Source organism: Oenanthe melanoleuca, chromosome 28 (assembly GCF_029582105.1).
Source record: "Oenanthe melanoleuca isolate GR-GAL-2019-014 chromosome 28, OMel1.0, whole genome shotgun sequence".
NCBI classification, from domain to species: Eukaryota; Metazoa; Chordata; class Aves; order Passeriformes; family Muscicapidae; genus Oenanthe; species Oenanthe melanoleuca.
In genome coordinates, this window is record NC_079361.1 from 5,791,565 (window position 1) to 5,862,996 (window position 71,432).

Consider the following 71,432-nt stretch of genomic DNA (forward strand, 5'->3'; position numbering starts at 1 on the left):
CAGAAGTCCTAAGTCAATGGGGTTCAGGGAGGGGCAAAGCCAGTATTCAAATACAAATCTTGAGGCAAACATGATATCAAAGGTAAAGAGTTTTCTGAAAGTTGGGTAACTGTTTGCCTTTTTCTGGAAAAAGAGACTGGCTAAGCCTGAGAACCACAGAGCCTGACCTGGAATCAGTCTCGTGGGGAGGAGAGCTGGGGGAGCTGTGTGGTCAGCAGTCTTTGCTTTTCTGTCTCCCTGTCACTGATTTCCTGTGTGACCCTCAGGATTTTCACGAGTGGCCGTGCCTGTGGCTGCTCTGATGTGCTCCACTGGAGGTGCACTGATCACCCTTTGCTGCCCCCCTGGCAACAGAGCACAGCTGGGTCTCAGCCACAGCATCGCTCCCTCTCTGGGCCCTCACGTCCCATCAGGAAACTGATAAAACAAATAATTGCCTGATTTTATAAAGCTGTTAAAGGCTCTCTAATGAAACAGAGGCTTTTGAAAGAGCTGTGGTTACTATGGCTGGCTTTTGCTCTGGCTTATTCCTAAACCAGATTGGATGGGCCCTGAGCAACCTGGTCTGGGGAGTGCCCATGGCAGGTGCTTGGAACTGAATGATCTTTAGGGTGCACCATGTGCGGTCATACAATTCCAGAATCAGAATGTCCTGAGCTGGGAGGGACCCACAGGACCATCCAGCCCAGCCCCAGCTCCTGCACAGACCCCCAAAACCCACCCTGAGCATCCCCAGAGCTCCTGGAGCCCGGCAGGGGTGGGAATGTGCCATTCCCTGGGGAGCCCGGGCAGTGCTGGGGGCAGAACCTTTCCCTGGCTCCATCCCAGCCCTGCCCCGGCTCCAGCCCTTGCTGGGCTCCTGTCCCAGGGCACAGCTCAGCCTCCCCTCAGCTCCTGTGCTCCAGAGGGTTCCCCAGTCCCAGGGAACCAGCTAAAGTCAAATTTCCAACCTCCTGCAGAGCCCCAGCTGCGTCACTGGTCTTTACTCACTGCCTGTAAAGGATCCAAGTGCACAGGACAATAAAGCTGATATTGAGCTGGGTGCAATGGGGCCACCAAATACAGCCAAGAGAGAATCTCAATTGCAGAGACGTTTTCTGTTCCAGCAATACAAGAAGATGGGGGGCAGTTTTTTGTGTTTATAGGAGTAAAACTCTTTAGGCAAGGACCTTAAAAGTGGGAATAATTATCATTTACTGTTCACAGCATGCAGTGGGGAACCAGGCCCAAGCTTGTAGCTACAAGCTTTAGTTGTAAATGCTGTGCACTGGTTGTGCTGTACAGAGATTTACTGAGTCACATCCATGTCAGAACTGCTTTCCCCAGGGAAGGCACTGTTTTTTTATTCCAGTATGGTTGTGAGACCCTACACTTGATTCTGATCTTATATTCTGAAAAACTGAGTGCTTTCTGGTGGGTATATGCCTGACTTACTTGCATTTGCACGTAAGGTGCCTTCAAGAGCTGATACAACTTTGATAAAATTCTTATTTAAGTTATTCTTCTAATTAAACCCTATTATGTTGGGAAGAATTCTGTCCCTTTCCTCAAAGAGTCTCTGTGAACACTGAGCTGGGTCTTATGGCAGGAATCAGGTTTGCCCACACTGGCAATAGAACAGGTTAGCCTGTAAACCCAGAGTAAATTTGCAAACTCCACTTGATAAAAAGAAATGCATTAATGGATTCTGTGACTGATCTCCTGAAATGTCATTTGAATAGTTTTGACTTTGCATTTGTTTTATTCCTAGGAGATTTCACAGTGCAAAAAGACTTTTATTTTCCCTTCTTGACTTGCCAAGAATCTCTTTGAAAGTTGTTTGTAATACAGACTGAGGTTTGGGCCAGATCTTTAGTTCACATAAGCAGATGCATCTATATTGACTTCTGTAAAAGAGTCTGATATACCTGAACTGAGGATCAAGGACAAGAAAATGAAAGAAAGAAACTGCTAAGTATTAAGCTTTTTGACTGGGGGAGTAGTTACTGCAGGAAACATGTTATTTCCTAAAAAAAAAAAAAAAAAAAAAAAAATTTCTAAAATTGCAAGCTATTCTTTGGGATATGAATGCCTAGAACAAGTCTTCCTGACCCAGTGCCATTTTTCCATCAATCCCTTTTTATGCTGTTAATGTGAGGCCTTTCCCACTGCTTTCCTGCTCTGCCTCCCAGGGTGTATACAGGAAACACTGGGTGGTTTGAATTAAAATATTCCACTGTGAAAAAAGCAAAACAAAAAAATTTAAAGCCTTTGCTGATAGCAAATTGGAGAATGTGGTTCTGTGGAAGAGCCTGGATTACTAGATTATTTTAATGCTTCTAAAAGCAAATGCTCAGAAGCCAAATGCTGAGAATGCAACAGCTAATGTTTTTGGACTGATGAGTACAGATGTGCTGGATCAAGGAGAGACAGGGACACAAGGCAGGTGTGGGAGTAAGGAGAACAACCCACAGACTAATGGGACACTAACAGGAGGAATAAAAGCAGAAGAGAAGGAAAGATGAGTGGAGTGCGCCTGGGTCTGGCCCTGACTCGTTAGCAGGACCCAGGCTGGGTGACAAGGGGAGCAGCAGCAGCACAGCTTGGGGGCTGGGAACGCTTGGCTAGACCTGCTCAGCTCTGGCTGCTGTCAGCGTCCTGGAAGCTTTGAGCACAGTGAAAGGATGCTGCAGGGAGGGACTCCTGCCATCCTGGGGAGGAGACACTCTGAGCTTCACTAGGGGCTGCCACATTCCAGTGCCTTTCTCCCACAGCAGGAGCTCATCCCGTGTCTGTGGGAGAGGACAGAGCTGCTTTTTCCCCTAATAGGAGAGAAGAAATACTCCTCCTGACAGGATCCCAGTGAAGGCACCGGGCTGTCCAATGCTGGGAGAATTCCCTAAACACGTTAATGGTGGTAATGCCAAAGCAGCACAGGCTGCCCCAGGAAGGGTCCCGGGGTGAGATGTGGGGCCAGGCCCTGGAACAGCTGCAGGTGGAACACGAGCCCAGGAGGTGCTGGAGCACCTTTCCTCTTCAGCTCCTGCTCCTCCCAGCACTTCTTCCTCTTGCTGTTGACTGAATTATTGTTTCTATTTTCTGTCGCTCTGAATGGAGATGAAGCTGGTCTACAAAGCCATTTCCAATGTGCTTCCCTATCTCCCTACAAACAGTTGTTTTTTCTTAGGGATAAAGGCAGAAGATAATTCCTTTAAGTGGCAGTTAAAGCTGCAGCTTTCTCCAGCTCCTGCAAAGACACAGCTTGAGTCCCAGGTTTCCCGACTTGGCTAAAACAGGAGATTTTTTTCCCCTGGCTTTGTTTTGTGTTTGGTGGTGATTACACTTCTCCAGAGTAGCCCAAAGTGATTGGAGCAGCAGGGAAAATGACAAGCTGAGGATGCTCCATAAACTGGCTGTGCCCTTTTTCCAAAATGCACTAATTCCATAGAGTAGGGAACAGTTTCATCTCAATCCCCATTTGAACTCCTCATGTTTCACCTGCAGAACCTCTGTTTTCCAAGCAGTGAGCCCAGTCCAATTTCCTTTTTCCCCTGCTGTGCTGGCAAGCCTCAGGAAGAGACTTTTGACAGTGCTGGATGGAACGCAGAGGGCTGGTGGAGCAATCCTGGTGCTCCAGGGGTCTCATCTGCAGACTCGGGATGGCTTTGGCTCATTAGCTGATGAGGTTAATGAGGACACCTGAAGGGGCCGAGCCTGCCCCTGGGGCTGCTCAGGAGGGCTCAGCAGGGCAGGCTCAGCAGGGCAGGGTTAAAGCAGGGCGGGGCTCTCAGGGCGGGGCTCAGCAAGGCGGGGCTCAGCAGGGCGGGGCTCAGCAGGGCAGGGTTAAAGCAGGGTGGGGCTCAGCAAGGCGGGGCTCAGCAGGGCAGGGTTAAAGCAGGGCGGGGCTCAGCAGGGCAGGGTTAAAGCAGGGCGGGGCTCGCAGGGCGGGGCTCAGCAAGGCGGGGCTCAGCAGGGCAGGGTTCATCCCTCGCCAGGTCTGAGGCCCCTTTGGGGAAGGGGGGACTCGGGCACAGGCACAAGGAGATGGGGTCTGGAAATGTTCTCTCATCAGTGAGGACTGGGAGCCTTGAGAGCTTCAGAGCCGGCCCACGCCTCCACCTGCACAGAGATGTGAGCCCCTGACTGAGAATCTCCCTTTCTCAGACAGGCTTCCTATCAATGGCATCTAATAGCAGAATGTTACCATTTCTACCTGGTTTTAATGATTTATCACCCCTGAATTATGCACCATGGGTGACAGTGATGTTCTCTGATGTGGACAGGTGGATGGAATTACATCTCTCTCTGTTTGGTGTGCTAACAGAATCAGAATTAATATTTTTGTCTTGCCTGGCTTATCTTGGCTAGCAGTAGCTATTATTTCACCTACTCTGTTTCTCTTCCCCCTCTCTGTCACAACTGAAATAATTTGAATTTGAGCTGTGCTTGAAGCAGGACTCGCCTCAGCTCAGATTTCCAGTTCCTTGCCCGCAGTGTGATGCCAGCACAATCAATCTCCACGGAGCCCAGCCAAGGCAGGCAGGAGCTGGACAAGCCAGCAGGGAGAGCCCGTCCTGCATGAGGCAGGTTTGGCTTTGCTGTGCTGGGCAGCTCGGGGCAGGGTGGGTGAGGAGCTCAGCCAGCCCAGCCCAGCCCTGCTGGGGACCTCAGACATCCCTGGTGCCAGTGCTCACAGGACCCTGAGCAGCAGGGCTGGGACATGTGGGCACACCTGGGGGTGACAGCAAAGAGCATTCCACCACTCACAATGTGCTTTTCCTCTTTGTGCTGAGTTACAGCAGAGCAGCTCCTGCTCCCAGTGAGGGATTTTATCTCATACTCATCGCATTCTTTGCCTTCTTTATTTCCCTTTCTCCTCCCTGCTCATGGTTGTTTGTTTTCTCTTCATGTGAGGCAAAAAAGGCTGTTTGAAGAGAAACTACCCAATCCAAATGAAAGGGAATATTGCTTTTGGAAAATCCAAAAGCCTGAAAAAATCTGAAGCCTGAGCAGAACTGATAGTAAATTATGAATTAGCTGGAGATTTTTATCACTTCTTTTCTTTGTCCGTATTTTTTCTTCTCTTTCCCTCTCCACCCTGTGTATTTTCTTAACCCTAATTAAAATGTGCAGGTCACAAAAGTGTAATGAAGAGCTGGACTCATTACTTTTGTTTATGGCAAAATCCAAGTGGAGCAGAACTCTAAAGGGGCTCTGGTTGAGTCCCATCTCCCTCCATAAAGAGTGTAATAAATATCAGCCACATTGATTTTCCTTCTCCTGAACCCTTCCTCTTTGTTCTGCTCTAAGTGCACTGTGCTTTCCTCTGAGGTTCTTTTGCTCTAACTGCTCTGTTATCTGCTGTTGTTGTTAATCTGTGTTGAGCCTCAGAGGGAGATTAAGAGAAACCCCCTCAGGAACACGTCTGCCCTACATGAAGAAAGAGAAAAAATAAAATAAATAACTGGAGCCATTGAGGCCAACTGCTCCATTGACCTGGTTGAGCCATTTCCTTCAGCAAGGACTTCCCTCCACTCCAGGCCCAGCTCTCTTCTGTAATTAGTTCTGTGTTTTTACCTTCAACTCGATTTTTTGCACTGATTTCTTTGGAAATCAAGAAATCAATGCAAAAATCATTTTTTGGATTTACCTGTTCATTCCTCACATCTGATTTCCTCTCCACCTGCAGTTACCTGCTGGAGTGGCCCTGCCACCTCTCCTGCTCCCAGGGATTTCTGACAAACTGCAGGAAAGGGGGATGAAGGTTTTACTGGGTGTTAAGTGGTGCTGCTGAGCCCACCCTGCCTGTCCCTCCCTCCCTGCTCCCTGGGGATCCCTGGGCTGGCAGCTGCTGCTCTGGGCTGTGAGAAGCCCTTGGCCAGCTCCTGTTCAGGGAAGCAATTCCCTGTTTCTCACCAGGAGCTGGATCAAGCCTTTGAGGAATTAGATTGTGTTTCAGTTCACAGCCCAACCTTTACAAACTCCATCTCACCTGCTCTGTTCAGGAATTGCTTTGAGTGGATCTATTGACTTTCCATGGAAAGTGGACATGGCCAAGTAAAAACCTTGCTGAAGGTTTTACAGGAGTGATATTGACCTTCCCACAGATACTGAGGAGAACAGAAAGTCCTGATTCTCTGTAAAACTAAACTAAAATTGTATTTGATGAGTTCTATAAAATGCTTATAGATTTTTATTTTTTTCCTGCTTTGGCTGAAACATTTTTTTTCCTCACAAAGTCCAGATGCAGAATATTTACAGATAAGGAGGGAAACCTTTTTCTTTGAAAAATATTTGTCCTGGTAAATCACTGCAGATTGGTAAACTCCCAGATGAATCTAAATAAATAATAGCAGAACTTTGGCTGCATTTGCAAAAAGCCCCCAAACATTGGATTATGGGCTTCAGCTATAATTGGGATCTAAGTTAGGCTTAGTGAATATTTACAAATTTTATATAGTTTCCAATGGAAGCAGTACCTGTGCAGCCTTTTGGGGAGTAAATCCAGGTCACAGCCACTCCAAAAGCAAAACCTGCTGTTTTTATTGGCAGGCTCTGGTTGCTGCAGGTCCCTGCTGTGGCCACAGAGCTGTCATGGATTTTCCAGTGGTGACATCAGTTCCTTCCCAGGGTGAAAAGCCGAGTTCTGCACACTGGAGAAAACAAATAGTTCAGGGTTAGATTTGCTTTAGAGGGACACAAGTGCCAGGGGTGACTCACCTGCCAAACATCCCCAAACATCAGCCCAGAGGGATCCCTTGGCCTCTCATGTACTTATAAAAAGGTGCAGGAAAATGAGAATTCTTCCTTGGAGAGCTCAGATTGCTCCTCCTGGCTCCTGTGGCTCCTGTGGTGGCAGGAGTTTATCAGCAGGGCTTGATCAGACCCCTCCCCTCTCCAGCATCCCCAGCGATCACAGAACATCCCAAAACAACAACCAGGGCTTCATTTGCTTGTTGCTCTCATCTTCACATTTTCCAGCTTTTGTGCCACGGGCAGAGTACAGAAATATTCCTCTCATTTTTAAAGGACAGAGTACAGAAATATTCCTCTCATTTTTAAAGAAAGCTGAGATAATCTGTGCACAGGAGAGAGCACTGCTAAAGATTTCCAAGAATTTAAAGAGCTCCCAGCCAAGACACTGTGGCCACAGAACCTCTTGTCTGACACAGCCTAAACCCACTGATTATTACAATGTACTTAAATAACCATTAATTAAAAATGTATAAACTCTTTCTGTGTGTAAGCTTCACAAAGCACATGATCCCTGCTTTCCTCTGAAACCTCCTTCTTTCCACTGAGTCTTTTATTTCCCTATCAGCTCTTTAAGTCTTCTTCCTCTGTCTTTTCTCAGCCTCTGATGGCTTTGCTCAGTTCATCCTCTGTCATTTGTGTCTGGATCTAGAAACATTTCTCAGGACATTTGACTCATCCATCATTTAGATAATCACAAGGAAAAAACCCCAGTTTCCAGCTATGAACATCCATAAAAAGCACGAAGGAAAAAACCCCTCACCTTGAACTTCCCTTCCTGCTTTGCTTTTCATTTAATTTGAGAATCTGACTTGACAGTCTTTGCTCTGGCAAAAGTCCCACTGAAGTTATTAAGGGCAAGAGCTTGTCAGGATTAAGAGGAAGGATTTGAAATATCAGTGAGTGATAGCAATATCCCCAGTTCTATTAGGCCAGATAAGTATTCACAAAGGACATTAACCCTGAGCCTTGAGCCAGCTGTGACTCCCTGTGGCACAGGACGAGGTTTCCCGAGGGGAGAGCTGCTCCTCAGCTGCTGGAACGGTGTTTTACAGCCCTTCCCTGGCAGAGCTGAACCCGGACCACCTCCTCCTGAGTGCCCACTTGACCACCAGACACAAGGGCTGGGGAACTGAGGAGCCTAAATGGGGATTAAGGCTTCAAAGCCTGGGCTGGTGTCCATCAGAGGGGTGGGCAGGGCACAGCCCAGCCAGGGGAGCTTTGGGGCTGGGCTTGGGACGCCCTGAACTGCCCCCAGCCTGGGTGCAGACATGGGGAACAGGAGGGAGCAGGGGCACCACAGGGGGGTCAAGTTTGAGAACTTCCAGCAGCTCAACCCCTCTTTCTACTGGTGGGAACTTCTGCTCTTCTCTGCTCCCACTTCTAGGGAGTGACTGTCACACAGCCCAAATGCTCATCTGGCCTTGGAAAGGCAAACATGACTGCAAAGGCAAAAAATCATAGAGGGTTTGGGTGGGAAGGGACCCTAGAGCTGAGTTCATCCCCCCCTGCCATGGCAGGACACTGTGCCATTGCTCCATCCCAGCCTGGGACACTGCAGGGACACTGCAGGGACACTGCAGGGACACTCCAGGACACTGCAGGGACACTGCATGCACACTGCAGGGACACTGCAGGGACACTCCAGGGACACTCCAGGGACACTCCAGGGACACTGCAGGGCACTGCAGGGACACTGCAGGGACACTGCAGGGACACTCCAGGACACTGCAGGGACACTCCAGGGACACTGCAGGGACACTCCAGGACACTGCAGGGACACCCCAGGGACACTGCAGGGACACTGCAGGGACACTCCAGGGACACTGCATGCACACTGCAGGGACACTGCAGGGACACTGCAGGGACACTCCAGGACACTGCAGGGACACTCCGGGGACACTCCAGGGACACTGCAGGGACACTGCAGGGACACTGCAGGGACACTCCAGGACACTGCAGGGACACTCCGGGGACACTCCAGGGACACTGCAGGGACACTGCAGGGACACTGCAGGGACACTGCATGCACACTGCAGGGACACTCCAGGACACTGCAGGGACACTCCAGGGACACTGCATGCACACTGCAGGGACACTGCAGGGACACTGCAGGGACACTGCAGGGACACTCCGGGGACACTCCAGGGACACTGCAGGGACACTCCAGGACACTCCAGGGACACTCCAGGGATGCAGGGGCAGCCACAGCTGTGCCAGGGCTCCCCACCCTCCCTGCCAAGGACTCTCTCCAGAATCGGAGCTGACCCTGCCCTCGGAGCCACGGGGACCAGGGGCAGAGCTGAGAGGATCAGGAAGGGAGACATCACTTAGAAACGCTCTCCTCACACACTTTGTGCTCTCCTGAGGGTGCAGTGCTGGAGAGCTCAGGGATGACACTCCAGCTGGGCAGTGGAGGACAGTTTGCACCAGCAGCACCCCTGTGCAGTGAACTGAGGAGCTGATCCCACTCTGCCCCTGCTCTGCTGGGATTCCTGCCCTGGCACGAGTGGCATCCACCTGGTTCTCCATCCCCCTGGTCAGGGCAGATCACAGTAATGCCAATGTTAAAACCAAATAAACACTGAAGTAAATTTAAAACAAAAATAACGTTTCCAAGCAGCTCCATCCCCACCACCCACCACCATTATAACTAATTGGGGCTTTGTTATATTCCCTCACCCAGTGACAGATAAATACTAAACTCCACTGGTTAACAATAATCACCCTAATTATGCCAAGATGACATTTACAATACAGGCAATTGCTAATCCATTACCTCACTCTGCTGAATACTAGAACACTCAAATTAAAAGTTATTCACCCACAAAGAACAATGTTTTAGTAGCTGACACAGCTTAGTAAAGGAATTTATTAAGGTAATTTGCAGTTTTCCCATAAATAAAACATTCTAGTGTTCCCCCCTCCTTTCCCCACCCTTCCCCAAAGTAATCTTTTCTGGTAAATCTCTTTTTTTTCCTCTCTCTCGTAGCATCCTTAAAAAATAATAATTGAAACTGTCAGGCAGACTTACATATTTAAATGTGCTCACCTGAAAGACAACAAAGAGATGCTCATCCATGTCTCCAGGTTCTTTCTGGAGATCAGGGTGGTGGTTTGGGGTTTGTGATGTTGTGGAGGTAGGTCACTGTGATAAACCCTTCAGCAGTGTGGGGTTCAGTGAGAGCAGCTGCTCTGGGTGTGTCAGGGGCTCTGCAGGGAGCTGAGCTCTGCTGTGCCCAACCTGGACTCTTGGTCCTCATCAGGGAGCTCTGAGGAGGCAGCAAAAGGGCCCCGAGCCCCCAGCAGTACAGGCAGGGACTGTGCTCAGCCCCATCCCAAAGCTCAGCAGGGACTGTGCTCAGCCCCATCCCAAAGCTCAGCAGGGACTGTGCTCAGCCCCATCCCAAAGCTCAGCAGGGACTGTGCTCATCTCCATCCCAAAGCTCAGGCAGGGACTGTGCTCATCTCCATCCCAAAGCCCAGCAGGGACTGTGCTCAGCCCCATCCCAAAGCTCAGCAGGGACTGTGCTCATCTCCATCCCAAAGCACAGGCAGGGACTGTGCTCAGCTCCATCCCAAAGCACAGGCAGGGATTGTGCTCAGCCCCATCCCAAAGCACAGGCAGGGACTGTGCTCAGCCCCATCCCAAAGCTCAGGCAGGGACTGTGCTCAGCCCCATCCCAAAGCTCAGGCAGGGACTGTGCTCAGCTCCATCCCAAATCTCAGCAGGGACTGTGCTCATCTCCATCCCAAATCTCAGCAGGGACTGTGCTCAGCTCCATCCCAAAGCACAGGCAGGGACTGTGCTCAGCCCCATCCCAAAGCTCAGGCAGGGACTGTGCTCATCTCCATCCCAAATCTCAGCAGGGACTGTGCTCAGCTCCATCCCAAAGCACAGGCAGGGACTGTGCTCAGCCCCATCCCAAAGCCCAGCAGGGACTGTGCTCAGCCCCATCCCAAAGCTCAGCAGGGACTGTGCTCATCTCCATCCCAAAGCTCAGCAGGGACTGTGCTCAGCCCCATCCCAAAGCACAGGCAGGGACTGTGCTCATCTCCATCCCAAAGCACAGGCAGGGACCCTGCTCATCTCCATCCCAAAGCACAGGCAGGGACTGTGCTCATCTCCATCCCAAAGCTCAGCAGGGACTGTGCTCAGCTCCATCCCAAAGCTCAGGCAGGGACTGTGCTCAGCCCCATCCCAAAGCTCAGCAGGGACTGTGCTCAGCCCCATCCCAAAGCACAGGCAGGGACTGTGCTCATCTCCATCCCAAAGCTCAGACAGGGACTGTGCTCAGCCCCATCCCAAAGCACAGGCAGGGACTGTGCTCAGCTCCATCCCAAAGCTCAGACAGGGACTGTGCTCAGCCCCATCCCAAAGCACAGGACAGGGACTGTGCTCAGCTCCATCCCAAAGCTCAGGCAGGGACTGTGCTCAGCTCCATCCCAAAGCTCAGGCAGGCAGGAGCCCAGCCTGCAGCAGCACCCTCGGGGAGAGGGAGGCACCTGCAGCTTCACCCAGCACCTGGAGCACCTTCTCTCCCAGTGTGTCCTCCTGACTGGCCCCATCACTGAAACACAACAGGGGAAATTCTCCCTCAGTTTCACTACCTGGGGAGGGAGGAAGTCCTGCTGACAACCGTGAATAGAGGGAAGAAAGGGTGAAACAGACACCAAAAAATCAAATCTGGGTTTCATTGCACCCTGTGAGCAGCCCCTTGCACCTGGTGCTGGCAGAACCCCAAAGGATGGAGCAGGAAGCATTTTGGGGGTTTGGTTTTTACTGTTACCACAGCAGCGCTGCCCAGAGCTGTTTGCAATAAATCAGTGAGTCACAGCCAGCCAAGAATCGCTGCTAGCACATCCCCACCAGGCTGCCAAGGCAGCACCCTGGGCCTGGAGCTGCCAGGGACCCTGGTGCCAGTCCCACTGGATCAACTAGGACCTGCCAGGGACCCTGGTGCCAGTCCCACTGGAAAATTCGGGACCTGCCCAGTTCTGCCCAGCTCTGCCCAGTTCTGCCCAGTTCCGTTCCCGCTGCCCCAGTGCCATGAAAGGCTTTAATCACTCACTGAACTTCACTGGGGTTCTGCTCCGAGGAGATAAAGTGGTGTTAATTTGAATGAACTTTACTCCTTCCCGAGGAAGGTGAGTGCAGCCTGATTAAAGGCACTTGAATTCTGAATCAGAGCGTCTGCCTGGGGAGTTAATGGCCAATAAAAGAGAAAACAAAGGCGGGTAGTGCTTGTCACAGCTTCCAGCTTCAGCACAGACCTTCTTACAACCTGAGAGCTGTATTTGATTCCATCTCAGCACACTGACAGCCCGTTCTATTGCTCCTGCTCGGGGGCAGGCAGAGCCTGAGCACACCTGGGGCAATCCCAGGGCAGGGGAGACCCTTGGGGGGCTGCAGTGACAGCCCCAGCCCAGCCCTGCCGCTCGCCCAGCTCCAGACCCTTCGTCCTGCAGCTCTGACAGTCACTGGGAGTTTGCTGGGCTCACTCTCACAGCTCGGGACTGCTGTCCCACATCGCTGCAATTCCCCGTCTGTTTTCCTCTTCGTTTCCAACTTGTTGCCATTAATCTGGTTTTTCATTTTCCCCTCTACCAAATTCCTGCCCAGTTGAGCTCAGTAACTCTGGCTCATCAGCTTTTCTTCTGCTCTGGCTGCTGTCACCCTGCCTGTGCAAGACCCCAGTCCAGCCTCTGGGGTGGCTGCAGCGATGGATGCTCAGCACTGGAGCTGGAGGTGGAATTTCACACGAACTGGAGCAGAGGGAGGCAGTGCAGGGCTGCAGAGAGCTCAGGAGCTTGTGCTAGAATCCAGCATCTCTCTACAAGCAAAGGAGAAGACTCCACAAGCTGGGAATATTTACTTATCTTCTCTGACTGCAAATCTGAATTTTGGTGGTGAGATGCATCCATGACTGTGTGCTTGACCCCCACCCACCATCAGCAATGCAGGAAATTCACTCTCCCCCCAGACTGGGGAAAACTGATTTATCTCCTGGCTGGGGCACTGAGAGGTGCAACAGGGGATTTCTTGCTCTCTGTTCTTAAAGCATTGGAAAGATGGAGCTCCTTGTTCCCCATCAATCACAATTATTTCATTTTTTTTTTCCACTTCTGAGCTACATATTTCTTCCATGCCAAGCTCCCACATCCATTGGACAATGCTTGGTCCTTATACTGAGAGTTCACAGAAGTGATGTAAAAGAAAGAAGGAGTGAAAGAAAGAGGGAGGGAGAGAGGGAGGGAAGGAAACTAACACTAAAATCAACAGTTTCTCTTCCTCTCATTTAAGTCAGAAAAAGTCTTCCCAACTGTATAAAGGCATATTGAAAAAAAATCAGTAAATTCATGAACATGCAGTTATTACTTAGGAGACAAATTGCATTTCTTCCAAAATGTTCCAAAATGCATTCATTTTCAGAGTACATTACTTTCATAATACTGTGTGGAACATTAAATGAGAATTTCCCTGACTTGGCTACAGAACACATTTTTATATTTCAGTGTCTGACACAGAGCCCAGGGTAACTAATGAAAATCTTTTCGAAAAGTGACAATCTTGTCTAGCAGCCTTGCCTGTTGAAGAGATTGCAACATAAAACAGATGAGTGCCCTGCTTGACAGCTAATTGTGTCGAGCTTAATTACAACAAGCAGAATTTAATCGGCTGTGCAGTGCAGTTTTTAGGATGGGGGAACCATCTGGAATGTACCTTGCTCCTGGGCTGATGGAGGGTGGGCATGGCTGGATGGCAAAGGCAGGGGAGCAACCGTGGGCAGATTTAAATGCAGAAGTGGCTCCTTCCTTAGTGTATTTCATTTGAGCTGTCTGATGAATTTTAGAGATATTTATGCAAACCTGCACGCTGTTGCTTCATGAGGATGAGGATTTGGAAAAGTTCCCAGTTTCAATTTGCTGAGGCTCGTTCCCCTCCGTGGCCCTGTGCAGTGGCCAGAGCTGTCAGGGCACCTGGTCCCTGCCCCCAGTCCTGCCCCCCCAATCCTGCCCCCCAATCCTGCCCCCCAATCCTGCCCCCAATCCTGCTGCCCCAATCCTGCTGCCCCAATCCTGCGCCCCCCAATCCTGCTGCCCCCCAATCCTGCCCCCCAATCCTGCCCCCCAATCCTGCTGCCCCCCAATCCTGCTGCCCCCAATCCTGCTGCCCCAATCCTGCCCCCAATCCTGCCCCCCAATCCTGCTGCCCCCAATCCTGCTGCCCCCCAATCCTGCCCCCCAATCCTGCTGCCCCAATCCTGCTGCCCCAATCCTGCTGCCCCCCAATCCTCCTGCCCCAATCCTGCTGCCCCAATCCTGCTGCCCCAATCCTGCTGCCCCCCAATCCTCCTGCCCCAATCCTGCTGCCCCAATCCTGCTGCCCCCCAATCCTCCTGCCCCCCAATCCTGCCCCCCAATCCTGCTGCCCCCAATCCTGCTGCCCCCCAATCCTGCCCCCCAATCCTGCTGCCCCCCAATCCTCCTGCCCCCCAATCCTGCCCCCCAATCCTGCTGCCCCCAATCCTGCTGCCCCAATCCTGCTGCCCCCAATCCTGCTGCCCCCCAATCCTGCCCCCCAATCCTGCCCCCCAATCCTGCCCCCAGTCCTGCCCCCCAATCCTGCTGCCCCAATCCTGCCCCCAATCCTGCCCCCCAATCCTGCAGCCCCAATCCTGCAGCCCCAATCCTGCTGCCCCAATCCTGCTGCCCCCCAATCCTGCCCCCCAATCCTGCTGCCCCAATCCTGCTGCCCCAATCCTGCTGCCCCCCAATCCTCCTGCCCCAATCCTGCTGCCCCAATCCTGCTGCCCCAATCCTGCTGTCCCCCAATCCTCCTGCCCCCCAATCCTGCCCCCCAATCCTGCTGCCCCCAATCCTGCTGCCCCCCAATCCTGCCCCCCAATCCTGCTGCCCCCCAATCCTCCTGCCCCCCAATCCTGCCCCCCAATCCTGCTGCCCCCAATCCTGCTGCCCCAATCCTGCTGCCCCCAATCCTGCTGCCCCCCAATCCTGCCCCCCAATCCTGCCCCCCAATCCTGCCCCCAGTCCTGCCCCCCAATCCTGCTGCCCCAATCCTGCCCCCAATCCTGCCCCCCAATCCTGCAGCCCCAATCCTGCAGCCCCAATCCTGCTGCCCCAATCCTGCTGCCCCCCAATCCTGCCCCCCAATCCTGCTGCCCCAATCCTGCTGCCCCAATCCTGCCCCCCAATCCTGCTGCCCCCCAACCCTGCTGCCCCCAATCCTGCCCCCCAATCCTGCCCCCCAATCCTGCCCCCCAATCCTGCCCCCCAATCCTGCCCCCCAATCCTGCAGCCCCAACCCTGCTGCCCCCCAATCCTGCTGCCCCAATCCTGCTGGCCCCCAACTCCTGCCCCCCAATCCTGCTGGCCCCCAACCCTGCTGCCCCAATCCAGTGCTGTCCTTTGTCCCCTTGCAGTGCTGCCCTGGCTCTGCTCCCTGCTCTGCCCCGGTGGGAGGGTTTGTGTGTGATGCCAGCACAGCCCAGGCCAGCACCTGCAGCACTCGGGTTCATTCCAGATTTCTCACACGACCTTGAGCAAATCTTGACCTCACATTTTTTGCCCCTCAGTTCAAGTGAGAGGAACAAGACCATATGCAGGAAACAGCTCTGGGATCTCCAGAGAAGCAGTTCCTGCATCCCACACTCATTGCAAAATCTTCCCTCTGCTTCTTTTCCACTCTTCTCTGTAATTTTCAAGCCAATAATCACTAGCCATCCCCTAACGAGTTCCCCACTTGGCAATTAGTATCTTTGATGCCCATTTTACAACTGCAAAAGCCGAGAGGCAAGGTCAGCCACTGGCAGGCTGGAAGTTGGAGGCAGGAGTGTGAGAACAGCCCATTTTCCACGCCAGCATCCCTGCTTTGACCACCAGACCTTGGCATGCCCAGAAACCGTATCAGGAGAAGGCAGGCACGAGCATTGTCCGCAGCGCTAATCTCCAGAGGAGCACATTAGTGCAATTTGGTGTCAAGACGCCTTATCTATCACCAGGCAAGGAGTAAGATTAAAGGACTGGAGTTACAAGTGCCTTTTTGTTTGCACTAACTGCCTGAGTGTCTGTCTGCAAAACACAGGCTTTCAATCTGAATTGCTGTCACGTTTGCTGTACAGGAGTAGATTGGTCTCAGCACCCTTATTAAAAATCCTCCTGGCATCCTGCAGCAGCTGCTCCAAACCTGCAGCTTTCAGGAACGAGCTGTGAAGTGGATGTTGAACGCCACGTACTGATCGCTGCTTTCCTGGTGGAACTCTGAAGCAGCTTTCCCAAAGTCAGTGGAATAATTCCTGGATTTACACCCCCTGTGCTGGGTTCCCCAGCCTGTTTGCACCAACTCAGCTGCAGTGGGCTTGGACACAGCTGCACGATTTGCAGTGGGTGACACTAAATGGGCCACATTAAAACCAATATCCCCACTGGTGTGAGAACAGCCAGAATCAGCCCTTTCCCCTGCATTGCATCTTGGTGAGGTGTTACTCCAGATCATCCCTTAAATGACTGGGAAGAAAAATGAAGGAAGGTAGAAAAAAAATAGATTAATTAAAAAAAAAAAAAAAAGAGAAAGAGAGAAAAGGAGGATGGGGCAGGAGAAATGCAAAAGGGAAAGAGGAGGAGGAGCACAGGGCACAGTGCTATCAAAGGCTTTGGCTGTGTGCTAATGATGCTTTAATCCCATAATGACATGGAGGCGCAGGAACATGAATATGGAAGGCAGGTACATCCAGGATCAAACAGGCTCGGGGCTTTTTGTGTTTTCACCTGAAGTGTATTCAAACCACACTGTCAAACAGCATTTTCTGCACTTGTCTCTTGCTGCTGCTGTGACTCTGTCTGGCAGCTGCACTGACACTGCTCCAGCAACAGGGAGGGAAAAGCAGCTGCAAACTTCCTTGAGGAAGAGGAGAATAACCCAGCACAGCTCATTTCCTCCCCAGCACTCCTGTGCTGCTGGCACAGCAGCCCCCAGATGGCAGTGGCAGGTTAAATAAAACCCAGCTCAGCCAGAGCTGCAGCCTGGGCTGCACACGCAGCACAGCCACAGCTTCTCCCCGGCCCACCCTGGTCACTGCCCTCCTTCAAGGGAAGCCAGGGAAGGGTTTTCTCTCTGTTTTCTCTGCTCCCTGCACTGCAGGGGAGCCGAGGCCACTCTCAGAGCAGTGCTGGGAGCAGCAGGAGGTGATGGAGGCAGTGACACAGGACAAGTCAGAACTGGAGACAAAGGCAGAGCTGCAGAGCAGGGAGGAGCAGTGTGAGGTACAGAGGGGGCAGCTGGAGAACAAAACTGCCTAGCAGGGAAAGGGGAACATTCTGGCACGAGTTCCTCAGAGCAGCTGTGGCTGCTCCACATCTGGCAGTGTCCAGGTGAACAGGACTGGGTTAGGGGAAGGTGTCCCTGCCATGGCAGGGCTGGGACTACTCTGAACCCTCCAACCCAAACTGTTCTGTGACTCTGCACCTTTCCCATGGCACTCCTGTTTCCCTGGCCCCAGGAGCAGTGAGGATGAGAGGCCCCTGCTCATGGCCATGTATTTATTTGCATGGTGCCATGAAAGCACAGGGGACTTCATAAGGGCAAGAAAATGGAGTCCTTGCCTTTAAGCACTTTGCAACTCAGCAAGGAGAGAGAAGATTAATATGAGCTGGTGCTTTGGAGGGCAGAAGGGAGGCAAAGTGCAGGAAGGGGACTTATATCACCAAGGCATGGAACCAGGAGGTGAGCACAGGGAACTTAGTGGGGCAGGAGCTGCATATCCTGGTGCTAAGCAGCTGGATGTTGCATTGCAGTGTCCTTTCTACCTGCTCTTCACTCAAATTTCCATCAGGCAAAAAGAGTATTCCTGAGTCTAACTCCTGCAAGTTCAGTGGGAGGGGCAGAAATCTACTTTCCTTAATTTGAATAATTTAATTATAAGCTCACCAAGACACTGAAGAGTGGTTTATCTTCTCCAGAGCTGTCAGTTCACAGCAAAAGAAGAGGGACTCTGTGGCACTGTGGATTTCCTTGCCCTGTACCCTCCAAGTGATGGCACTGAGTAACTCAAGAGCTGGGTCAGATCCCTGCCGAGTCCAGACTCTGCAGGGTGGATGTGCATGGATGTGCAACCAAGGCACAGAGCTCATGGCAAGCTCCAGAACCCACAACAGAAAACCTCACCAAGGACACACCACCCAAAACTTCACCTGGAGCCAAGGGCACCTTTCAGTGCTGGCTGTCTGCAGGAGCAGCACAGAGACACAGAGAGACAGAGAGACACAGAGAGACAGAGAGACAGAGACACAGAGACACGGAGAAATAGAGAAACAGGGAACCAGGGAACCAGAGCCCCAGAGCCCCATCCCTTCCCCATCCTTGTGTGCCTTGTGCCCACGGGCACTTTCCCCACACTGGCTGGGGGAGTTTCTCCCGTGGCTGCTGGGATGAGAACACCCCCTGCCTTCCCCAGGAGCAGGAAAAAGGAGAGGTAACCCTGACCTGAGCCAGGTGCATTGCCTCAGGGTCCCCATGGGAGGGGAAGAGGCTCCCAGGTGGGCATGGCTGGACTCCTCCTGCTCTCCCTGCAGGACCAGGACACGAGCTGCTGGCCTGCAGCTCCTTTCCTCACAGAGCAGCTCTTTGACCTTTGGGTGTGCTCTGCATGCACAACACCCTGGGTTTAAATGAGGTGAAAGACAGAGGATGTAAAGTGTGAGCTGATTCCAGGCTGCCCGAGCTGGGAAGGGAGCAAGCAGATATTACCATTAATCCATCACCCATTGCTTGATTGTCAAAGTTGAGCACAATTACTCCAGTGAGTCAGCTGCTGCGGGAGAGCCAAGCGATGCTGGGAAGGGCTGAGCCCTGGTGGTGCCCTCAGCACTCCCTCTGCTGCCAGCCTGGAGCAGAAGGTCAAATGGCACCTCTGAAAGGTCTTTACTCCCTCGGTCCTGCCTCTCACACTTTTGTCAGGCACTTCTCTCATCCTCTCCCTCCTGCCAGTGGATCTGTCCTCTTCATGTTTCCAGGGTAACGAAGTTTCCCTCCAGCCCAGAGGCAGAACAAACCCATTCTGCTGGAAAATTCCAAGTCAGGATTAAAATCTGTAAAGCAGCACACAGCCTCGTGCAGCATCTCCCACTCCTGCCAAGTGGCCCAAACCACTGTGGATAAATGGCAGTGCTTGTGCCCCCTGCATGGGATTATCAGAGGATCCCCTGGGGAGGGGATCCCACCTGCATGGACAGAGGGTTTTGTTTGTGGAGTCTGAAAGGCACCAGTGGCCCCCTCAAAATCAGCCTCACTGCTTTGACTGGATGCAGACACAGCCTGGAGAGTGGCTTCATTCTCCACGAGATTCTGGGTCTCCCAGCCGAGCTGCTCGATCCCGCCCTGTCTCATCTGGCAGCACCAAGGACAGCAAGGCAGAATTAGGAGAACAGCTTCTGCCCAAGCAGGGGTTCAGGTGGTCTTCAAGCAGGAGCTGGTCTGGGTTGTTTGATTCCCTGAGAATCCCAAGGTACCAGCTGGAAACGAAGGTCTGGAGCAAACGACTTCACAAGACTTTTAGGGAAACAATTTATTATTTGTTATTTCAGGCCATCAAACGTATTTCCTCCCAAATGAAACCTCTGGGTATTAAGTACCTGAGCCCCTCTCTGGAACTGATTCCAAGGCACCCTGGTCTTTAAGCACTTCCATTTCTCTGGAGCTTTTGTTCTGCCTCTCACCAAACCTGCCTGTGAAGGGTTTACATCCCAGGGATAAGACAAGAGCCAATAGTTTGATGCCAACAGATGGAAGCAATAAGCAAGAACAGGGACTGTAACAGAAATAATAAACAACCACACGTAGAACATTTTCTCCTACGCCAGCCAAGGAAAGTCCATTAATTCTCATCTGGAAATCCCTGTAACATTTGCAGCGAGGAGCTGCCATGGCTGCTCATGCTGCTGCCCTGCAGCACACGTTTGCCTTGGTAATTTCAGCCATCACCCAGTAAATTCTGCACTTTCCTGCTAGCAGCTCCTTTCCCTTACCCAGGGAAGAAGAACATGCTACGAGCCAGCCAGTGGAGCAGAAGGGTTCCCAGTGTCAAACCCGCAGCCAGGCCTGCTCTGTCCCAAGAGGAGGGACAGGGGCAGCAGGTGAAATACTGCAGGGCAGCAGCTGCAGACAGTGAGGGCTGGATGACCAAGAGCTCCTGGCACTGCAGCCCAGCCCTGCGTGTCCAGCCCCTGGGCACTGCACCCAGCCCTGCTGGCTCTGAGGGACAGGGACAGCCAGCCTGGCTGGTGAGGCAGTGCCAGCCCCACCTGCAGGTTCACCTGGGCAGCTCTGAACACCTGAGAGCTGCTGCTCAGACTGCTGTGCCTGCCCTGAGGACTGGCCTTTCCTGCCCCCGTCCCCAGCAGCAGCTCCATGGGGTGACTGATGGTTTCCTGCCCGTGTTCCTGCCCACGGTTTCCTGCCTGTGCCCTGTGCCCACACCCTGCAGCTCTGGGCCTCTCACCTGCTCTCACTGTCCATGAGAAGGGGTTGACTCAGCAGCCATCCGTGAACAGCAGCTTCTTTCTCCTTGACATTTGGGAGGTTGAAAATCCTTGTAGGGTCAAGCAAGTGGCTTTTAAATAATGGATCACGTTTGTTGGTGTGCTGGCATCTAAGTGCTGGCTGACAGGGAATAGCAGCTGGGGTTCCAGAGCTCTGTGCCCTGTATGATGGGGCCACTGGGAGCCCTTGTGCAGACACAACAGCCCCACAGCCCCCTGGCCCCCACTCACCCTCCTCTCCACCTCCCACTCGTGCTCTTGCTCCTCACGCAGGGTCAGGACCTGAATCCACCCTCACTTCACATCCCATCCTCTCCTCAGCCCCACAGCCTCACTCAGAGCTCTGGGCTGGCAGGATGCACAGATAAATAACCCCAAACATTCACCTGGCCCTGGATGTGCCTGCTCCCCCCGGCACACTCAGTGCAGAGCCTGTGGCTCCCTGTGCCTCTGCTCCGGGGGTGGGAGGCAGGGATGGGTTTGTGCACCTCATCTCGGCTGTGGCACAGGTTCTTTCAGCCCCAAGCTGCCTGCAGACCTGCAGTGACAGGCAGACCTTCCTCCCAACCCCACAGCCCCCGTTCCCTGAGGCTGCTGTGGTCTGACCTGCTCCACCGTTGTGCTCTGGGTGAGGAGAGAGGGGCAGCAGCGAGAATTCACCTTTCTAACAATCAGCTGAACATTCTGGAGGACCTGGGTTGAATTTTCAGGCTTGTGATGTGTTGCCAACATGTCACTTGTACTTGGATCAGTCACCTTGAGCAGTGTGTCAGCAGTGGTGTCACTGCCTGGCTCAGCCAGCAGCCATGGGGAGAGGAGCTGGAGCACAGGGCACCTCGTGCCAGCGCCTCTCCTGCTGCTGCTGGTCCCTGCACAGCGTTTCTGAGGTCACCCCCTGTTTGACAGCTGCTGGGATGGAGTGACCCCTGCTCTGGGGCAGCCTGGGGACACTGTGCCAGCGCTGGCACCTCCTCTGCTCCCCCTGTGCCTCCTGAGCCCCTGGTTCACGGCTTTGGTAGTGCCCAAAATGTGTCTGTGGGGTCTGTGCTCTCTGAGAGCAGCTGGGTGTGTGGTGACCTGTGACAGCAGAGGCAGAGCTGGGCACCCTGACTGCTGCTCCACTCTGCCCAGCAGCCTTTAACCCTCACCAGCCTTTAACCCTCACCAACCTTTAACCCTCACCAGCCCTTTAACCCCCATCAGCCTTTAACCCTCACCACCCTTTAACCCTCACCAGCCTTTAACCCTCACCAGCCTTTAACCCTCATCAGCCTTTAACCCTCACCAACCTTTAACCCTCACCAGCCTTTAACCCCCATCAGCCTTTAACCCTCACCACCCTTTAACCCTCACCAGCCTTTAACCCTCACCAGCCTTTAACCCTCACCAGCCTTTAACCCCCATCAGCCTTTAACCCTCACCAGCCTTTAACCCTCACCAGCCCTTTAACCCTCACCAGCCTTTAACCCTCACCAGCCTTTAACCCTCACCAGCCCTTTAACCCCCATCAGCCTTTAACCCTCACCAGCCTTTAACCCTCACCAGCCTTTAACCCTCACCACCCTTTAACCCTCACCAGCCTTTAACCCTCACCAGCCTTTAACCCTCACCAGCCTTTAACCCTCACCACCCTTTAACCCTCACCAGCCTTTAACCCTCACCAGCCTTTAACCCTCACCAGCCTTTAACCCTCACCACCCTTTAACCCTCACCAGCCCTTTAACCCTCACCAGCCCTTTAACCCCCACCAGCCTTTAACCCTCACCAGCCCTTTAACCCTCATCAGCCTTTAACCCTCACCACCCTTTAACCCTCACCAACCTTTAACCCTCACCAGCCTTTAACCCTCACCAGCCTTTAACCCTCACCAGCCTTTAACCCCCATCAGCCTTTAACCCTCACCAGCCTTTAACCCTCACCAGCCTTTAACCCTCACCACCCTTTAACCCTCACCAGCCTTTAACCCTCACCAGCCTTTAACCCTCACCAGCCTTTAACCCTCACCAGCCCTTTAACCCTCACCAGCCTTTAACCCTCACCAGCCTTTAACCCTCACCAGCCTTTAACCCCCACCAGCCTTTAACCCTCACCAGCCCTTTAACCCTCACCAGCCTTTAACCCTCACCAGCCCTTAACCCCCACCAGCCTTTAACCCTCACCAGCCCTTTAACCCTCACCAGCCTTTAACCCCCATCAGCCTTTAACCCTCACCAGCCCTTTAACCCTCACCACCCTTTAACCCTCACCAGCCTTTAACCCTCACCAGCCCTTATCCATCACCAGCCCAGGAGCAGCCCCTGCTCCCCAGAATGAACCCCTTGGCACCCTTGGGACACTCTCAGCTCTCTCAGCCCTGTTTGCACTGACCCCACCCTGCACTTGAGGGCAATGACATCGAAGGACAGAACAGCACAACCCGGAGGAGGAGGGAGCAAAGCAAAATGCCAAGAAACAAGAGGAGAAAACGTGGAGGGATTTCCCATCATCCTGGCACGGGTGACTGAATTCCCTGTGACTCCTGCAGGCAGCCCAGCTCCCCTCCAGTGCACAGAAACCCCCGAGGCTGGGATGTGCCTCTGGAGCACCACAATCCACAGGGGCTGTACAATGGGTGAATTGAGGAAACTGCTGGTGTGCCACACACACCTCTGCCTCAGTGCCTTCCTTAGCCTGAAAGGGCTTTGTCATACCAGCAGATAACCAAGCAAACATCAGGGGATCTGCTCCACATTTACACATGGCAGGAAGAGAACTGTTGCCCAAATATTTGTGTGGGGTTTTTCTTTTTTTTTTTCCTTCCTCCCACCCCCTCCACCCCTTAAATTAATTAACCTTGGTGGTTTACAGCAGAGATCAGGCCTCACTGTAATACAGCCTTAATTGCCATGCCAGAAATCTCCCAGCCCCGCTCATTGCCCAGCACCATCAGCTATTGTTATAAATTAATAAAGCCTGGACACCTCCAGTATTTAAGAATGAAAGCACAGAGAGAGTGTAGGGAGCATTAAAGAGACAGGACATCTGAAGGCTCCTGACAGGACACCAAGGCTCTGATCTCCTGCCCTGCTTTCCAAAAACAACAACAGAATATGGGGCTGGAGGTATTTCTAAATGCAGCTCCCTAAAACTCTTCCTTCTGGCTAAAAATGCATCCGTTCAGAATTACAGTGTATTTTTAGACTGTAAAAGAGAGCAGATATAAATATGTCTTCATTGCTGCTGCAATCCTATTGGCTTAATCAATTACATCACTGATAGGTTTGATCCATGACATCCAAAGAGAGATTCTATTACAGAGTGAGGATGCAGAGCACACATGTGTGTGTGCCTGGGGGATATATCTGGTTTTGTATATTTGTACATTATATATAAATATATATATATTTATACAGGCATGGACACACGTACCCTTCTCTTTTCTACTGAAAAACCCAAAAAATGCTGCTTGGATCATTTTCACAAATAAGACAAACCCCATATTTTGCTGGCAAAACGATTACGGCTGTCAGCTCTGATGGACGCAGTGTCTGCCATGAATTATTCATCCAGGCTAATTATAAGCTGGCAGATTTCTGGCACAAATGTGCTGGAGATCCCAGTTATCTGTGACTGATCTGCTCCTCCCAGCTCCTGAGGCACCGGAGGAGAGCAACAGATGGGTCTGAACTCACTGGCTCCGTGTGGGATGGGCTGAGTGGGGACCCAGCCCTGCTCCTCGGGAGCTCTGTGAGGTCCGGTGTGACCCCACAATGACCCCAAAGTGACCCCAAAGTGACCCCACAGTGACTCCAAAGCACAGAGGATGTGTGCTCCAAGTGCCACAGTGCTGTGTGGCACAGCTGCACTGCTGCTGCAGGAACCTGCTGCCACATCTCCAGCAGTGGGAACAGACAGCCAGGGAAAGGCAGCAAAGAGGTGGAAATGTCTCAAAGGCAGAGCCTCCTCCAGCCAGCACCACTCCCTTCATCCCTTCATCCCTCCTGCCCTTCCCTCTCATGGTGTCCAGTAGCAGAAATCAGGTGGTTCCTCCCCCTCCTCAGCTGCTGCTGAAGAGCCTCTGACGGAGAGCAGTGAAAAGTGGAATTCAGGCTGGCATGGAGGAGCTCGGAGGGTTTGAGGGGCCCTGGCCAATGCACTCTGTCTGGGAGGTCTGGGAGGCACATCCAAACCTCTGCCAGAGCCACACAAAGCATCTGATTGCCCATCCCTGCACACCTTGCATCACCTACCCTGCATCACCCACCCCTGCACACTCTTCATCACACCCTGCACACCCTGCACACCCTGCATCACCCACCCTGCACACCCTGCATTGCCCATCCCTGCATCACCCTGCATTGCCCATCCCTGCATTGCCCATCCTGCATCACCAACCCCTGCATCACCCACCCCTGCACACCCTGCACACCCTGCATCACCCACCCTGCACACCCTGCATTGCCCATCCCTGCATCACCCTGCATTGCCCATCCCTGCATTGCCCATCCTGCATCACCAACCCCTGCATCACCCACCCCTGCACACCCTGCACACCCTGCATCACCCACCCTGCACACCCTGCACACCTTGCCCATCCTTGCATCACCCACCCTGCATCACCCACCCCTGCACACTCTTCATCACACCCTGCACACCCTGCATCACCCACCCTGCATCACCCACCCTGCACACCCTGCATCACCCAGCCCTGCATCACTCATCCCTGCACACCTGCTGGGCCATGCTGGGCTGTGAGGCTGAAGAGCAAGAGGGATGAGGGCTGCAGGGATGGGCAATGCAGGGTGGGTGATGCAGGGTGCTCATGCAGGGTGTGATGCAGGGTGGGTGATGCAGGGTGGGTGATGCAGCGTGTGATTCACGGTGGGTGATGCAGGGTGGGTGATGCAGGATGCCCATGCAGGGTGTGATGCAGGGGGTGATGCAGGGGGTGATGCAGGGTGGGTGATGCAGGGGGTGATGCAGGATGTGATGCAGGGTGCCCATGCAGTGACCAGCCACTCTGGCCTGCCTGGGAAGCAGAGGCACTGCACCAGCCTGGGCTGAGCTCTGGGCAGGGCAGACAGTGTTCCCTGCTCCAGGCAGTGCCTCAGGTCTCCCTCCCTCACTCCTGTCCCTCCCTCCTGTCCCTCCCTCCTTCCCTCCCTCCCTCCCTCTCTCCTGTGCTCCTCAGCACTTTCCTGCTGTGGCTCTGGTTTAAAGCTCCTTGCTTTCTTTGAGGCTTTGGCCACTTTCCAGGACTTTTATTCACCCATCAGTCACTGTCTGGAGAACAAAGCTTCAGAGGCACAACCAAAGGTCAAAAGAAGTTCCCTGTTCAAAGTCTTCTCCTCAGCAGGAGTTAAATACAGCATCAAACTCTGCTGGAAGCACGATGCCTCTCCACAGCTCTGTTTCCGTGGCTGGAGCTCACCTCTGAGCAAACCAGAGCACAAAACTCCCAAGCTTCAACTGGAAATTCAGGAAAAAGCAGCAGGTTCTGCCCCACACCAAGAAACCTGGCATGAGGACAGCAGATAGCAAAGATCAGAAAACCCATGGGCACAAATTCCTGCCTGAGAAAGAGACAGGGCAGATTTCACTTCTCCAACCCACTAATCTTCTGGCCAGTAATACAAGGCTTAATTCTGTTAGCAGTGGGCACTTCAGGGGAAATTCAGGGCTTTTTGGTTCAAAGAATGCAGCTGGAGCCTCAGCGGTGTTTGCTGCCCAAGGGGGCACTGCTAACTGTGTGTCTGGGGCTGAGCTGAGAACAGGAGCCCTGGAGCCCTGCCTTGCCCAGCTCCCAGAGCCCTGCTCCTGTCGCTGAGCACAGCTCTGATCCCCAGATGTGGGTCACAGATATCCTGTGCAGCCACCAGCCCTGTGCCCCAAGGGCAGAGCCCTGATCCCCAGAGGGCTGGGAGCCCTGAGGGGCTATTTGCTGTTATTTATAGTAAATAATCTCACCACACATCTGCCCCATCCCTGCTCCCTGCAAAATGAAGGGCAGGCTGTGAGCAAGGGAATGAATGTCCCTAGTAAGGGCAGGGCTGGTACACAGCACTGTGCCTCCCCTTGCCCTGAACCCCAATTCCCCCGAGCAGGAGGCACAGGAGCTGTGCAGCACTGGCAGACCAGCTGCTGGGAGCCTGCAAACTTTGTCTCTTCTCTCAATGCCTGCTAGAAAAATCACCCCTCAGAGGTTTTCCTGCTCTTTCCTTTTCCTCCTGACACTGTGGATATAAACTCTCTCCTGCACGGGAGTTTCTCCTTCCCTGACATTCCTCACTGAGCCCAGGGCCCCTGGCTGCTCTGCCTCCTTGGGGTGAGCTGGGAGATCAGCACTCACTCATTTACAGAAATTGTGAGGACACTTTTTCCTCTTGCCTGAGTCTCTTCCTAAATCTAAAGGAAGAAGGAGCTTCCCAGATGCTGAGGCTGCCGAGGTACAGTGGGGACTCCAGGATAATTGGGATGCAGAGGAGACAGACCTGGCTGAGGATGGGAATAAATCTCCTTTTCTGTACTCTCTCTTCCCCACCCTACACTTCCTCTGCAGTTTTAATGCTTTCTTTCAATCTTTGGATTGTATTAAAATATTAATGCTAAGGTTTTATTATAATTTTATATTCTGCAGTTAATATTTTAATACAATAAAAGCCCAAATGAAATCTTTCAACCTTATTGGGTGAAATGATTATGCACAATTGAAACAAAACAATCCACCAGGGCCAGGGAGATGTTTTCTTGGAATTTACTTTTCCTGAGTGCTAATCAAATGTCATTCTTTTGTTCTGATGGAAGGACAGGCCCTCCTGCTTTCAAAATATTAGGGATTCCATTGATTAGTGTATTCCAGTGCCTCAGATTGGAACAAACATCCCTCAGGTCTCAGAGCTGTGGGTGCCCCAGGCCTGTGACACCCCCTCCCTTTTTATGGCACAAGACAACTGTTAACACCTCCAAACAATTTCTCCATTCATGGCAGATTAAGAGCAGAATCCTTGTGGGACTAACAGTGTTTAATCTTTTCCCATTCCCCCTCCTGCACTATGAAGAGTTCTCTGCAATGGAGTATTTCACACTCCAGTGCTGATATTTCAATTTCCTGCTTAAGCTACAATAAAAACTGCCCACCCTGCTGACGCTCCCTGGAAGAATAACTTATGTTGATTGACATTCTTTAATTCCCCTTGGATGCAGCCAATGATTAAGAGATGCCAGGAAATGTAAAAGCATGTCCTACCTGCAGACTGCTCTGGGCTCCCTTGGAAGGCTCTGGAAGGCTCCAGTTTGCAGCACAAAGCAGCTTCAGTCCTTGAGCACCTTCCTTGTCTCCCTTTCTGCCACCCCACAGGAGGACAGAGTTGAATTCCTGATGTCAGTGAGAGCAAAGGGGATTGAACTCATGGAATTCATTGATTGGACTCAGGCAGCAGGGCAGGGCTGGGAGGACCCTCAGCTTCCCAGAGCTCAGGGAGCAGTGGCAGGACACCCCCTGCAGCCCCAAACACAATTTGGGATAGACAGACAGACAGATGAAGCTGCAAAGCCATGGCTGGGTTTGGGTTGATTACCAGGGCTCCAGCTGCCCCTTTGTGTGCTGGGCAAGAGGGTGGCAGGGTCAGGTGCAGCAGAAGGGAGCAGAAGCACCCAGGCCCAGGGGGCAGCAGCTCCAAGGTGTGCCCTGGAGTCACCTCCATTCCCCCAGCTCTGCCAGACACCCCCATTCCCATTCCCAGCTCTGGGGTCATTCCTGTTCCCCAGCCCTGGTCACCCCCATTCCCCCAGCTCTGGGGTCACCCCATTCCCAGCCCTGGAGTAATTCCTGTTCCCCAGCTCTGGGATCACCCCCATTCCCAACCCTGCTCACCCCCATCCCCAGCTCTGGGATCACCCCCACTCCCAATTCTGGGGTCACCCCCATTCCCAGCCCTGCTCACCCCATTCCCAGCTCTGGGATCACCCCCACTCCCAATTCTGGGATCACCCCCATTCCCAGCCCTGCTCACCCCCATTCCCAGTTCTGGGATCACCCCCATTCCCAATTCTGGGATCACCCCCATTCCCAGTTCTGGGGTCATGCCCATTCCCCCAGCTCTGGGATCACCCCCATTCCCAATTCTGGGATCACCCCCATTCCCAGTTCTGGGGTCACGCCCATTCCCCCAGCTCTGCCAGACACCCCCATTCCCATTCCCAGCTCTGGGGTCATTCCTGTTCCCCAGCCCTGGTCACCCCCATTCCCCCAGCTCTGGGGTCACCCCATTCCCAGCCCTGGAGTAATTCCTGTTCCCCAGCTCTGGGATCACCCCCATTCCCAGCCCTGCTCACCCCCATCCCCAGCTCTGGGATCACCCCCACTCCCAATTCTGGGGTCACCCCCATTCCCAGCCCTGCTCACCCCATTCCCAGCTCTGGGATCACCCCCACTCCCAATTCTGGGATCACCCCCATTCCCAGTTCTGGGGTCATGCCCATTCCCCCAGCTCTGGGATCACCCCCATTCCCAATTCTGGGATCACCCCCATTCCCAGTTCTGGGGTCACGCCCATTCCCCCAGCTCTGGGGTCACCCCCATTCCCAGCCCTGCTCACCCCATTCCCAGTTCTGGGGTCACTCCCAGGTCTGGGTTCTGGCGCATTCCCAGCTCTGGGATCACCCCCATTCCCAGTTCTGGGGTCACCCCCCAGCTCTGATCACCCCCATTCCCAGTTCTGGGGTCACCCCCAGCTCTGGGATCACCCCCATTCCCAGCTCTGGGGTCACCCCCAGCTCTGGGGTGCTGCTGCAGAGGGAAGCTGCAGGAGCAGCGTGAGTTGATCTCCTGTGGCTGTGAGATCAGGGCAGGGCCGGGCTGGACCCTGCTCCAGTCCCTGCAGACCCCCGAGCTGTGCTGGCTCCTCGTGCTGCTCAGAGAACCCAGCCCTGCTCACCCACAGCCTGTGTGCCCCACACTGAGGGAATCATCGCTGTGTGTGCTGTGGCCAAGGCAGCCCAGCTCTCCTGGCCTTGGCAAAGCAGAGCTCTCCCCGTCCTTGGTCAGTGAGTGTTCCTCTGTGAGGGCCTGCCTCTATGGCAAGGATTTATTATTCAATCAGAGCTCAGCCCTGCAGGCCAGGACCCCCCATCTCTGCAGCAGAATAACCCACACAGGGAATTCCTGGTGGGCAAAGCCTCCTGCAGGCTGGGACTGAGGGAATTGGAGCCCCCAGATTCCAGCAGGTTCCCTCAGCAGCTGCTGGAGCTCAGAGGCTTTGAAAGCAACCCCAAGCAAGGGAAGACTGAACAGGATTTCAGAGTGCTGAGGAATCTTCTCATCACAACAGTGTCAGAGCCTGTCAGGGCGGAGGGAAAACAAACACACAAAATGTGAAATGCTGTTTAGGTAAAAACAGCTCGCTCAGTGGGGGAGCAGAGACAAAAATCACTTTGTTCTGTGAGTTTAGAAGGGATTAAACAGGGAACCTGTTGAGGGTGCAGAGCCTGGCCCAGCCAGCAGCAATTGCTGCCCCTCAGGGAGTGCAGCCCCTCCCTGAGCTCAGGGCCCCTGGCTGGGAAACAGGACCTGGGGACAGGAAACTAATATGGTCATGTAGAAGTTGATTTATTGTTTATTTTCTAGTTTTAATTCTATATTTTAAAATTACTGTTTACCCATTATGTATTTTTTGATTGGTGTTTTTATGTTTTTTATGCATATTGTATGAGTTTTTTAGGTATGATGATTGGTGGTTTTTTAAAACTTTACTGTTTATTTCTATTTTGGGTTTTTTAATTTTGGTATTTTGCTTTTTAGAGTTTTTTTTATTTAGTATAATTTATGTTTTAGTGGTTTAGAAGGGTTTTAATAAGTAGTTGAAAAATACTTTAAAAAACACTTTTAAAATACTTTTATTTTGTGTATTTGTTATAAACATCGGTTTAAACTAAGAAATATATAGAAAAAATGAAGAAATATATAGAAATATATAGAAAAATATATAGAAAATATATAGCTAAGTGTGTGGAGAAACAGGAAAATATGCAGAAAAACAATTAGTGAAATATGGAAACAGCTAAATATAGTTTGGCTGGTGCACACAATACCCTGCCCTGCCCTGCTGTGCCCTGCTCTCCAGAAATCCCCTGCTAGAACTGGCTCTGAGGGCCAAGGGATCCCACAGAGGAGATGCAGGGGGTGGGGTGGCAGTCACCAAATTCTGGGTGTTGAACCTGGGGGTTCCATCAGCTCCTCCACTTGGCTGCTGAGGAAGAGAGCAGGAGTTTGGCTGTGCCTGTTCCCTGCCTGCAAACCAAACCCACTGAGCCTCCCCCTCCCTGCCCACAGGTGAGACAGGTCCTTCTGACTGCACTGTTAATAATAACAGCCCCAGAGGGGAGCACTCAGACCTGGGACAGAAATCAGCCAAGGAAAGGGAAAAAGTCCCTTCAGAAATTTGGGAGATCAGCATACCTGAGGAAAGAGACTCTCCTGGACATGCCTTTAACCTCTCCTGCTCCCAGCCCTTAATGGCAGAAGCTGATTTGAAGACTTGGTGATTGATTTCCAGCCCAGACACAAAGTGACAGGCTCATTTTCAAGCATTGCCCAGCTGTAATTCCGTGTTTTATTTGTTATTATTGTAAGCTGCTGGTGGAGCAGGTGCCAGCCCTGGCTGGAGGGTTACTCAGAGCTGGCTGTTTGGTGCCTTGTGCCTCTGCTGCCCATGAGAGATGTGTCTGCAGCTCCAGTGCTCATCTCTCATTTGTGTGTTGTTCAAACAAAGGGTCAGGAAATTGGATGCTGTTTCTGGCCACTGATATCATCTCACAGTTAGGGGAAGGCCACTGGTCTGTCCAGGCTCTGCAGACAGCAGAGAGGAGATCTCCAGCCCAGGGCTGAGTCACCGTGGCAGTGCCTGTTCTGGGGCAGGGAAGGCTCTGCTCCCCAAACCAGCACAGAGCCCAGGGCTGTGAGCCCAGCCCTGTGCCTGGCACAAAACTTCTCTCTGGCCAGGGTTTCCCCCACTGCCTGCCTTAATTTCCCCCTCTTCTAATTAAAGACCAAATTAAGAAATCTTGCCTTGGAGAACAGCACATGGCATTTATCTCGCTCAGAGTCAGGTTCTTGGAAGAAAACCCTTCCAGCCAGATTCAGTGAGATCCATCCCACTGGAGACCAGCACAGGGAATCCTGCTGGGGCTGCCAGGGCTCCTGTGGGACCAGGGCATGTTCCTGGAGCCAGGGCAGAGCTCTGCTGGGTGCCCCTGGCCCTGGCCCTGGTCTGGCAGGGCTGGAAGTTGGAATTCCAGCTGAGTCCCCTTGCCCAGCAGCAGGGCTGCAACAGGACAGGATGCACAGCCTGCTGCTCTGGGAACTTACTGTGAGCTCCTGAGTGACTCTGGCAGCTGGAAACAGCCTGAGACTGAGTGCCAAGGAAGGCACTTTGTGCTGAAGCCCTGCAGTTTAACCTCTGCTGTGCTCCTGTGCAGTGGCACGTGGGCTCCCAGCAGTGATTTCTGGATGCTGCCTGCTGCCCCTGGGACAGGCACAAACAGGATTTATCACAGGCTGAGGGTTTATGCTGAGGTGTTGAATGTCTCCATGAAGTTTTTGGTGCTGCTATTCCAGTTCCTGGTTAATTGTGTAAAGACCAACCCCTGCCTGCTCCCGAAATGCTGCAGGCTCTGCAGAGAGCAAACAGCACCAGGGCAGCAAGGGAGGGCAGTCTGAAGGAGATCCAGTTTTACCTGTTCCTTAGAAACCTCTCATTCTCAGGCTTGCTCCCCACACCCCAGCCAGCAAAGCACTTCTGTTCAAGTACCTGGAGCACCTTGAGACATCCTGAGTGTGCCAAAGCTTGGACTTGACCATCTTGGGGTCTCTCCAACATAATGACCCTGTGATTCTGAGGCTCAGGCTGCCATCCTGGAAGGTGATGCAGAGTCCCTGAGCCCTGTCTGTGCCAGCTGGGGCTCCTTGGGCCTGCAGGGCAGCCACAGGAGCCACCCTGCCCTGCCAGTTTGCAAGAATGAAAATCAAATAGGAATCCCACCCAAGCTGCTACCAGCTCTATTTTGCCAGGGTGTTATTAATGAAAGCAGTCTCTGGTGCCAGCTCTGGGTCCATCCAGGGCAGCACACTGATGAAATTGCCTTTTACACTCTGAGCTGCTCCCTGCAGCCCCTGGGGTCAGCTCTCATGGGCTGGTCAGCACACAGAGCACTGGAACGGGGCAGAGCTAAAACTGCTGGGAACAGAAACGTCCCCAGAGAGGAGACTGCAGGGGATGGAGCCACAGGCACCCAGCTCAGAGCTGCTCCCGTGCCGTCTCCTCCCTCCCCAAAGCTCCTGGCAGCCTCTTCCCTCCACAAACGTGGCCCTCTTGTGTTCACAAGCCAAACACAGAGAAATCAGTGACAGCTGCTCGTGGATGGCAGAGCAGTACCAGGAAAGTGGCTTTTCTACACCTTGAACTCGGTTCCTGTGGCTTGGGGAGCCACGAGCAGCATCCTGCAGGTTCCTGCCCAAATCCCACAGGACAGGGCTGAGCATCACCTGAGCATCACCAGACTTTGACCTTCCCTCTCTTCCCACCTCCCTCAGCTTGGAAACAAAGATTCCTTAGAGGTTTGCAGCTCTAAACATGCAGTGCTGGGAAGAAATGAACCCCAAGCAGAGTTACCTGAAGGGTGGAGAGGAAACCAGGGGGAGGAGTGGGGCCAGGATGGGGCCAGGGTGGAGTCAGGGTGGGGTCAGTGTGGGCTGAGGGTGGGCTGAGGGTGGGCTCAGGGTGGGTGGGTGCTCACACACGGGGGCTGCAGCACGGCTCAGACCCTCTGCAAGGAGAGAAGCAGTGGTTTACAGCAGGGTTTCCATAGAGACCAAGTTTGGGAAGACTCCAGGTGGAATGGTGATGTGTGTTCTGAAGGGCTGGAGCTAAAAATAGCCTGGCTAAGCTGTATGAGCTGTGCGGGCTCAGGGGATGATGCTCTGGGCTCGGAGCCTCCCTGGTGGCACAGCCCCGCCCAGGGCAGGGAGATGCAGCGCCCAGGCACTGCAGCATCACTCCGGGCTCCCTCGAGCCCCTCCTGCCTCTCCTGCCTCGTCTCTCAGCTCCTCTCTGTCACCGAGCAGGAGCAACCTGGGCTCACCCCTGGGCTCACCCCTGGGCTGACACCTGGGCTGACACCTGGGCTCAGACCTGGGCTCACCCCTGGGCTGACACCTGGGCTCACCCCTGGGCTCAGACCTGGGCTCAGACCTGGGCTGACACCTGGGCTCACACCTGGGCTCAGACCTGGGCTCACACCTGGGCTCAGACCTGGGCTCAGACATGGGCTCAGACCTGGGCTCAGACCTGGGCTGACACCTGGGCTCACCCCTGGGCTCACACCTGGGCTCACACCTGGGCTCAGACCTGGGCTCACACCTGGGCTCACACCTGGGCTCACACCTGGGCTCAGACCTGGGCTCACCCCTGGGCTCACCCCTGGGCTGACACCTGGGCTCACACCTGGGCTCAGACCTGGGCTCACACCTGGGCTGACACCTGGGCTCACCCCTGGGCTCACACCTGGGCTCACCCCTGGGCTCACGCCTGGGCTGACACCTGGGCTGACACCTGGGCTCACACCTGGGCTCACACCAGGGCCCACACCTGGGCTCAGACCTGGGCTCACACCTGGGCTTACACCTGGGCTCAGACCTGGGCTCAGACCTGGGCCCACACCTGGGCTCACACTTGGGCTCAGAGCTGGGCTCACACCTGGGCTCACACCTGGGCCCACACCTGGGCTCACACCTGGGCTCACACCTGGGCTCTGGCTCTGGGCTTGCCCAAGAAAGGAGCAGAAATGTGAGGAGGAGCCCAGCAAGGAGCACTGAGGGGTCTCCAACTGCCATGACAAAGGAAGGGTCAGGGACAGGGCAGGGACAGGGGAGGGGACAGGGCAAGGGTGCTGGGGAAGGGCCAGTTTGCTCCTTAAGTGCCTGAGACACCCTGGCACTGCTGTGTGTGCACTGCTGTGTGTGCACTGCTGTGTGTGTGTGCACTGCTGTGTGTGTGTGCACTGCTGTGTGTGTGTGTGCACTGCTGTGTGTGTGTGCACTGCTGTGTGTGTGCACTGCTGTGTGTGTGTGCACTGCTGTGTGTGTGTGCACTGCTGTATGTGTGCACTGCTGTGTGTGTGTGTGTGTGCACTGCTGTGTGTGTGTGCACTGCTGTGTGTGTGCACTGCTGTGTGTGCACTGCTGTGTGTGTGAACTGATCGGTCTGTGTGTGCACTGCTGTGTGTGCACTGCTGTGTGTGTGTGCACTGCTGTGTGTGTGTGCACTGCTGTGTGTGCACTGCTGTGTGTGGCTCTGCTGTGTGTGCACTGCTGTGTGTGTGTGCACTGCTGTGTGTGTGTGCACTGCTGTGTGTGTGCACTGCTGTGTGTGTGTGTGCACTGCTGTGTGTGCACTGCTGTGTGTGTGCACTGCTGTGTGTGTGTGTGCACTGCTGTGTGTGTGCACTGCTGTGTGTGTGCACTGCTGTGTGTGCACTGCTGTGTGTGTGCACTGCTGTGTGTGTGTGTGCACTGCTGTGTGTGTGCACTGCTGTGTGTGTGTGCACTGCTGTGTGTGTGTGTGCACTGCTGTGTGTGTGCACTGCTGTGTGTGTGCACTGCTGTGTGTGCACTGCTGTGTGTGTGCACTGCTGTGTGTGCACTGCTGTGTGTGCACTGCTGTGTGTGTGCACTGCTGTGTGTGTGTGCACTGCTGTGTGTGTGCACTGCTGTGTGTGTGCACTGCTGTGTGTGCACTGCTGTGTGTGTGTGTGCACTGCTGTGTGTGTGTGCACTGCTGTGTGTGTGTCCACTGCTGTGTGTGTGCACTGCTGTGTGTGTGTGCACTGCTGTGTGTGCACTGCTGTGTGTGTGTGTGCACTGCTGTGTGTGTGTGCACTGCTGTGTGTGTGTCCACTGCTGTGTGTGTGCACTCCTGTGTGTGTGTGCACTGCTGTGTGTGCACTGCTGTGTGTGTGCACTGCTGTGTGTGTGCACTGCTGTGTGTGCACTGCTGTGTGTGTGTGTGCACTGCTGTGTGTGTGTGTGCACTGCTGTGTGTGCACTGCTGTGTGTGTGTGCACTGCTGTGTGTGTGCACTGCTGTGTGTGCACTGCTCTGTGTGTGTGTGTGCACTGCTGTGTGTGCACTGCTGTGTGTGTGTGCACTGCTGTGTGTGTGTGTGCACTGCTGTGTGTGTGCACTGCTGTGTGTGCACTGCTGTGTGTGTGTGCACTCCTGTGTGTGTGTGCACTGCTGTGTGTGTGCACTGCTGTGTGTGTGTGCACTGCTGTGTGTGTGCACTGCTGTGTGTGTGTGCACTGCTGTGTGTGTGTGCACTGCTGTGTGTGTGCACTGCTGTGTGTGCACTGCTGTGTGTGTGTGTGCACTGCTGTGTGTGCACTGCTGTGTGTGTGTGCACTGCTGTGTGTGTGTGTGCACTGCTGTGTGTGTGTGTGCACTGCTGTGTGTGTGTGCACTGCTGTGTGTGTGTGCACTGCTGTGTGTGTGTGCACTGCTGTGTGTGCACTGCTGTGTGTGTGTGTGCACTGCTGTGTGTGTGTGCACTGCTGTGTGTGTGTGCACTGCTGTGTGTGTGTGCACTGCTGTGTGTGCACTGCTGTGTGTGTGTGTGCACTGCTGTGTGTGTGTGCACTGCTGTGTGTGTGTCCACTGCTGTGTGTGTGTGCACTGCTGTGTGTGTGTGCACTGCTGTGTGTGTGTGTGCACTCCTGTGTGTGTGTGCACTGCTGTGTGTGTGTGCACTGCTGTGTGTGTGTGCACTGCTGTGTGTGTGTGCACTGCTGTGTGTGCACTGCTGTGTGTGTGCACTGCTGTGTGTGTGCACTGCTGTGTGTGTGTCACTGCTGTGTGTGCACTGCTGTGTGTGTGCACTGCTGTGTGTGTGGCACTGCTGTGTGTGGCACTGCTGTGTGTGTGTGCACTGCTGTGTGTGTGCACTGCTGTGTGTGCACTGCTCTGTGTGTGTGTGTGCACTGCTGTGTGTGTGCACTGCTGTGTGTGCACTGCTGTGTGTGTGTGCACTGCTGTGTGTGTGTGCACTGCTGTGTGTGTGCACTGCTGTGTGTGTGCACTGCTGTGTGTGTGTGCACTGCTGTGTGTGCACTGCTGTGTGTGCACTGCTGTGTGTGTGTGTGCACTGCTGTGTGTGTGCACTGCTGTGTGTGTGTGCACTGCTGTGTGTGGCTCTGCTGTGTGTGGCACTGTTCCACACCCAGGTACACACAAGAAAACAAAATTCAAAAGGGAAGTCCCCCAGCCAAAGGAATGGGAGGTTCTCTGACTGCATCTCTTAGCAGATGCTTTGATGGGACAGTGACTCGGTCTTGAACAAACCTTTAATCCCCCAGAGACTGCCTGAGGTTTTTTCCCCACTTACTGAAAAAAAAAATCACTTTGGGTTGCAGGCCAGCAAGAACTGCTCATGCACTAAGGTCAAAGTGGCCCAAAAGTGTGGGAAAATTCATTTTTTGAAGGAACCAGAACAAAACCTTCTCAATACTTAGCTTTGCAAAAAGGGCATTTTGTTTGGAACTGCAATGGCAGGGTGGGTGCATCCAGGAAAGCAACAGAATCTTTTTTTGATGAGGAACAAACCAAATTCTTTGAGGCCAATTACTTCTACTTGGGCAAGGGACAATGGGAAAAACTTTGTTTCAGGTGGCCTCCCCCCAGCCCATCACTCTCCAGTTTCCTCCAGTTCAAGCCATGAAACAACTCAGAGATTTCTCACTCAGCTGCAGTCCTTGGCCAGAAGAGAATTTCCAGGCTGCCCTGCCCAGCTGTCTCACAGTCTGGCTCTCTGGCTCTCTGTTCATTTTTCCTACAGCAAATTCCTAATGATGGCCATGAAAACCTCCTTATGGTTTCCCAGCTGATGCACAAGTGACATCCAGCGAGAGGCCCTGGGTCACACACGAGCGTTTCTGAGAGCAGCCTCTGATTTGGGCTGTGTGTGGGTCACGAAGTGCCCGTGGCCAGCACACACAAATTTGGGCTGGTTTGGGCTGGTTTGGGCTGGTTTGGGTTGGTTTGGGTTGGTTTGGGTTGGTTTGGGCTGGTTTGGGTTGGGTTGGTTTGGGTTGGTTGGGCTGGTTTGGGTTGGGTTGGGTTGGTTTGGTCTGGTTTGGGTTGGTTTGGGCTGGTTTGGGCTGGTTTGGGCTGGTTTGGGCTGGTTTGGGTTGGTTTGAGCTGGTTTGGGTTGATTTGGGTTGGGCTGGTTTGAGCTGGTTTGGGTTGGTTTGGGTTGGTTTGGGTTGGTTTGGGTTGATTTGATTTGGGTTGGTTTGGGTTGGTTTGGGTTGGGTTGGGCTGATTTGGGCTGATTTGGGTTGGTTTGGGTTGGTTTGGGTTGGTTTGGGTTGGTTTGGGTTTATTTGTGTTAGTTTGGGTTGGTTTCCATTCACACTGAGCCCAGGCAGCCCCAGGAGGGCAGGCTGGGATCAGGAGGGGATCCTGCTGCTCACAGTGCACAGGGGCTCTGGGCACCCCTCTCCCCCCACATCTGCTCCCCAGATCCAGCTGTGCAGGGGGCTCAGGGGCTGGGAGGTGTCTGGAGCAAGGTCAGCCCTGTGCCTGCCATGGCAGGGGAAAAGGAAAACATGCAACATTCTCCTCAAAAACACCCTGGCACCTTTAAATTATTTGTTTAAAAGGAAATACTTCATTTTCTTTGCAAAAAAATTGTTATGAAAGGACAATTATTTAATTTCAGGAACATTTGATTTTAGGGTCTTTCTGAAAGCCTCAAACAAGAGTTGAGAGGGTGGTCTGGGCACTTCTTATCAATACTTTAAAATGAGAATTTCACCATCCTTCATTCCCCTTGTCATAAAAGATTTATTTCATGGTCCATTTGGAAAGTACTGCCTCTTAGTTCTGCTCTTTTTTCTTTCAGGCTCAGAGCAAACCCCACCTGAGACAAGCTCAGAGTTCCCTCTGCTGTGTGAGACCTCCTGGCCAGGCATGGCTGAGGTAACTCTGCAAGGGTTTTGTTCCCAGGTTTACAGCATTGCATTGATTGGGTTTCAATGGCTTCAGTTAACTGGGTTCTTGAGAGGATTGTCCAGATCAGGGGGAATCTGCCAGGGCTGTGCCTTCAAGAGGAGCAGCTTGGGAAGAGAAGATTCCCAAGAACCATCCATGTCCCGCAGCTGCCAGGCCACCCCTGTCCTCTGCTGACATTCTCTCAGACACATTTAGCCAGGTTTGTGTTTAGTTTTATAATCTCCCGAAAGTTTAATTGTTGCTTTATTCATCCATGACCTTTCCTTCTCATCTGGAGACATATTATTGCTAATCTACAAATTTCAAGAACCAGATTTATTTGCAAAACCAATTATTCTGCTATGCAAATCTCTCCTCTTCCTGCAGCCTGCCTGAACGGGGCTTTTTACCTCCACCATAATATATAGACACTATTCAAATATTTAAATGTAAAATTTATCTATATTTCTTTTCAAGCATGCCCAGGTTCTGTGTGGTGCAAAGTTAATTAAAATCTTTAGAATCAGAAGCAGGTCCCTGACCTTGATCCAGAGCTGACAGACTTTAACCTCCAAAGTCCTGACTGCAGCCCAGGGGCCTGGAGGAGCAGCAGGGTGGGAACCCCTTGGCTGTCAGTGGAGAAACAAATCCTGTGCAGTAATTACATGGGAGCAGCAGAGCAGCCCCAGAGGGTCCTTGGTGCCCATCCTCACCCCAAAACTTTGTCACTGTGCCCCCAGGGTGAGTCCAGGCTCAGGGTTTCTAGTCCTGGCTCAGGGTGGGCTCACCTGGGACAGCCTGGGCTGGCAGGGACTGGAATTTTTATCTCCTTGTTGAGCCCCTGCCAGGGGCAGGGACAGGTCCAGCCTGGCCTCGAGCACCTCCAGCTCCAGCTGCCTTCCCCTGAAGCAGAATCACCTGTGCAGGTGCAAACAGGGCTGGGGCAGGAGCTCTGGGACAGGCAGCTCCTGTCCTGAGCTGGAGGAGGAGGAGGAGGAGGATGCTTGTTCCTTGAAAGGTGAGCAGTGGGAGCTCTGCTCCAGATGTGCAGCCACTGCTGGTCTCAGACCTTGTGCTGGAGCTGCTCCTTGTCCTGGCAGCCAAACCCTCTGCTCCAGCAGCTCACACCCCTGACCTGGGAGCACTAGCCCAGGCTTTCTGTATTTCAGATATGAGTGGCTTTAAGCTGTTTGTCACAGTCTGCAGATTGTTTCTCCTGCTCAAATAATTCAGCTTTAACCTGAGGCTGTGGGCTCAATCCTTGCTGTCAAACCCAGTGTGTATCTTTGCTGCAGCTCCTGGGGGCATGGGGGATACAGCATGAATCTCCCTGGCTCCTGCAAAGCCTTGCAGAGCTGCTTTATGTGTGCAGAAACCAACATAAATAAAAATAAATCTGACAGGCTTTAGTCCGTGTTTCTCTGGTGTATCCTTGTCTGCACTGGATTTTCCCAGGCTGGTTTATATCTGACAGGGGATGTTTACAGTGGGACAGACTCCAGCAAACACTGGCAGGGATAAGGGTCCCCCCACAGATATCTCCAGGCCAAGGAATAATTAAAGTGCAGCCCGTGGCCATCGAAGCCACCAGCAATCCCTGCTGGGTCCTGCACTGCCCAGCTCGTTTCTGGCTGTGCCCACAGGGGCTGGGGCACCCCCAATCCACTGCACACAGGGGCTGGGGTACCCCAATATACTGCACACAGGGGCTGGGGCACCCCCAATCCACTGCACACGGGGGCTGGGGTACCCCAATATACTGCACACGGGGTCTGGGGTACCCCAATATACTGCACACAGGGGCTGGGGCACCCCCAATATACTGCACACAGGGGCTGGGGTACCCCAATCCACTGCACACGGGGTCTGGGGTACCCCAATATACTGCACACAGGGGCTGGGGCACCCCCAATATACTGCACACAGGGGCTGGGGTACCCCAATATACTGCACACGGGGGCTGGGGGCACCCCAATATACTGCACACAGGGGCTGGGGTACCCCCAATCCACTGCACACGGGGTCTGGGGTACCCCCAATATACTGCACACGGGGGCTGGGGCACCCCCAATATACTGCACACAGGGGCTGGGGCACCCCCAATCCACTGCACACGGGGTCTGGGGCACCCCCAATATACTGCACACAGGGGCTGGGGCACCCCAATCCACTGCACACGGGGGCTGGGGTACCCCAATATACTGCACACAGGGGCTGGGGTCCCCCAATATACTGCACACGGGGTCTTGGGCACCCCAATCCACTGCACATGTGGTCTGGGGTACCCCAATATACTGCACACGGGGTCTGGGGTACCCCCAATATACTGCACACAGGGGCTGGGGCACCCCAATCCACTGCACACGGGGTCTGGGGTACCCCAATATACTGCACACAGGGGCTGGGGCACCCCAATATACTGCACACAGGGGCTGGGGCACCCCCAATCCACTGCACACGGGGTCTGGGACACCCCAATCTACTGCACACGGGGTCTGGGGTACCCCAATATACTGCACACGGGGTCTGGGGTACCCCAATATACTGCACACAGGGGCTGGGGCACCCCCAATCCACTGCACACGGGGTCTGGGGTACCCCAATATACTGCACACAGGGGCTGGGGCACCCCAATATACTGCACACAGGGGCTGGGGCACCCCCAATCCACTGCACACGGGGTCTGGGACACCCCCAATCCACTGCACACGGGGTCTGGGGCACCCCCAATCCACTGCACACAGGGGCTGGGGTACCCCCAATCCACTGCACACAGGGGCTGGGGTACCCCAATATACTGCACACGGGGGCTGGGGTACCCCCAATCCACTGCACACGGGGTCTGGGGTACCCCCAATCCACTGCACACAGGGGCTGGGGCACCCCAATATACTGCACACAGGGGCTGGGACACCCCCAATCCACTGCACACGGGGTCTGGGGTACCCCCAATCCACTGCACACGGGGTCTGGGGTACCCCAATATACTGCACATGGGGTCTGGGGCACCCCAACCCCACAGGGTCTGTTTGGGGCACCCCCACCCCACTGCACACAAGATCTGGGGCACCCCCACCCCACTCACAGCCCAGGCAGCCTGAGTGCCTCTGTGAATGGAAGTTTCAATGCAATTTGCTCTGTTCTCACAGTTTCACTTGAGTTAGGAATCACTTTCTGTTCTTACTAGAGGCAAGCAATACTCACCAAACGCTGCCAGAGTGTCCAATTGCCCTTGGAGCTGCAAACACCAGTGTCTGCTGAGGAAAGGGGCCACGTTCCCCTGCTGCTGGCGTGGGCATGAGTGGGATGTGGATGAATGAACCACCCCCACCAACGCACTGATCACACAGGAGCTGCAGCCCAGGGTGAGCCCAGCCTTCAGTGAGTTTATTTTAGGCTTGGACACCATTAAATATACAGAAAAGAAACTTTCCCTCTGTGACATTTGGATGGAAATGTGACTGATTCTCAATGATTCTAGGATTTGTGGTGCCCTGCAGCTGGACTGACTTTGGGCTGGCAGAAATGTCTCTGTGAAGGTTTGCTGCAACTGGCCATCCCCATTCTGCCAGAGCTGTTTGATGTTTTTGGCTTTTCATCACAAACTGACTCTCATCTTGTCTCCCAAAGCTGCTCTTGAGGCAGAGCTGCACTGAAATCCCATTTCTAGTCTGAGTGCAGGTGTGATCCATGGAGCTGAGCCCTCTGCAGGGCTGGCAGCATCACTTCTCCCCAGTGCAGCTTCAGGCAGGAGAGAGCTGAGCTGTGGCTGGGCTGGTGCAGCCAGGCTCTGCTCCTCAGCCTGTCCTCTCTTGTGCTGCACCCTGCTGACCCCAGGAGCACGGGCAGGCTGGGGACCAGCTGAGGAGAAAAACTAACTCTATTTTCTGGGTGGGTTTTCAGCCAGCTCAGCGGCACACCCACCTCACACACACAGAGCCAGGGCAGGTGCCCTGGGGGAGAGGGACCTGCAAGGAGCAGGGAACCCCCAGCCTGTCCTTCCAAAACTGGTGCCACTCCCCTCCCAAACCTCCCTGATCAGCCTCTGAAATGGTCTCAGCACTCAGCCCCTCTGCCAAAAACCTGGGACACGAATCCTCTGTCTCCAGACTGCACTCATCTTCTGCACGTCTCCAAACCATGGGAATCTCAGCGTTTGTCACACAGCTGGTGGTTTCCAGGCATCACTCACCCAGTGAGCTGAGGGAAGCTGCTCCTCAGGTCAGCTTGTGACTCATTGGGCTCAACCAAGTCTCACTCACTTGGAGACAATATATCTGAGCTATAAAGCTCAACTCGAGCCATAACTCACCAAATTTAGTGAGTAGCCTGTCATCACTGCGAGCAATGATCCTTAACCCTTATCTAGCTCCAGGGAATCATTATCTGCAGCTGTTAATTTAAGCTTGTTTTAAGTAATAAAAAAGCATTTCTTTCTGTTAAAAATGTCTGATTCCACTGCTGCTTCATTATTCAGTTTCATGCTAAGAGTTTTTTTTTTTTTTTTTTAATTGATTTCTGCTCAAACTGACATTTAAATAAATACCTAACAAACTGGCCAATTAACACAGTCACTGGCCAAGTTCCCAAGCAGCTTTGCTAGCCAGGCAAGAGCTGCAGAAGCCTGAAAATAATGAAGCTGAGTTGAATCCACCCTTGCTGAGCTGTGCACATGTGAGCTGTGAGCCCAGCCCTTGCAGGGATTCCAGGGCACAGGCTCTGGGGCCACAGGGCTCCCCCCACCTGCAGCCCCTTCCAGCACAGAGCACAACCCTCCAAACCTGCAGATTCTCCTTGGCTTGCTGCCTTCTCTGAACGTTCACACACAAAAATAAAACAGGCAGGAGCAGTGGTGCAGGGCTGGGCAGTCAGGAGTCCATCCCTCCCTGAGCTGCTTGGGCAGCTCCTCACACACACCAGCTGCAGAGAGCAGCTCAGCCATGGGTGACCCATCCCATCCAGCAGGATCAGTGCTGCACTTGTGTCACAATGCACAGAGAACAAGAAACACCAGAAAACAACAAAAGCAAATGGAGCAGGCTGGGAACACAACCACCCCAAACTCAGGCTGGCACAACGAGCACAAAGCCTGAGCAATCCCTCTGGCTGCTGAGAGGTGAGATTCAGGGAGTGGAGGCAGCCACACCAGTGGACAGCTCTGTGGAAACCAGTTCACCTGAAGAGGAAGAAACTTTAATCAGTGTGGGTTCAAAAGGCCTGTACCTCATGTCAGAGCAGAGCAAATCTGGCTGCACACACACCACAGTGAACAGAAGATCAGAGACAAAACAATTACAAGCAGATAATGGAGTGGGCAGTCAGCAGCACAGAGTCCCCAGAGAGTGAATCCAAGGTAAGTGTGGCCAAGTGTGAATCCAAGGTAAGTGTGGCCCAGAGAGTGAATCCAAGGTAAGTGTGCCCCAGAGAGTGAAAACAAGGTAAGTGTGCCCCAGAGAGTGAAAACAAGGTAAGTGTGCTCAGAGAGTGAATCCAAGGTAAGTGTGGCCAAGAGTGAATCCAAGGTAAGTGTGCCCAAGAGTGAATCCAAGGTAAGTGTGCCCAGAGAGTGAAAACAAGGTAAGTGTGCCCCAGAGAGTGAAAACAAGGTAAGTGTGCTCAGAGAGTGAATCCAAGGTAAGTGTGCCCCAGAGAGTGAATCCAAGGTAAGTGTGCCCATGTGTGCAAAGAGTGAATCCAAGGTAAGTGTGCCCAAGTGTGAATCCAAGGTAAGTGTGCCAGAGAGTGAATCCAAGGTAAGTGTGCCCCAAAGAGTGAATCCAAGGTAAGTGTGCCCCAGAGAGTGAAAACAAGGTAAGTGTGGCCAAGTGTGAATCCAAGGTAAGTGTGCCCCAAAGAGTGAATCCAAGGTAAGTGTGGCCCAAAGTGTGAATCCAAGGTAAGTGTGCCCAAAGAGTGAATCCAAGGTAAGTGTGCCCCAGAGCGAGTGAATCCAAGGTAAGTGTGGCCAAGTGTGAATCCAAGGTAAGTGTGGCCAAGTGTGAATCCAAGGTAAGTGTGCCCCAAAGACTGAATCCAAGGTAAGTGTGCCCCAAAGAGTGAATCCAAGGTAAGTGTGCCCCAGTAAGTGTGCCCCAAGAGTGAATCCAAGGTAAGTGTGCCCAAAGAGTGGCCCAGAGAGTGAAAACAAGGTAAGTGTGCCCCAGAGAGTGAATCCAAGGTAAGTGTGCCCCAGTAAGTGTGCCCAAGAGTGAATCCAAGGTAAGTGTGCCCAAAGACAAGCAGAGCAGGGGAAGGGGATCCAGCAGCTCTGGCCTCGTGTCCCAGGGCTGCAGCCCCCCTGCAGGAGGGGACAGCCCAAACCAGCCCTGGAGATGCTCTGCTTTGGGAGTCAGGGCTTTCCAGCCCCTCTCCTTTGGGGCTTGTGCTGCAGCCACCGAAATGTGAAGGGAGCCTTGAAGCCATTTGCAGCTCCTCGTTCCAAGGCTCCGGCTGCTCGGGGATGGCTCTGCTGCCCTCGCTGCCCTGCTGGAGACCTGACACTTGCTTTGCAGGCTATGAACGATTGCTCTCCAAAGCACCAGCTCTGGAGGAATCATTGCCCCAGGAGCCCCGAGCTGTGCTCGTGGGGAGAGGCAGATGGGGGGAATCAGTCTCATTTTGCACTGGAACAGCTGGGAATGTGCAGGCACCGTGGGTGACTGTCTCAGATGAGACAGGCTATGAGCAGCTGACAGAAAGGAATGTCTCAGCCAGACACCCAGCAGGACTGCAGCCCTGCTCCCCAGCCCTCTGTGGAGCAGGGAAAAGGAGAGGGGAATCTAAAATCCCCCTCTAGCACAGGGGCTGATGGTGCCCCACACAGGGAGGTGATCTCCAGCCCCACACGGTCCTGGATCCTGGAGCCAGGGGCTGTGAGAGCCTGGATGGCCCAGGCTGAGCAGGAGGGTTTGGGCTGCCCAAACAGACCCCTGCACATCTGCACAGCAGGATTTGGGCTGCTCACACCCTGCACATCTGCACAGCAGGGTTTGGGCTGCTCACACCCAGCACATCTGCACAGCAGGGTTTGGGCTGCTCACACCCTGCACATCTGCACAGGAGGGTTTGGGCTGCCCAAACAGACCCCTGCACATCTGCACAGGAGGGTTTGGGCTGCTCACACCCAGCACATCTGCACAGCAGGGTTTGGGCTACACTCAGCACATCTGCACAGCAGGGTTTGGGCTGCCCCCACCCCCAGCACATCTGCACAGGAGGGTTTGGGCTGCTCACACCCAGCACATCTGCACAGGAGGGTTTGGGCTGCCCCCACCCCCAGCACATCTGCACAGGAGGGTTTGGGCTGCTCACACTCTGCACATCTGCACAGCAGGGTTTGGGCTGCTCACACCCTGCACATCTGCACAGCTGAGCAGACCCAGTCTCAGCTGCCCCTCTGCTGCTCTGCTGTGCCCACCCCAGGGGCAGGACCCAGGGCACCCAGGGCAGTTCCAGGGGCCTCTGGGCTGGGCCCTTGTGAGAGGAGCCTTGCAGAGAGCAGGAGAGAACGATTTCACAATAAACCCTAACGGCTTCTTGAGAACAACACTTATCTTTCCATCTCTCCTGATGATCCCTTATCATTACCCAATCCTCCCGGGCTTCACAGACATTAGCTAATCTTGTGATAAGAGATTAAGAGAAAAGCCAAGACAGTTCCCAGCTGGGAAGGCAATTCCCCCAAAGCCTGTGTGAGAGAGACCCCGAGATGCCTCCCAGGCATTGCTCGTGTCAAAGACAAAGGCAGAACCTGATTATTCCCAGCTGACCTGCTGGGTACTTAGCCATGGTTGCTCCAGTTGTTTTAAGATGAGAAAGGCATTATCATTAGGAGGAGCTGTGCTCGATGGTAGAGCAGCAATAGCTGCAGTTTGATCATGCCCGTGGAGGGATGAACGTGCCAGAGGGCAATGCAGCACTCCGGGAATGTTCCCTGCACCCAGAGCAGAACCAGTTCTTACTCCAGACTGGGATAAACCACACTGAAACTGGGAGGCTTTGCCTGTGACTCCTCAGTTAGAGCTGCAGTTGAACACATGCACCCACTGACAACAGGAAGGAAATGCAGAGCTGCTCTGAGTGGAACCCTTAGAGGAGAATTCCTGGTTTCATTTGGAGAGGGAGATAAAAGGAGTAGCAGAGGAAAGCCAAACACAGCCACGTGTCAGAACATGTGTCTGAGCTGTGTTTATGTGTGGAAAGTTTGGAGCTGTTCCTTTGGGCTGTGGGGCTTCTCCCCTGATCTAAGATCCAGACCTTTGTACATCCATGTAAGGAAACTTCAGCATTAGCTTTCTCCTAGCAAGAGCAGTCTACAGCATCTTAACTCAGTCTACAGCATCTTAATTCAGTCTACAGCACCTCCAACTCAGTCTACAGCATCTTAACTCAGTCTACAACATCTCAACTCAGTCTACAATATCTCCAACTCAGTCTACAGCATCTCCACTCAGTGTACAATATCTCCAACTCAGTCTGCAACATCTCCACTCAGTGTACAATATCTCCAACTCAGTCTGCAACATCTCCACTCAGTCTACAACATCTCCAACTCAGTCTGCAGCATTTCCTGCTGTAGTCGAAAATCCAGAGCCCTGAGCAGCAGAATGCAGAACTGCCCACGCTGGCACTGAGTCATTCTGTGCAGGATTGGTGACCGAGTTCCACAGCTCTGTCCTGGGAAGCACCTTTGGGAAACTGCTCTGCATCCAGAGCTGGTTGCTCTGCAGCAGCAGAAATCCAGGATCCCCACCACAGCTGCGTTTTCCAATGCCCCGGGGCTGTGCACTCTTTCCTGCCCACAGACAGCAAGTTCCATTAGCCCAAATTGCTTTTGCTTTCACAAAGAGCATACCAAAGGAGAAAGAACAAAAATAACATCTCTTGCCCAGGACAACACAACGTGTGTATTTTCTGGCTCACTTTCTGCAATGGCAACAGTTTTTGAAGACAAAAATATCCCAGAGATGGTCTGTGGTGCACAGAGCAACATTTGATCCAAGGACCACAAACGATGCCTTTGCTGCAGGATCAGAGGGCACTGGGGAGAACTTTCTGAGACAATTCCTTCTCCACCAAGAGCAAAAATAGCCCAGAAAACCTCTCTCCTCCTGCATTTCATTCTGCATTAAACGCTGTGGTTTCTGAGGGCTGCTACTGTGCAAAACCAGCACTGTTACTTATGAAACAATGCATCAAACCCACAGATGGGAATTGGCCCTCCTGGCAGCACAGCCAAAAAATTCCTACTTTCTCTTTTCCCTCCTGTAACAAATGTTCTCTCTCCCCAGTCATCTGAGGAACATTTAATGATTAATGTTATGTGGCATGACACAGAGTCGTTTGTTCCTTTTAAGAAAGCTCAAAGCTCTTTGGAGACTGGGTTCTGCTTTCAGAGTTATCTGTCTGCAGAGAAAACACATCTCAGATGCTCAGCCACTTTCTTCAAAGAACAGGCTAAATGGAGCTACCAAGGATGATCTTAATGGACTTTGCTTGGTTTCTGATTGGCTTTCATCTAATTTATTGTCTCTTCTTTGAATTTGCAAAAGGCTTGGACTGAATTTGGACAATCTGCAGGCAGCAAGGAGGGCTGTGCTGCCTGATGGGCAAGGAACAGTCCTGGGATTCAGGGAGCCTGAAATGCAGATGGAAGCCTGAATGGAGATGTTCCACTCCCAAATCTCTGCTTGTCACTTCTCTGGTTGTGTCACATCCATAAAATGAGGCTGAAGGTTCCACCGACCAAATCACTTGGGAAAGTAGCACCAACCTTCTGCCATGATCAAGCCCAGGAATCCACTTGCTCCCAGGTCCCCACACTACTGCTCACTCCCACAAAATATCACAGCTGTACTCTGGGGGTTTGTATTTCTCACCTTTGCTGACAAGGAAAACCTAAACAAGTATTTGAGGTTAAAATTCTTGACTTGCAGCTCACTTCTGCCTCCCTTCAGCACCTGCCCTCCCTTGGGCTCCTTGTCCTTCCCGTCTGGTGCAGCTGCACAGGTGAAACACCTGCAGGAGCCCAGGCACAAGTCACTTGGTGGTTTTTTCCCCACTGCCTCTTGCCACCTGGGAAAACAGCACGTTGGCCAGTCAGTGATAGAATGGTTCCACGTAACAAACACGAATCTGTCCCCCCAGTGCCCTGAAACGTCCCAGGCTGCAGGTGCAGGACCAGCAGGGAGCTCTGCTGGAGCCCAGGCAGAGCTGATCAGGCACAGACACCATTTGCTTTCCATAGAAATTCTGTTCCAAGGGCTGAGCCTGCAGGGAGGGGTGGGAACCAGGCAGTGATGTGGCACACGGAAAGGAAAGAGTTCTGTGCTGTTAGGGAAAGCATCAGAGGGTCTCAGGGACAGAGGCTCCCGGTGTGACTGGAGCTCCTGCTGACTCAGCTGTGGCTGAAGACCTTCCCGGGAAGCCAAAACACACAAATAAATAAAATAGCCCTTGCTGTGTGCAGGGCTGTAAATCACAGGCAGTGAAAGCAGAATCAGCAGCCAACAGGCTGGGCTGTAAAACTGCCCATGCTGCTGCTGCATCAGGACGAGAAGAGTCCTTTACCTCCTCGACCTGGGCTGAGAGAATATTAATTCACCTTTCGAGCCCCTCAGCTGCCCAGGAAGGCAAAAATCTCTTGGTCTGAGTCTGCTGGGCACTCAGGAAAGAACTGGCAGGAATTCAGTGCAGAGATTTTCCAGCCTCTGCTACCCTGGGTGTAAATCCAGCCCAGCTCTCTGACAGGAGGGAGGTGACTCACTGTGAAAATGAGTGAGATTCACTGAACCAGCCCTGAGAGGCTTTAGTCTGGGGATGGAGGACCAGGAGCACATGAGCCCAGCCCCACTCCAAGAGCCATCCCTGAGCTAAGCCAGCTCTAACCTCAGCTCACCATTTCCACTGCGTTATTATTCCCCAGTTACCCTTGCTGTGCCCCTTCCAGGACCCCTCCCTCTCTCCAGGCACACACCTCACGGCACTCTCCCTTTGAGGGCTGCAGATCCTGCAAGTGTTGAACTCCAGGACCTGCCCTTACAAGATCAGCAGCTTTGCTTTGCAAGCTCAAGGACTTCAGAAAACCTGGAGGGGATCCAGGTTCAAAGGAACTCAACATAGATGTGACAAGGGCTCCCTGGTGCTGGAGTAATAAATAATAATTAATAATAATTAATCATCTAATGACGAGGTTCCCGATCAGTCCTGATCATGGCTGATATCACCATGCTCTGAGCCAGATAAAACAGCCTTGACCTCTCCTCCTCTCCACCTTTATGCTGTTGGAATTTTGTTAAGGCAAACCCTCAGCTTGAGTAAATCAGCACAGCTCGAGTGACTCCTGATTTATGTCAGTGCAGGAAGGGACTCACATCCCCACGTATTTCACCAGCCTAACAACCTGACACAGCCAGGCAGAGTCAGAGTAGGACTCTTCTAAAGTGCTGTCTCTCACCTGCAGAGAGGAAAATAAAATCAGCTTTCAGGCTCCCAGGTATGATTGCTCCAGGGTCAGGAAGGGGAAACTCATTCTGCCTCTCCTCCCATGCAGTCGCTATTCTCCTCCTTCAGCACATCGCACGGCACTGAATTAGTGCTACACTGCCTAATTACATGTTAGCACCTCTGCAACATCAGATTTCAGGCAGGGAAAGAGGGGCAGTTTGTTTGTAGCTGCATCCAGACTCCAACCCGACTTCGCATGGGAGAGAGAATAGGAGAGAAACACTCCTTCCACCCCCCGAGAAGATTTTAATATTCCTTTCTTCCTGCTCCCGTGGCTCCTTTCGCTTTTCCAGCGGCTGCAGCGAGCTGTCTCTCGGCTGAAGTGACCTCCCCTTCAGGCTTCATCTCTGCACAGACCCGAGTGTTCTCTGGGTGGGCACCCTCCCCTCTGCCCGTGTCCCCATTGTCCCCATCGTCCCCGGCCTGAGTCACCGCGGGCCCTCTTTGTGACACTGCCTGTGATAAGGACACCTGCACATTATCATCGCTTCTGCAAAGTTCTTTTCATTTCTTCTGCAGCCAAACAATGATGCGAGGAGCCAACGATCTGAGTTACTGCGGGTAACACATTAGAAAGCGCCTGCTTTATCTCCAGCACAATGTGGGGCTGTCATCTGATCGTGATAGAAATCTGCCCCTTTGCTGCCGCCCTTATCATTTAATTGGAGCAAAGGAGCACATTCGTTTGTTAATAATTTTATAATTGGTGCTATCTGCCGAGACCCATCAAAGGAGCCTCGAGCACACGGACCAGGTCTGAGAGAAGGAGCTGTGCGGCAGTTCAGTGTCCCTGTCGTTGTTTGCAGGGGCACAGGGACACGGGGACACAGGGACACGGCCCCTGCAGCTCCTACACACCCATCACCCACCCTGTGTGTGCCCAGCTCACACCCACCCACCACCCATCCTGTGTGCCCAGCTCCCACTCACTCACCCACCCACCCTGTGTGCCCAGATCACACTGACCCACCCATCACCCACCCACCACCCATCCTGTGTGCCCAGCTCACACCCACCCACCATCCACCCTGTGTGTGCCCAGCTCACACCCACCCACCCACCATCCACCCTGTGTGTGCCCAGCTCACACTGACCAACCCACCCTGTGTGTGCCCAGATCACACTGACCCACCCATCACCCACCCTGTGTGTGCCCAGCTCACACCCACCCACCACCCATCCTGTGTGCCCAGCTCACACTGACCAACCCACCCTATGTGTGCCCAGATCACACTGACCCACCCATCACCCACCCACCATCCACCCTGTGTGTGCCCAGCTCACACCCACCCACCACCCATCCTGTGTGCCCAGCTCCCACTCACTCACCCACCCACCCTGTGTGCCCAGATCACACTGACCCACCCACCACCCACCCACCATCCACCCTGTGTGTGCCCAGCTCCCACTCACTCACCCACCCACCCTGTGTGTGCCCAGCTCACACCCACCCACCCACCACCCACCCACCATCCACCCTGTGTGTGCCCAGCTCACACTGACCCACCCACCCTGTGTGCCCAGATCACTCCCACCCAACCGCTCTGCTGCTGCTCGTGGCTTCTGCAATCCCCTCTGCTCTGCCTCAGGAGACATCCCAACACTGACACTGCAGGGATGGAACTGCTCAAACCTCTGAGCACACCTGTGAGCACACCTGTGCACACCTCTGAGCACACCTGTGCACACCTGTGAGCACACCTGTGCACACACCTCTGTGCACACCTGTGAGCACACCTGTGCACACACCTGTTCACACCTGTGCACACACCTGTGAGCTCACACCTGTGAGCACACCTGTGCTCACACCTGTGCACACACCTGCACACACCTGTGAGCACACCTGTGATCACACCTGTGAGCACACCTGTGCACACACCTGTGAACACACCTGTGCACACACCTCTGAACACACCTGTGCACACACCTGTGAACACACCTGTGATCACACCTCTGCACACACCTGTGAGCACACCTGTGAGCACACCTCTGAGCACACCTGTGATCACACCTGTGATCACACCTGTGAGCACACCTCTGAGCACACCTGTGATCACACCTGTGATCACACCTGTGAGCACACCTGTGCACATACCTGTGCACACACCTGTGATCACACCTGTGCTCACACCTGTGCACACACCTGTGAGCACACCTGTGCACACACCTGTGCTCACACCTGTGCACACACCTCTGAGCACACCTGTGCTCACACCTGTGCACACACCTGTGAACACACCTGTGCACACATCTATGCTCACACCTGTGCTCACACCTCTGCACACACCTGTGCTCACTCCTGTGCTCACACCTGTGCACACACCTGTGAACACACCTGTGCTCACACCTGTGCTCACAGCTGTGCTCACAGCTGTGCCTGTGCAGACTCGGCCCAGCTCAGGGTGAGGGGTGCAGGATCTCCACCACTGCTCCTCGTGGGATGCTTTCCTTGCCGATCACTGATGTCACTTTACCCTGTTCTCTGTCTGAGTAAAACTCTTTGCCTGGCAGCTCTGCTGTGCAGTTTCTATTGCTAGAGGCTGGAAATAGGAGAAAGTGGAACCGTGCGAGGTGCCAGACTGGCGAGGGAGGAGCTGGGACCTCGTTACCCACTTTCCCTGCAGCAGGCAGAGAACTGACTTTCCCTGGCTATAGATAGAGCAGGGCTTGTCCTGTGTGCTGCCTGCAGAGCCGAGTGCTGCTGGCTCAGCACTAGCCTGGCCACCCTCCAAAATCGGATTTCCAATTAACAGCGTCGACTCATCGCAGGAAAGAGGGAGCTTGGTCTTGGTTGAAGGTCAAGGAGCTCCAGGCAGGCTGGGGGGGTTTGCAGAGCACCTGAGCCCCGTCACCTGCAGCACACAGGGAGGGACAGGGAGGGACAGGGAGGGACAGGGAGGGACAGGGAGGGACAGGGAGGGACGGGGCCCTGCAGCAGCTCTGCCCTTCCCTCTCTGCACGGGGCTGGGCGAGCCAGGTGCTGACCCTAAACCAGCAGGGACAGGGACAGGGACAGGGACAGGGACAGGGACAGGGACAGGGAGGAAGGCACAGAGGGGCACAGGGAGGCACAGAGGGGCACAGGGAGAGAGCTGCCCCACACTGGCAGCCCTGAGGTGCAGGAGCATCCCCACCCTGAGCCAGCAAGGGCACAAACCCTCCTGGGCTGGGGGAGCACACCTGTGGCAGCACCCAGGTAATCCTGGGGAGACTCCAGCACACAGGTAATCCTGGGGAGACTCCAGCACCCAGGTAATCCTGGGGAGACTCCAGCACACAGGTAACCCTGGGGAGACTCCACCTTCCCCCCAAAGTGCTGCAGGAGCAGCCAGGTGTCCCCAGGATTTTGGAAACACAAACATCACCTTGCAGCCACCCTCTAACTGGGAAGTGATTCCCACTCTCCTGCCCAGGTGAAGGTTCCCCATTTGGGGTCGGAGAGGAAAAGGGGGAGGAGGAGATATTTTATTTATAACTGCACACTCACTTGATTAAGTGGGGCAGCAGGGAAAGCAGTCAGGCAGCAGAGCTGAACCCCAGAGGCTCCCAAGCAGTTGGAGAAGACTGAAACCCCCCAGGAAAGGAGCAAACCCACGTGTGGGGCTCACCAGACTCCTCCCCCCACAGGATAATCACCTTATCAGTATTTCCCTGTCCTATAAATTCACACGCACAAAAATCAATTAACCACCAGTGTTGCTGATTATAAAGCAACTATTTACATAATTAATTACTATATTTTAATAAATGGTATGCGGGAAAGGAAGCTGACAAAATAAAAATAAAAAAGCCATTCTTTTGGTGCCATCAATAATTTGGAAGGGAAGGCAATTATACTAAATCTTTCTTCCACCTAGCTCTCTTGTCAAGGGAAATTCCTCCCCCTCTTCAGCTGATTCAAAGCCTGGAACTGAGCCTCCAACATCACATTACTAAATTGCTTAAGCAGCATTTTAAATAACAAAAAGGGATATCATTTAATTTTTCTGAAACATGAAAATCAATAAGCTGTCCTTCAGCTTCCCTGAGTGATTGGCCAGGGTTGTCTCTCTCTGAGCTAATTCAATTTTCAGTCTTATTTGGAGGAACCACGGTTTCAAAAAATAATCAGGCTGATCTTCTGGGCCCAACTGGGATTTCAGCAAGGAATTCTGTCACTGAGTTAGGTGTCCTGTCTGCAGTGCTGCAGGAGCAGCCAGGTGTCCCCAGGATTTTGGAAACACAAACATCACCTTGCAGCCACCCTCTGCACTGGGAAGTGATTCCCATTCTCCTGCCCAGGTGAAGGTTCCCCATTTGGGGTGGGAGGGGAGAAGGGAAGAATTCCTGTCACTGAGTTAGGTGTCCTGTCTGTTTGGAGGGGAGATGCATTTCTGCCATTATTTGGAGACAGACCCTGCTCAGTGATTCTTGCTGATGCTCACGGCTGCTCTGTGGTTACAGTTCCCTGGATGAGGATGTCCCCAGCGTGTCCCAGAGTCCCTCCCTGGCAATTCCCACCCCTGGGTGCAAGGGGAGAGGAGAGTTCACCATGCTGAGCACCTTCCACCAGGGGCAGGCACAGCCAGCCTGGTGAGAGCCTGGCCCTGGCTGGAGGAAAAGCTTCCCTGGGGGAGGGATTGATCCTGCCCTGCTGAATTAAATCTACTGGAATTGCTGGAGGTCCCACAGGATGCTTGCACTGAAAAATGCCTTTGCTTGGTGCAGCTGTGCAGGTGAAGTCCCCAAGCACTGCCCATCTGCAGAGGGCCCCAGCCCCAGCAAAGCTCCAGAGCAGCCAGCAGTCATCCCAGACCAGAGCTGGGCACAGGGAGCTCAAGTTCAGCTCTGCTTTCCCTTCAGGGAGGAGGGAGAGCCACTGACAGCGTCTGCAAAGTGATCTCATCAAACTGCTGATGGACTGCCTGTGAGACCTTGGTCTGGTGCTTCCAGCCACTCATTCAGGGGTTTGTAAGCTTATAAATGAAGTTTGCCTGCTGATGTGGTTTTGGCAGCCCATCTCCAGGATGGCCAGCAGAGGATGCTTGGGGAAAGAAGAAGAAATGAGTACAGCAGGAATTTTTCCCTCAGCAGCGAGTCAGTGAAATGAGGCTGAGCCAGCTCTTACATCTGGAACATCCTCTCCAGCAGTAATGCTCCAGGAATTTTTCTGATGTGCAACGAGCATCTCCCTCCCTCTGGGGCTGGTGCAGGGTCCAGATGTGCCAGCAATGGGGCTGCACCGGTATCAGGGCAGGGAAGACAGAAAACAGGTCATCTCTTTCCTGCAGCTTGTGAGATTGAGTGGGAAATGATCACTCATTAGAGATTTCACAGGAAAATCAAGCACGAGCATAAATCTGCCCTGCAGATCTTGACGTCAGCGCCAGCATTAGGTCATGCAGCACAGAGGGAGATCCCAGCTCAGTCCCCGATGAGGGCTCATCCATCGGAGCCTGCAGCCCCATCTCACAGCATCCCCGAGCAGGAACGTGCTCTGGCCGTGCCTGGTGCCGGCTCTGCCCCATCCCAGCTCAATCCCCGATGAGGGATCATCCATCGGGATCTGCAGCCCCATCTCACAGCATCCCGGGGCAGGAACGTGCCTGGTGCCGGCTCTGCCCCATCCCTGTTCAATCCCCGATGAGGGCTCATCCATCGGAGCCTGCAGCCCCATCTCACAGCATCCCGGGGCAGGAACGTGCTCTGGCCGTGCCTGGTGCCGGCTCTGCCCCATCCCTGTTCAATCCCCGATGAGGGCTCATCCATCGGAGCCTGCAGCCCCATCTCCTCATCATCCCGGGGCAGGAACGTGCCTGGTGCCGGCTCTGCCCCATCCCTGCTCAGTCCCCGATGAGGGCTCATCCATCGGGATCTGCAGCCCCATCTCACAGCATCCCCGAGCAGGAACGTGCCTGGTGCCGGCTCTGCCCCATCCCTGCTCAGGGGGACACAGCAGAGGGGACGTGCCCCAGGACAGAGGGGGAGGACACAAAAGTGTCACCCAGTTCCTCCTCTTTTCCCAGGACAGATCCTCCCCGCACACCCAGCTCCGGGTGTTTTCCTGAGTGTTTACACGGAGCTCAGGCACAACACGGCAAATCCGAGCATCCACCGAGCCACCATAAACAACGCTCGCTTTGAAACATTCTCTCCATCTCTCAAGATTATTGCAGCATCTGTTGATGACATTAAGTGGTAAGTGTGCTGTCTCCATGGAGACTGAGCGTCCCCGTGGGTTTGCAGTTTCCTTGGCTCCAGCTGCAGCAGAGTCACGGTGAGTCAGTCCCTGCTCGTGTCCTGGGAGGGACGGGTGGGATGTCACCCAGCTGCCGGATAATGGAGCTGCATTCATCTCTGCTCCTTCCTGAAGGGACGCTGGTGTGGCAGTGACACCTCAAACGGGGATTTGTGGGAGGTTTTTTTACGTGACACTCCTTCAAAGCAGCACGCATCCCTCTTCTGGAAGAGATCTCCATTCATCCATGGGGAGGCTCTCCCCATGAATTTGCACAATAACCATGAAATAACCAGAAACTCTCTTGTGAAACAAGCAGATAAAAGCCACTCTTCAAGGGGAAAAGGAGCACAGCTGAAATCCCTTTTGCTTTTAATCAGCTCGAGGGCCCCTCGCAAGAAAGGTGAGGAGAGAATTTCTTGCACTGGATCAGGGCTGAATCCAAGAGCATTCAGCCAGCACCAAAGTGACACCAGTAATGAGGAAGCTCAGTTAATTTGGCTCACAGCCTTCATTCTGTCAAATGATTGAAGCCCTGGAATTCTGTCTTTTAACTGTGCATTTGCTTTTAGTTCTTGTGAAGGGAAAAAACTCCAGCCCAGCACCTGCCTGAGAATGAGACCTTCAGGAGCTCCAGTGTGTCACAGCTCTGCCCAGAGATGATGGAGTGTGGCATCCCAAAAGGAGGGGAGGGAGCACAAATAAACAAACTGCTCTGCTCTAAATGGAAGAGCTGCTGGATTTAATGTGACAGGGCCTGGGATGCTTCATTTGACACAGACTGGCAGCAGCCTGGTGATTGGCAAGAGCTTGGGATAATCTGGCTCTCTGGGCTGTCAGAGCAGGGCAGGATCATCTGCAGAGCAGCCCAGGCAGCCTCCAGCAAAGTGTGGATCTGCTGGGCTGGGCTCAAACACAAAGCTCAGCGCTCAGGACTCCCCCTGCCAGGACCTGGAGGAGCTGAGGATCCCTGCAGGGCCCAGGGTGAGCCTCACCTGGCTGAGCTTTGGGCACTGCCTGGTCACACCTGTGCAGAGAGCACAGCTGCTGCCAACGTGTTTCTGCAAGAACAGAGAGCCCAAAGGAGGCGAGAAGGGAGAAGGTCACTGAGGAGCCTGAGCAGCACACTGCAGAGCCCTGACTGCTGCTGCTGCAGCACCTCTCATTCCAGGGCCTGAGTGGATCCAGAAAGGTCCTGGAGGCTACAGCAGAGCCAGTCCAGCCTCTTTACTTCTGGTGGGATTAAAAGTTGTGTTTAGAACAGGAGCAAGAGGAAAGAGCAGAGGGAATTCCCAACCAGGGGCCAAGCCCTGCAGGTTCTCACCTGAGCTCGGGGTGCTGCTGGCAGAGCTTGGCACAGCCCTGCTCCAGCCCTGCAGTGCTCTGCTGGGCCTCTGAGCCTTGGCTGGGGCAGCTCTGCTGTGAGCAGAGCTCTGTTTGTGGTTCCCAGGCTGGAGCTGGCGCTGCAGCCTCAGAGGCTGCTCCAGAGCCACGCTCAGTGTGCAGGGCTGGGGCAGCAGGTTTGCAAACAGCCTGGGGCAGCCCTGCAGCTCCTGCCCCTGCTGGGAACCCTCCCAGAGCACAGCTGAGGGCAGGGCAGCCCGTCCTCCTGCTCACCACCCTCCTGCAAGGAGCAGAACAATCAGATCCTCTTGAGTTTTGGTTACCTGTGGCTACACCAGCCCCAAAACTGCTCAGATTAGAGGGGGGAAAAAATGTGCACTGAGGTCCAGCACTTGCAGCAGATGACCCCAGGGGCTGTTTCCTTCTCTGCAAGGTGCCAACGTTTCCTCTGACCAAAGTCTTCCAAATCAATGGGTGTTAGGAGCACTTGGAAAAACATTACTTAAAGATAAATAATTTTTTTTAAAGGGCAGCTGGTGAAACCTCCAACCCCAGTTGCTAAAATCAGCATCGTCTGTTATTTCCCATACTGTCGCAAAATGTTCCATTTTATCTGAACTAAAAACAGCTTTTCTCTGCTGGAAACATGCAAATATCATTCCTTCATAGAGAAGCCACCAGATGGGAACTTAATAACTGTAGACTCTAATTCGTGTTGCCTGGAGTTGCAGAAACCAGCAAACTTTGACAATTCCTGTTTATCCCCTGCTCATTCCAAGTGTAAATGTTTCTGTGCACAGACCTGTCATAGCAGGGACACAAACTGAGGGGCTGCTGCAGGTTCTCCCTCTCCCTGGCTCTTTATAAAGGGATTTTTCCGTGGGGAATTGCTCTGCAGGTGAGCTGGTGGGAGTTTGTCAGCTCTGCCAAAGCTGCCCTTTTTCTCTGTGCTTGTTATTTTACTCACTGTTCATTTTTTCAACATAAAGTCTGTTCCCCCCCCACATCAAAATGTCTGTGATGTGAAGGAGACATTTTTCTGCTCTTGCAAAAGTTGTGGGAGAGAAAATTTTATGGGAGTTTTATGGATGCCTAAATGGCTGTGCTGTAGGAGAGGAAGAAAAAGTGCACAGGAAGGAGATGGACAGCAGAGCACAAAGCAAGAGTGATTTCCCTGTGCTGGAAAACGTGGGCAGAGGAATACAGAACCCAGAAACAGCAAAAGAAATAAATTCTTCATGGAGCCATTTATAAGCAGAGCAAGTGCTGGCAGTGCAGGGAGGCAAGGCAGGCCCTGCCAGGGCAGCTTTCACAGCTTTTTATTTTACATTTTTTATTTTAGCTCTACCCGTCCTCCAGGGCTCTTTCTGAGCGCTTTGGGCAGGCTGGGCCTGGCTTTGAGTTCCAGCAGAGCCCACAAAACCTGGCTCCCCTTCCCCCTGGCCACTCATCTCTGCCCCACGGCACCTTTGGGCAGCTCAGGCCCGTTCTGCAGAGATGAACCTCTGGAGAGAGGCTTGAGATGTCACCAGCAATAAATGAGAATTAAACCTGCTAAATCTACCACCACTTTTTTTTTTTTTTCTCTCTGTGTGTACAAAGAAGAAAGAAGAGAGAAGCAGGGAGGGAGGGAGGCATTTTATTCTTGCTCTAACCTGTTTTCCAGATGAGTTTTTCAATGATCAGATTCAATCTACTGTAAAAACTTCCCAGGGAGAGAAAGGCTCAGCGCATGAACCAAAAACGTAATGATCTGGGAAATGTGTTCCTCTTTGGGGGGAAGAAAACTGGCTTCAACTTTGTGCTCCCACTTTTATTGTTCACCAGCTATGAAAATTTCCTGCCACAGTGTGGAGAGCAGTGGCAGGAGGAGGTCAGGGCAGTGCCACACACTCCCCTTGGAGGGGCTGCCAGACTGCCCCAGACCCACGGTCTGCCTCCTCCTCCTCCTCCTCCTCCTCACATAAACACCATCCTGCACTCCACCAGGAAGAGACTGGCCTGGCTGTGTGGCTTAATAAACCTGCAGCAACATTTACCACCATGTTTTCATGCGTTTTTGCATTTTGCAGCAGTGCCTTTGGTGACTCTGGTTAAGTGCCCCAGTGGCTTCCTGTGGCAATGACTTTCATGAAATGATGCCCTGAGCTATAGAGCACTTTAAAATCAGTTAGTGCAGCTCTGGCTACATCTGTGACCCAGCCTGTGCTGGAAGGTCTGGTCCCAATCCCTGCTGTGCCAGGAATCCCCCGTGCCCAGGAGCTCCCCTGGCAGCACCCAGGGAGCAGGAGGAGATGTTCCATGTACCTGCTGTGTGCAGTGACAGAGCCACAGTGGGAGCTCCCAGGGCAGCACTCAGGGAGCAGCAGGAGATGTTCCATGTTCCTGCTGTGTGTGCAGTGACAGAGCCACGGTGGGAGCTCCCAGGGCAGCACCCAGGGAGCAGGAGGAGATGTTCCATGTTCCTGCTGTGTGCAGTGACAGAGCCACGGTGGGAGCTCCCAGGGCAGCACCCAGGGAGCAGCAGGAGATGTTCCATGTTCCTGCTGTGTGCAGTGACAGAGCCACGGTGGGAGCTCCCAGGGCAGCACTCAGGGAGCAGGAGATGTTCCATGTTCCTGCTGTGTGCAGTGACAGAGCCACGGTGGGAGCTCCCAGGGCAGCACCCAGGGAGCAGGAGATGTTCCATGTACCTGCTGTGTGTGCAGTGACAGAGTCACAGGTGGGAGCTCCCAGGGCAGCACCCAGGGAGCAGGAGATGTTCCAGGGTAACTGCTGTGTGCAGTGACAGAGCCACGGTGGGAGCTCCCAGGGCAGCACCCAGGGAGCAGGAGGAGATGTTCCATGTTCCTGCTGTGTGCAGTGACAGAGCCACGGTGGGAGATCCCAGCTCCCAGGGCAGCACTCAGGGAGCAGGAGATGTTCCATGTACCTGCTGTGTGCAGTGACAGAGCCACAGTGGGAGCTCCCCTGGCAGCACTCAGGGAGCAGGAGGAGATGTTCCATGTACCTGCTGTGTGTGCAGTGACAGAGCCTCAGGTGGGAGCTCCCAGGGCAGCACCCAGGGAGCAGGAGGAGATGTTCCACTGTTCCTGCTGTGTGCAGTGACAGAGCCACGGTGGGAGCTCCCAGGGCAGCACCCAGGGAGCAGCAGGAGATGTTCCAGGGGTACCTGCTGTGTGTGCAGTGACAGAGCCACGGTGGGAGCTCCTAGGGCAGCACTCAGGAGCAGGAGGAGATGTTCCACTGTTCCTGCTGTGTGCAGTGACAGAGCCTCAGGTGGGAGCTCCCAGGGCAGCACCCAGGGAGCAGGAGGAGATGTTCCATGTACCTGCAGTGTGCAGTGACAGAGCCACGGTGGGAGCTCCCAGGGCAGCACTCAGGGAGCAGGAGGAGATGTTCCATGTACCTGCTGTGTGCAGTGACAGAGCCACGGTGGGAGCTCCCAGCTCATCCCCTGCCCTGGAGCAGGGGCTGTGCTGTGAGAAGGGCACAGTCTGAGCTGCAGAGGGCTGTGTGTGTGTGAGCCCTGCAGGCTGGGAGAGGCAGGGAAGGAGCTCCCACAGCCCAGGCAGCCCCTGGGGCAGCTGCTGCTGCTCAGGGGGAAACCACAGCACCGTGTTTGTCGCTCTCAAACATTGCCCAAAACACGAGTCCTTCAGAACTTTATGACTTGGTGGCAGCAAGAGCCTTTATAACCACGGGTGCAACATGATTTACCATGTGAGAAAAATTCACAGCTGAGGCCACCAGAGCAGGCAAAGCAGGCAGCTACAGAGAGCTGCCACTCTCATGGCACTCAGAGAACAGAGAGCCCACACTCACTGCACTCAGAGAACAGAGAACAAAGAACAGAGAACTGTCACACTCATTGCACTCAGAACAGAGAGCTCACACTCACTGCACTCAGAACTGCCACACTCATGACACTCAGAGAATAGAGAACTCACACTCATTGCACCCAGAGAACTGAACTGCCACTCATGGCACTCAGAGCTCAGAGAACAGAGAACTGCCACACTCATGGCACGCAGAGAACTCACTGCACTCAGAGCTCAGAGCTCAGAGAACTCACTCTCACTGCACTCAGAGAACAGAGAACTGTCACACTTATGGCACTCAGAGAACTCACTGCACTCAGAGTTCAGAGAACAGAGAACTGTCACACACATTGCACTCAGAGAACTCACTGCACTCAGAGCTCAGAGCTCAGAGAACTCACTCTCACTGCACTCAGAGCTCAGAGAACAGAGAACTGTCACACTCATGGCACTCAGAGAACTCACATTCATTTTACTCAGAGTTCAGAGAACTGTCACACTCATGGCACTCAGAACTGTCACACTCATGGCACTCAGAGAACTCTCACTGCACTCAGAGCTCAGAGAACTCACTCTCACTGCACTCAGAGCTCAGAGAACAGAGAACTGCCACACTCATGGCACTCAGAGAACTCTCACTGCACCCAGAGTTCAGAGCACTGTCACTCTCACTGCACTCAGAGCTCAGAGCACTGTCACTCTCACTGCACTCAGAGCTTCCTGCAGGACAGTGTGAAGCAGCAGAGGAACCTCCAGCACTGGGAAGTGCCCAGGGCAGGGGCAGGCAGGGAGGGGAGGGTTTCTGACATGATTCCCAGTTAAATAAACGTGATCCTGCACCTGCTGGTGCAGTCTGCAGTGCTCTGTGATTGCCTGTGATTCCCAGGGGAGATGCTGGGGTTCATCCCTGCACACAGCCAGGGCCCCAGGAGAGAGTCTGAGCCATTGCAGGAGGGTTTGGGATGGAACTGGGAACTGGCATTGCTGGAATGGGGCTCAGGGCTGGAGCCCACCCTGGCTCAGGGCTCTGAGCCCCTCACCACCAGCAGCCAAGTGCTGCTCTGTCCTCCAGCTCTGGCCACGCTCTCATTTCTCCCTCAGGGACAGCAGATTAGATCCCACAATTTCTCTCTCCCCCCGAGTTTCCAAAAGGTCTTTCAAGCGTAATAAACTCGGTATTTACACATCAATCTGCGTTACCTGAGGCACAGATTACCCTGGCCTGGGTCACAGCAACATCATCACAGTGAGTCTTAAAGAGAGCAATGGGAATAGGGGAGATAAATAATTCTCTCTGTAGTGCCCTTTCTATTTGTATGCTGGAGCTTAGAGCAGTTCCCTGCCTTGGACACACCTTCTGAAATACAGCATTTCACACCAGAGCCCAAAAACCCAAGGTAAGCAATCCTCCAGAGCTAAACCCAGCCTTCCCCCTTCAATTACAGGCACTTGTACTTCACCTTGGCTCCTGTCTTCTGCTCTTCCTCCCACTTCTTAATCCCTGCAAGCTGCTGCACCCCTGCCTCTCAGAGCATTTCTGCTGCACTTTGGCATTGCCAGGGATGTTCAGTGTGAGAGAAGAGGTCCTGGCTTGGCTGCCTGGGCAGCAGCTTCAGCCCCTCTCCTGGCAGCTCAGCTCAGCAAATCCATCCCACCACACTGAGGGAGAGCTCGCCCCAAGCACTTGCTGGATGTTTTCCTGGGCCAAGAAAAGGTGTCTGAGCACCCAGAGAGCTCCCTGGGACAAGACCCGGCTGCTGCCAGTTCAGCACAGACCCCTGGAGTGGAGAGGAAAGCAGAGCCAGGGAGGGGCTGGGAGCTGCCCTGGGGCTGCTGCAGCGGTCAGAGCATCCCAGCAGCTCCTGGCCAAGGGAACATCGGCTCCTCTGGCACGGGTCTGGCACAAACCTCTGCACGGATTTATGGCAGCTCGGGGCTGTGGAGGGGGAGACAGACACCCAAAAACACCCAGAGACACCCACAGACACTCCAAACATCCAAAAACACCCACAGACACCCACGGACAGCCACAGACACCCAAAACACCCTAAACACTCACAGACACCCCAAACACCCAAAAGCACCCACAGACACCCCCGGACACCCAAAAACACCCACAGACACCCGAAACACCCATAATCACCCCCAAACACTCACAGACACCCACAGACACAAAAAAACCACCCCAAACACTCCAAAAACACCCACAGACACTCACAGACACCCAAGACACCCATAAACACCCATAAACACCCACAAACACTCACAGACACTCACGGACACCCACAGACACCCAGAAACACCCACAGACACCCACAGACACCCACGGACACCCCTAATCACCCCCAAACACCCATAGACACCCACAGACACCCAAAACACCCACAGACACCCCCAAACACCCATAGACACCCACAGACACCCAGAAACACCCACAGACACCCACAGACACCCCAAACACCCACAAACACCGCGGGTTTAGGGGCTCTGGCTTCCCCCGGGGCTGCCCAGCCCTCTCCTCTCAATCCCTGCCCACCTTTCCTTCCTCACTAAGACATTTTAACGCGCCGCCCTCCTAAGGAAGAGCCTGGCACTTGTTTAACTGTCTTTAGAGACCCGACACAAACACACACCGCGTAACCCGGAGGTTTTTGTGGCTGCTATCAGCAAATCGCAGCCTCAGGCGCATCCAGCCCCCGATCGGAACCGAACGTGCCTCCCCAGCTGCTGTTATCTCTGTGTGAGGTGGGGAATTGGAGGAAAGAATGACCCAGTGATTGTCTAAATCAGCCCAGCTCTAATTTACTGGAATACGGTTCGAGCAGCTAATGCAGCCCCTGCTGCGAGCAGGATGGAGCTGTCTCCAGGACCTCTGCAGGCTCGGAATATTCACTTAAATGGCTTTGTCTGGCTGCACTCACTGGAGGCTGCTGCACCGCAGCGAGCAGTTAACCCTTGGAGTGTGAAATTGGGTCAGAAGAACCCGGCTCTCAATGGCAAGCGGGAAAGTTAACTTTGCTCCGGGAACGGGGCGTCCCGTTTGCCTCGTTCCCCGCTCCTCGAGCAGCAAACAGAGCAGTGACAGAGCTCAGGTGACAGTGCCAGGTGTCCTCAGGGTGCCCGAGCCTGGCAGGACCCTCCAGCCCTCCCTGAGCAGTCTGTGCCCTGCTTGCCCTGCCTGCATCAACCAGCTGCTGTCTCCTTGGATGGAAAGGATGGGAATTTTCTCCTTTAAAATTCTGCCTGAGACACTGAGAAATCAGCACCTTCCCTGGCCCTGGAGCAGAAGCTGAGCTCCCCAGAAAATTACCTTTCCTCTGTCCTTCTGCCCCTCACAATGAAAGGAATAATTCCTCCTTTGCTTGTTGTCTGTGAGCAGAGACTGAATTTTGACCCGAGCACTTAAAGCACCCAGGACCCCACAGGAGCAGAGCCTGATGGGGCAGGAGGATGCTCAGCACACACACAGCTGCAGCTGCAGCAGCAAGGTCATCTCCAGCTGTTGTGCAGCCACAAGGAATCACCTGCAAGAATAAGAGAGAAATCCTGTTTGAACTGAGCCCTGCACCCCAACCCCAGAGCTCAGAGCTGAGCCCTGCACAGACACCCCAGAGCTCAGAGCTGAGCCCTGCACAACCAACCCCACAGCTCAGAGCTGAGCCCTGCACAACCAACCCCAGAGCTCAGAGCTGAGCCCTGCACAACCAACCCCAGAGCTCAGAGCTGAGCCCTGCACAGACACCCCATAGCCCAGGGACCAGAGCTGAGCCCTGCACAGGCACCCCATAGCTCAGAGCTGAGCCCTGCATAGCCACCCCATAGCTCAGAGCTGAGCCCTGCACAGACACCCCACATCACACACCCCATAGCCCAGAGAGAGCCCTGCACAGGCACCCCACAGCTCAGAGCTGAGCCCTGCACAGGCACCCCATAGCCCAGAGCTCAGAGCTGAGCCCTGCACAGGCACCCCATAGCTCAGAGCTCAGAGCTGAGCCCTGCACAGGCACCCCATAGCTCAGAGCTCAGAGCTGAGCCCTGCACAACCAACCCCACACCCCACAGCTCAGAGCTGAGCCCTGCACAGACACCCCACATCACACACCCCACAGCTCAGAGCTCAGTGCTGAGCCCTGCACCCCAACCCCACCCCTGGCACGGCCAGACCCAGCCTGAGCTGCCCAGGGAGGTTTTGGGATGTTCTGCTGTGCCCTGGGTGCCCTCTCTCCCTTTTCCTCCCAGCAGCACAAGCTCAAGAAGGGTGGTGGCTGTGAGGGGTTAAAACTTCTCCCTGCCACACACCTTGTCTTGCTCTAACTACACCTGAAACCCCATTTTTAGTTATTGCAAAAAAAATCCCAAAACCACACAACCCTTTCCCCCCTCCCCAACAATCTTTATCCTAATTCTCCTGGGAAATAATGACTTTCTGTTATTAAATAATGTGAAATGATTGAGGTGAGTCATAAAGCATTTGTATTAACACTAATGGATCCATGATTAATTTTTTTCTTTATTTTATTATAAAACTTGTCTGTGTCTTCCCTTCCCCCTTTCTCTGTCCTCCCCATCACATTTGGCTCTCAAGGGAGGTAATCAAGACTTCACTTGAATTTCTCATTACTTGAAAGGCTCCACATCACAATATGATAATGGGACAGTTTCATAATTACAATTAAAAAAATAGTGGAGCCAGAGAAAACTGGAGAGGTTTTCAGATGCTTTTGTCTTTGTCACCCAGAAATTAAAGGATTGTTTTAAAACATATTTTAAAAACAAGAGGAGAGGGTGGTTTCATCTTAGTGTTATGCAAAAAGCATCGTGCCCAAGCTCCATTTTGGAAAGTCCTTCCTCCCTTTTTTATTTCTTGCACCACCTCCTCCCTCCATTTTTTCCTCTTTTGATAAAGCACCAGGCAACATTAGCTCCAAGATGCAAAACTAGACTGGTAATTAATTGCAGCACAATTTCACCTGGAGGGAAGCCGTGCCTCAGTTTCCCAGCAGGAGCTGGGGCTGCTCCTGTTTCCATCCAGGCTCCAGCAAGTGTCCCAGGCTGCCCTCAGGAGCAGGCACAGGGGCACAGAGGAGCAGAGCGAGCCCTGTGCTCTGCTAACCAGCCCTGAGATCCCACAGGATGTGAGGCTGGATTAGATGTGACAAATAATAATGATTACTCTTATTATTCCTGCTACAACTGGTCTAAGGCATCCCCAGCTGGGGATGTGCCAGTGGCAACACATGGTTTATGTGGAACTATGAAAAAACTGGAATTTCTCCCTAAAACTGAGTCCCTTGCTGGATAGAAACCACCCATTTTGTGCTGAGAGCATTGCTCCCTTCAGCCTCATTCCCTGAGCAGCAGCAGCACTGACCCAGTTCCTGGGACCCTCTTGGGGAGGTTTGTGACCCCTGTGTGAGCAGGGACAGCCTGCAGTGAGCACACCGTGCCTCACCTCCTGCCCCCTGCCCAGCTGGGACTCTGCAGGTGCTTCCAGGGCTTGGCAGGGCTGCAGGGGTGACCATCCCTGAGATCCCATAGACCCCATAAACCCCATAAATCCCATAAATCCCATCCCATCCCTGTATCCCATCCCTGTATCCCATCCCTGTATCCCATCCCTGTATCCCATCCCTGTATCCCATCCCCTTGCCCTCCCTGCTGTCAGATCTGTGTCTCTGGGCACCATCCCTCCCTGCCCACTGAGAGCCCCTGGCCAGGGCACAGCCCACGGGGCAGGAGCAGCTCCCTGAGCAGCAGCACAGCTCCAGGTTCTGCCCCTGGCAGAGACTGGGGCTCCTCTAAAGCAAATAATGCCAGCATGCAAATAGCAGCAAATTCTTGATTAAATATGAACAGGCACAGAGAATCGCTGATGTCACTCACCCCTCTCCTCTCTGTCCTCCATCTGGCTGCTTCTCTCCTCTTCCACCATCTCTCCCCCAGCCATCTGCTCCCTGTTCTCCCTGCTTCTCTCCCCTCCCTGTCCCTGCTGCCCTTCCCTTCCCTTCCCTTCCCTTCCCTTCCCTTCCCTTCCCTTCCCTTCCCTTCCCTTCCCTTCCCTTCCCTTCCCTTCCCTTCCCTTCCCTTCCCTTCCCTTCCCTTCCCTTCCCTTCCCTTCCCTTCCCTTCCCTTCCCTTCCCTTCCCTTCCCTTCCCTTCCCTTCCCACCTGTTTTGCTCGGGGGGTTCCCAGTTTGTTGCTCCTGTCCCTGCTCCCAGCTCCTGTTCCCAGCTCCTGTTCCCAGCTCCTCTCCCTGCTCCCATCCCTGTCCCGGCTCCTGTTCCAGCTCCTCTACCTATTTCCAGCTCCTGTCCCTGCTCCTGTCCCCCAGGCTCTGAGTGTGAGCTGGGGGCTGGTGGGCTGTTGTGTCAGCCCTGAGAAGTGAGGATGGATGGATGATGGATGATGGATGATGGATGATGGATGGATTGGGGGATGGATGGATGGATGGATGGATGGATGGATGGATGGATGGTTCCTGCTCCTCTGCATCCCCTGGGAATGTCTCCTGCTGGGAGGAGCTGCAGGGAGGGGCTGGGGGTGCCTGTGGACCCATCAGCAGCAGCTGCAGCAGGAGCCTGGCTCAGCTGGGCCTGGGCAGGGGGTTGATAACCGTGGGGTGCCTGGGCCCAGAATCCTGTTTGGATTTAGTGAAACTAAACCAGTTCATGTTTGGCCATACACAGGGGCAGTTCAAATATTCAGGGGTCTGATCAAAACATCCCACTGCCTTCTGCCCATCCTGCAACACCCTCCACACCCCAGCAGTGTCTGCACAGCTGCTGTGGAATCACAGTAATGGCCTCTTACCCCTCGATGGGATTTATTTGCTTTCCTCTGGAGTAAACAAAGCACAAGGCCAAGGCACTGGATCGATGGCACTAAACTCTCCAGAAAGGACAGAAACGTCATTGCTGCCCTGCACTGCCTGCAGCTTCCCAAGGTGGGAAGGTTCCTGCTGCCTGGCTGGGCTCCAGCTCCAGCCCCATCCCCAACCACAGCTCCAGCCCCAGCCCAGCCCCAGCCCAGCCCCAGCTCCAGCTCCAGCCCCATCTCCAGCCCCATCTCCAGCTCCAGCCCCAGCCCCATCTCCAGCCCCATCTCCAGCCCCATCTCCAGCTCCAGCCCCAGCCCCATCTCCAGCCCCATCCCCATCTCCAGCTCCAGCCCCATCTCCAGCCCCAGCCCCATCTCCAGCCCCATCTCCAGCCCCATCCCCATCTCCAGCCCCATCCCCATCCCCATATCCAGCTCCAGCCCCAGCCCCATCTCCAGCTCCAGCTCCAGCCCCATCTCCAGCCCCAGCCCAGCCCCAGCTCCAGCTCCAGCTCCATCTCCAGCCCCAGCCCAGCCCCATCCCCATCTCCAGCCCCAGCCCCATCTCCAGCCCCATCTCCAGCTCCAGCCCCATCCCCAACCACAGCTCCAGCCCCAGCCCAGCCCCATCTCCAGCCCCATCCCCATCCCCATCTCCAGCCCCATCCCCATCCCCATCTCCAGCCCCATCCCCATCCCCATCTCCAGCCCCATCCCCATCCCCATCTCCAGCCCCAGCCCCATCCCCATCTCCAGCCCCATCCCCATCCCCATCTCCAGCCCCATCCCCATCCCCATCTCCAGCCCCATCCCCATCCCCATCTCCAGCCCCATCCCCATCCCCATATCCAGCTCCAGCCCCAGCCCCATCTCCAGCTCCAGCTCCAGCCCCATCTCCAGCCCCAGCCCAGCCCCAGCTCCAGCTCCAGCCCCATCTCCAGCCCCAGCCCAGCCCCAGCTCCAGCTCCAGCTCCATCTCCAGCCCCAGCCCAGCCCCATCCCCATCCCCATCTCCAGCCCCATCCCCATCCCCATCTCCAGCCCCATCCCCAGCCCCATCTCCAGCTCCAGCCCCATCTCCAGCCCCATCCCCAGCCCCATCTCCAGCTCCAGGGGATTTCTGTGCTGCTGTCAGAGACAGAGACTGGGTTTGATCCAGACTGCCAAATCCAGGGTTCCTATAAAAGAGCTGAATAAGGGCCCTGTGTCTGACAAGAGGAAATAAAACTATTGGACTGTTGGCTTTGATAAATCCTTTCCCTGACACATTCCTGTGTTTCTGTTTCAGCAGAGGATAATGGGAGAGAGACACACCGTGTCCTTTATTTCTGATAATTTAAATACAGTGAAACAATAACCCAATATCAACACAAAGCTGTGAGAGGAATAACCTGACTGTGCACCTTTTTCCCAGAGTCTCCAGGGTGAGATCAGCTGAGATTGATGCCGATAAATGGAACCTGTTGCCTGGACGTCCCGGTGCAATAGGCAGCGCTGTTATCAGCCTGTTACCCAAATAAAGCTGTGAAGTGCAGACATTGTCTGAAGCTTCCCAGGCAGGCAGATCTTCCTCAGGAATCCCTGATAAAGGAACGAGCCTGTTCGAGTTAATGGATATCCTCGGGTGCTCTCAGAGAGGAGCGGGAGAGATTGGAGATGTGTGCTGAGGCTGCTGCTGGTGAGAGCCCGGAGAGGGGAGGGGATGGAAATATTGAACATGGAGGGGAAGGGATGCTCTGCATGGAGCAGAAGGGGACGTTGTACATGGAGGGGATGGAATGTTCTGCACAGAGGGGATGGGGATGGGGATGTTGTACATGGAGGGGATGGGATGGGATGCTCTGCACAGAGGGGATGGGGATGTTGTACATGGAGGGGAAGGGATGCTCTGCACAGAGGGGATGGGATGCACAGAGGGGAAGGGGAAGGGGAAGGGATGCTCTACACACAGGGCAGAAGGTGCCAGGGGATGAGCCAAGGGGAGCAGCCCCAGCCCTGCCCAGCAGTGGCTGCAGAGGAGATTTGGGTTGTCAGGGGTGCTGGACCTGAGCTGGGCCTTTGGACAAGGACTGCTCTCCTGACAGAGTCACAGAGCAAGGGCCAGTGCAGAGGGGCCTTGGCTCAGGGCTGCTTTGGCCAGGATCTCACCTCAGTCCCTTGGAGAAGGGAAAGAGGGATGAAATGGGGTTTGTCCTCCAGGTGAGCATCGTGCAGAACCCTCAGTCTGAGCTCCCGGCTGTGCCACTGAACAGCTCCATCCCAGCCATGCTGAGCCCACGGAGCAGGGCCCTGACCCCGGGATCTTCCACTGGGAGCAAGAACCAGGTGCCAAACTCACCCCTCGGAGCAGCTTCCCAGCTCCTCCCTGCCACCACCACCTTCGGGCTTGGTCCTGATCTGCCCCAGCCCGAGTGAGAGCAGCACGGGGCTCCCTCCAGCGGAGCTGGCAACGACTAGAGAATGGTAATTTCCCTGCAATGTTTTTCCTAAGGAGAAAAAAAAACAACGCAATTTGTTTGTCTGCCTGTGACAGGGAAAATTTTTCATGTTACCATCAGCCCTGGAGTTCATTCACCTATTGGAAAGACGTCCAGCTTTGAGAGATGTTTAATCTTACCTGAAAGGCAATAATTGGGAAAACACACACAAGCACATGAGGCTCCTTCTCCTGCAGAGGAGCGGGGACTGTGCTGGGGAAGGGTGGATGTGGCTCAGTGCCTGGTTAAGGTGTGTGTGCCCGTGCAGAGCTGCAGGGCAGGGCTGTTTAACCTGTGAAATTCCCCACCCTCGACCCTTTTTGGCAGCAGATTCTGATGAGATCTCTCCCATCACTGCACAAGAGAGGATCTAATCACGCCGTACAGAGACTGCCACAACTGACAATACATCTCCCTCTTCCAGGAGAAAGGAAGAAGGGAACAAAATGAATAATTCAAATGATAATTAGCAGTGTAATTATTCCTGTTTTTAGAGTAACCTACAGGACAGAACATCAAGGCATGAGTCACTGGCAAAGTATAAACAGAAATAATTTGGAAGATGCTGTCCTGATGCTTTACAAAGAGACTTGTCAGAGAGTTTCTCTTTTGATCTCACGCTGGCGTCAAGACTCCCCTCCAAGTGCTCCCTGTAAGGTCAGAGCTGGAATTTGTCATCCAGAGCTGGGCTGAGGGAGAGGGCAGCTCCAAATCAGCGCTGGGAGGGGGACAGAGCCTGGGAGAGCTGAGCAGAGCTGGGAGAGCAGAGCTGAACTGGGAGAGCAGAGCTGAACTGGGAGAGCTGAGCTGGGAGAGCTGAGCTGGGAGAGCTGAGCTGAACTGGGAGAGCAGAGCTGAACTGGGAGAGCTGAGCTGGGAGAGCTGAGCTGGGAGAGCTGAGCTGGGAGAGACAGAGCTGAACTGGGAGAGCAGAGCTGGGAGAGC